The sequence below is a fragment of the Babylonia areolata genome, chromosome 8 (assembly GCF_041734735.1).
Source record: "Babylonia areolata isolate BAREFJ2019XMU chromosome 8, ASM4173473v1, whole genome shotgun sequence".
Taxonomy (NCBI): domain Eukaryota; kingdom Metazoa; phylum Mollusca; class Gastropoda; order Neogastropoda; family Buccinidae; genus Babylonia; species Babylonia areolata.
In genome coordinates this window covers 19,825,327-19,889,419 of record NC_134883.1, presented here as the reverse complement: position 1 = coordinate 19,889,419, position 64,093 = coordinate 19,825,327, and the positions used below count along the sequence as shown (strand labels likewise).

The following is a 64,093-nucleotide window of genomic DNA, read 5'->3' as shown; positions in this document are numbered from 1 at the left end:
ACTGAATAAAGCTCCCGAAAACCTAAAAAGTATTACATATTGAACATGGTATTCGATAATATTCGCTTCCTATCTGCTTGCAAATAATTATGTCAAAAGAAAGAAGAAGAGAATATATAGTCCAATTTTAATGTCCCGTCACACATAATGATAAGTGATTGTACACAGTCCAATGTGCTATTAATTTTGTTTCCATCCCTTTTAAATCCTTCAGTTTGTTGTTGATTTTATCAGCATGACGCTGATTCTGTAAAAAGGAGTCATGCAGTAAACTTAATATGTTTAGAAAGGTATTACTGTATTACTGAGTTTTTTTTCCTCCCATTGGTAAACAATATGCAAGGTCTTAATTAAGACTCACATCTGTTTACTAACATTTTGTGCATGCATTTCACGGCTCCGCCCCTTCTCTCTGCTGTTCCTGCCGCTCTCCCAATCGCCACTTGCCGGAAAGAAAACGGTCTGGCTAATAAATCGCGGGCTAGTCTGGATGATCTAACTGGTGACACAAAGACTGCATTACAATTACAAAACAGTGTTGTTCTAAAGCAGGATCTAAACTCTATTCTGTCCGATCACTTAGCAATTGAGAAGCAATCGTCTATTCAAAAACTAATGTCCAATTTAGAAATTACGCCTATGCAGAAGTGTTTCGATGCTGTACGTTTAACAACGGGAGAAAAAGCTACAGAAAACAAGAGAGGCAAGGCCTTCAAGACTCATTTGTGATACACTTTTTTAAAAAATCCAAAAAAATCTAATCGTTAAAATGTGTTTTGTATTTGTTATTACAAAGCTTCGGATTAAAAGGGGGAAAAAAAAAGTCCTAACGGCAGATTCGAACTCCGCGTGTTCGGGTGAGAAGAAACTGTCTTATCCAATACACTATTGTGGCTCCTTAACTGACGTTCAAAAATATAATATTTAAACATGCTTTTTTAAAGGGCGATAAATCGATTGCGGTATTCGCGGTGAGAACGCTGTTTAACTCTTTCCATACGAACGGCGAAAGAGACGACGTTAACAGCGTTTCACCCCAATTACCATCATCAAAATATTGCAAACGGATGGCTCTTATACTGAAGACGTGAATGTTGACAAAGAATACCACAATTCTGACGACGGAAGCTAAAGGTTGGGTCATTCAGACACCCACTGGACATCCGAGGGATCTGTGTAGAGAAGAGAGGACTGGCCGTACTGAGTGAGTTAAATCATATTATTCTGGGGTATCTTGGGCATTCAAAAAATCTATAAGGGCAATTAAAAATTCTTTTTAAGTCCGCGGCAAAGGAGACGTGGCTAGCGCCGCAATTACACTGCAACATTTAGCCGTTTTCTCTGGATCTAGATAGATGTACAAGTTTCAGTTAGTTACACACTCTCTCTCCCTCCCTCCCTCTCTCTCTCTCTCTCTCTTAGTTGCACAGATTGATTTCGTTTTGGATTTGGTTTTCATCAATATTATTACTTTATTACTATTGATGCATGTTGTTATTTGTATTATGAACCCCCATGTCATTAGGGCTGTAGAACTATTGACATTAAAGTGTTCAGTGTTCTCTCTCTCTCTCTCTCTCTCTCTCTCTCTCTCCTATATTTTTTTTCTTTTTTTGTCTTTTTTCCATTTTTTATTTTTTTATTTTTATTTTTATTTTTTTCATTGATGGCTTGATGTAAAAAAGCAATTGTTGCTTATTCAATTTACCATCATGAAATAAAATGTTGACTTCACACACACACACACACACACACACACACACACACACACACACACACACACACACATACGCACACACACACTGCCGGCATACACACACACACACACACACACACACACACACACACACACACACACATACTGACACACGTGCACATACCACTAGACAGCCATATTGCACACAACTCTACACAAACAACACAACAAAAACTAATAGACAGACAGTCAAAATAGTACAAAATAGTATGACCTCAAGCACTATAACTGTACAATGATTGTTTTTTGTTTGTGATTTCGTTTTTTCGTTTCATTTTTCTTCTTTTTTGACGCGAGGGATTTCCCATATGATTCAACTTTGCTTTCCCCGAGGACCTGGACTGGTGTAATGACTGTGTGATCTACGCGTGTGTGTGTGTGTGTGTGTGTGTGTGTGTGTGTGTGTGTGTGTACTGACTCTGCAGCCGAGATTTGGTTCCCATGGGTTGAAACTAAAATTACCAGTTCATTCAATACAGGAATAACAGCTTTCTTAAGTATCTGTATTTCTTCGAAACATCCCCACGAACAAATGCATATAAAATTCTGCAAACTACTTCTAGGGGCACATACTAAAACAATGAATCTGCCAACTCTAGCAGAAATAGGCAGATTTCCAATTGGAATTCATATTGCATGCAGTGTTCTCAGCCACTGGACTCATATTCTGGATGCACATGATGATAGCCATATTAAAAAGGTGTATATATCCATGATGACCCAACCATGCAGATACAACTGAAAATCTCTGGATACTGTTTGTGAAAAATATTCTTCACAGTGTAGGGTTAGGTCATGTTTGGATTTATCAGTCAACAGTTAGTAACAGCAGACTTGACTTTATCACGTCAACAACAAAGAACTGCATAGATATATACAATTTTGGAAACAACGAAAAACTGAATGCAACATATTAGACATCTACAACAAAATTAAAAGAGACAATTATCGAACTGAGAATTATTTAACTGATAAAACCGATCCTGCTCACAAACCAGTGCTCTGTACAGTCAGAATAAGCGCACGCAATTTAAAAATTGAACGAGGCAGATATGAAAACATTCCAAAAGAAGAGAGATTATGTAATATATGTGTGATGGGGTGGTAAGGTGGTGTTTGTGAAGGTGAAGACAGGTAGAAGGTGTTGGCAGAAGAGAGGCGCAGCCAGGCAAGGTGGACTCGGGAAGGCGGTGCGCCGGTTTTTCTTCTTTTATTCTCACATTCTTCCAGACCAAGAGAGTTCTCTGTTTGTCTGGCACTCGCTCACTCATTATATTCTGTTCCTCCGCACCGCAAAGCCAGCGCCGCGAAGCGACTCACGAAACCGGCCCTCCGCGAGCCCTCCAAACTTGTGTTTGTTTGACCAGATTTAACTTCCGGCTCGGGGAACTAACATTGACATATTATATATCACACAAAACTGCAAGAGACGAGCATTTTCTTAAGCTGAACCATTTTCTACAAAAATAATGTAATTAAAAACTGTAAACAAAAAGAGTCACTGAATGAACTAGCTTTTAACGAGTTCATGTATCATTTATGTACATTACAACAATTAATACGTCGCAATATGTAACAGTATAATTGTAACAATTAAGTAACTGAAAATCCTGAATTTCCAACTATATTAAAATCATCTAGGGAATCTGCTTCTAGAGTAAAGATTTATTTTGTCAAAATTCAAGAGAAAACCGGACAGCTTCCGTGTCGGCGCCGCGTGGCGGTGCTTTTGACACTTGTGATCGGCAATGAAATACTTCATTTAAACCAACTACAACCCAATTATACATATATAATATGAATCAGATTTATAACAGAAATGCGAAAATCTGCAAAACACGCTATAAAAATGTCTATGTATTGTAAAAACAAGTCTTGCTGACATCATTAAAATGCTTTCATTGGAGTGAACACACACACACACACACACGTGTGTGTATGTATGTAGATAGAAGGAAGTAGGGGTAGGGTATAAGAATGGTAGGATCGCAGGTAGAAGACAGGTGCACACTCCACTCTCACCTCGTACCACAAGCAGGGTCTTTTAGTAAGATGATTTGAAGTGTTTTATTTTCTCTTACTAAAACGGCACCTTGCAGCACATCCTAACTGACTTAGCAGCACATCCTAACTTTTCAGTTAGCAGCTCACAGCCCTCCTGGTCAATAGATGTCTTTCTCAGTGGAGCCTCAGTCTCTCACTCTGGCTCCCTAGTTTGCTAACGTCAGGGGAAAAGGCTGTAGGCATGTGAGTTTGCTGTTTATATTCATGCTTTCATGATTTGGGATGCAATCCAAAGAGCAAAGGCAGAGAAAAAGAACCTTTACGTGGTATGGCTGGATCTGACAAATGCGTACGGGTCAGTTCCTCATGAGATGATCCAACTGGCTTTCCATGTACCAACGAACATCAGGGATATGCTGAAGGAGTACTTCCATGGCTTCTCTGTGCAGTTCACCACCAAGGAATACATGACAGATTGGATCAGTCTGGAAGTGGGCATAGCCATGGGCTGTGCAATTTCTCCAATCCTGTTCGTGCTGGCAATGGAAGTGATCTTGAAGGCCTCAATGAAGGGAACGGATCGAGCCGACCTCGGTAACGGATACCAGATACCTCCTTTGAAAGCCTTCATGGATGACACAACAGTCCTTTCAACAAAAGAGGATGACACCCGTGAAATACTGAAGCGGCTGAATGAGCCAGTTGCCTCAGCCAGGATGAACTTCAAACCAAAGAAATCACGGAGCCTCTCACTGCGTAAAGGAAAAGTAGCTGAAACGGTCACATTCACTGTAGCCAACCAAGCCATTCCAATGGTGTCAGATGAACCAGTCTAGAGCCTTGGAAGATGGTGGAACGAGTCCCTGAAAGACACAAAAAGAGGAAAGGAAACCAAGCAGACAGCAGAAGAAGGCCTGCATATCATAGACCAGTGTGGCTTTCCTGGCAAATACAAAGTGTGGTGCCTACAGTCCATGCTGATACCAAAGCTCCTGTGGCCTCTCCTGATACACGATATCAGCTGTAGCACAGTCGAGTTGATTGAGGCAAAGATCACAACAAGTACGCACGCAAATGGCTTGGTGTCCCACCTGGTCTCACTGACGTGGCACTCTACTGTCGCCAAGCAAAGCTGAGGCTACCTCTGAAGTCCCTTGTCGAAGAATACAAAGTAAGGAAGGCAAGACTTCTGAGCATGCTCGAAGACTCAGTTGACGGTATTGTGAGATCCAACCAACCCAAGCTGAAGACTGGCAGAAAATGGAAAGTCAGGGAGGCAGTCAGTGCAGCGAAAGAAAAACGAAGGAAATAATAGGACACACCCAAACCAACAGACAAGGCCTGTGATCGACAAAGATGGAATGGTGGTCCAAGGCAAGGGGGAAAGCAAAAAGAGACATGATCATGCAGGAGATCAAGAAGGAAGAGGATGACAAAGGAGTCCAGCAAGGCCAGCAGGGGCAGGTGGACAACATGGGAAAATGTACTCCAAAGGAGCCTCAGCTGGAGCAACATGTGGAACATGGCCCCTCTGAGGATCAGCTTCATCCTAAGATCTGTGTATGATCTCCTTCCATCGAATACAAACTTGGTGAAATGGGGGAAAGCAGATGACCCTGCGTGCCCACTCTGCCATGGCAAACAAACAGTGGAATATGTCCTCAGCTCATGCAAAGCGGTGTTGAGCCAAGGACAGTACACATGGAGGCACAAACAAGTGCTCAAAGAAATTGCATACGTGGTGAGCATTGTTCAAGGAGCACCAACCCCACCAGAAGTTCCAGTAGAGTTCCGCTCGGCAGAAGGCAATAAAGTCTGGCCAGGAGCATCATTCAAAGTTTCCAAAGCGTGGAAACGTGTGCTGCTTGATTGTGCCGAAGATTGGGAATGCACAGTTGACCTACCAGAGGGGAAGAAACACCTGGAAATCATCAGCAAGAGCGGCATGAGACCTAATATAGTACTTCACTTCAAGGCAACGAAGCAAGCAATTCTGATTTGGCTCACTGTGCCATACGAAAGCAGAATGGAGGACGCCCACATCTACAAGACCGAGAAGTATGCTAGTCTACCCAGCAGCCTGAGAGAATCTGACTTCCAAGCCAAAATCCTCGCCATAGAGATTGGTGCAAGAGGGTTTGTGGGTACATCTGCCTACAGCCTCATGAAACAGCTGTGGATTTCAGGCAGAGAGAGGACATGGGCTCTCAAGGCAATAGCAGAAGCAGCAGAAAAGAGGTCCAGCTGGATCTGGTCGAGGAGGAATGAAAGTAAACAACATAAGGATTAAATTTCCCTACTCAAACTAGGCGTACGATGCTTCAGTAGTTAAAACGTCTGCCAGAAAAGGTGACTCAGTCCTGAAGTGGCGACCACCCTGGAGGCGCGGGTTCGAACCTCTGGGAGTGGGGAAGGAGGTGGGGGAGGTGGTAAAAAAGGGGTAGTGTGTTGTGGCTTGGGGATGCCACAACCCAACCATAACCTGACACTATAACATATACAAATGAAGAAGGCGATAGTGATGATAAAATGGGATATGCTGATGATGACCGGGAACATTTGCAGTGGGTCTCTTTGGGAAAGCTACACAGCAGTGTGTTGAGATCTCTGGGGACTGTGTCAGTGGGAGAGCTGTATCGTGGGAGAGCTGTGTCAGTGAGAAAGCTGTGTCAGTAGGAAAGCTGTGCCACTGGGACAGCTGTGTCATTAGGAAAGCTGTGTCACTGGGACAGCTGTGTCAGTAGGAAAGCTGTGTCACTGGGACAGCTGTGTCAGTAGGAAAGCTGTGTCACTGGGACAGCTGTGTCAGTAGGAAAGCTGTGTCACTGGGAAAGCTGCACAGCGCAGTGCTCCGAGGCCTCTGGGGACTGAATGACGTGGGTGAGCGGGGGGAAGGTGGGCGTGGCGGGGGGTGGGTAGTGCTGCTGGCTGTACATGGCTTCAGACATGTCTGGGCTGACTGCTGGTTGTGACAGCTTTTCTGCACACAGACATTCACTGTGAGTGGTGACAGCTTTTCTAACAGCTTCTCTGCACACAGACATTCACTGTGAGTGGTGACAGCTTCTCTGACAGCTTTTCTGCACACATACATTCACTGTGAGTGGTGACAGTTTCTCTGCACACAAACATTCACTGTGAGTGGTGACAGCTTCTCTGCACACGGACATTCACGTGAATGGTAAACAGTCACATTACACACTGACCATCCACACTACACACCGACCAGTCACAGTGCAGACTACACACTGACCGTTCATGGTACACACTACACACTGACCAGTCATTGTGCAGACTACACACTGACCGTTCATGGTACACACTACACACTGACCAGTCACTGTGCAGACTACACACACTGACCAGTCAGAATGTACACTACACACTGACCAGTCACACTACACACTGACCTTCAGACTGCTCACTGCCCCTGAATCCCTCGTTCACAGCACCACCAGTCACAGGAGGGGAAGCGGCAGACACTGCGGGGTTGGGGGCTGAAGTGGCGGCCTTCACTTTGGCCGTGGCCTGTTGCATGGCCGCTTTCCTCTGGTCGCGTTTCTTTTTCTTGTACACACAGCACGCGACCATGCCGATGATGAAGATCACACCCAGACTGCCCATCACTGCACTCTGGATGATCAGTCTGTATACATGACAACATGTGACGTCTCTTCAGCCTGTCATAATAAATCAGCAGACATGAAACATGTGACGTCTCTTCAGCCTGTCATGATAAATCTGTAGACATGACAACATGTGACATCTCTTCAGACTGTCATAATAAATCAGCAGACATGACAACATGTGACGTCTCTTCAGCCTCATGTCATGATAAATCTGCAGACATGTAACATGTGATGTCTCTTCAGCCTGTTATAATAAACCTGCAGACATGTCAACATGTGACGTCTCTTCAGCCTCATGTCATGATAAATCTACAGACATGTCAACATGTGACGTCTCTTCAGCCTCATGTCATGATAAATCTGTAGACATGTCAACATGTGACGTCTCTTCAGCCTCATGTCATGATAAATCTGTAGACATGTCAACATGTGACGTCTCTTCAGCCTCATGTCATGATAAATCTGTAGACATGTCAACACGTGACGTCTCTTCAGCCTCATGTCATGATAAATCTGCAGACATGTCAACATGTGACGTCTCTTCAGCCTGTCATGATAAATCTGTAGACATGTCAACATGTGACGTCTCTTCAGCTTTATGTCATGATAAATCTGTAGACATGTCAACATGTGAAGTCTATTCAGGCTGTCATGATAAATCTGTAGACATGTCAACATGTGACGTCTCTTCAGCCTCATGTCATGATAAATCTGTAGACATGTCAACGTGTGACGTCTCTTCAGCCTGTCATAATAAATCTGTAGACATGTCAACGTGTGACGTCTCTTCAGCCTCATGTCATGATAAATCTGCAGACATGTCAACACGTGAAGTCTATTCAGCCTGTCATGATAAATCTGTAGACATGTCAACATGTGACGTCTATTCAGCCTGTCATGATAAATCTGTAGACATGTCAACGTATGACGTCTCTTCAGCCTCATGTCATGATAAATCTGTAGACACGACAACATGTGACGTCTCTTCAGCTTCATGTTGTCATGATAAATCTGTAGACATGTCAATATGTGTCGTCTCTTCAGCCTGTCATGATAAATTTGCAGTCATGTCAATACGTGACGTCCCTTCAGCCTGTCATGATAAATCTGTAGACATGCCAACATGTGACGTCTCTTCAGCCTGTCATGATAAATCTGTAGACATGTTAACATGTGACGTCTCTTCAGATTCATGTTGCCATGATAAATCTGTAGACATGACAACATGTGACGTCTCTTCAGCCTCATGTCATGATAAATCTGCAGACATGTCAACATGTGACGTCTCTTCAGCCTGTCATGATAGATCTGTAAACATGACAACATGTGACGTCTCTTCAGCCTCATGTTGTCATGAGAGTGAGAGAGAGAGAGAGAGAGAGAGAGAGAGAGAGATTGTCACAACTCATGGCAAACTCGTGTGGAGTGTTTTGTGCATTCCCTTCCCCGTTCACTCCCCCCACCCCCACCCCCACCCCCACGGTTCGAGCATTCGTTTAGTGTGTGTTAGCTCCGGTTTAAAGCCTCTCTGTTCTGTCAGTGACACTTCTCTTGGCTTTTCGCCTGCGGCCTTCTTGGAGGAAGGTCGTGTCTGTTGGGTTTAGGGCTTTTTGACCGGTTGACACCCTCAAGTGAGGATCGCTTTTCCTCCGGGTGGCCATGTATCCCTGTTCTGTGTGCTCCAGCTATGAGGGTAAGAGTGCCCTGCTGGACATGTGTCGTCTGTAAATTATATTCTCAGCGTCAGGGTTGTAGTACTCGGTTGGAAGGTGAGTGTCACTCTTGAAATAGTCAAGCTTATCTGTTGTAGTTTGTCCTTGTCAGTTTTCGGTTACAAGTGTTTCTTTGTTCGTTTGCATTGTTCCGCTTAGAGGATGAGAGATTGTGACAGTTGTTTTTATTCATTTGGAGGCGAAGGCTAATGCCAGAGAAGTCACGCTTTGTTTTCCTCTAAATGTGATAGTATTTTAACCATAACTTTTTAAAGTATGGTGAAATTGTAATTTATTGGGGTATGGCGAAAAAATGGGTCAGACTGACCTGTTGGTGGTAACTTGTCCTATGATGAAAGAGTTTCCCTACGTTTCGGGCCCTAGGTATTCTTATATAATTTCAGCTAATTACGTTTGTCTTGTGAACCCCTTTATTGTTAATTGTAAGAATATTTATATTTTTGTAATGACTACCAGGTTAAACCGATCTCTGTCAAAGAAGGCAACTCACTTGCAATTATTGTTACCTTCACAAGGTTGAATTATTAATTTCTTATTTAGTTTTTTCCCCACTTCTTCCTTCACATGTCTTTGTGTCTTTGTACATGGTATTCCTTCAGAAAGTGTTCACCTTTGAATGAAGTGGCGGGGAGGGGGAGAGGGGGTGGAGGGGGGTGTCGAACGGAATTTTATAACGATATTTTAAAATGCGGTTTTGTATTTGTATTTCTTTTTATCACAACAGATTTCTCTGTGTGAAATTCGGGCTGCTCTCCCCAGAGCAGAAGCTATACTACAGCGCCACCCATTTTTTTTTTGTAATTTTTCCTGCGTGCAGTTTTATTTGTTTTTCCTATCCAAGTGGATTTTTCTACAGAATTTTGCCAGGGACAACCCTTTTGTTGCCGTGGGTTCTTTTACGTGCGCCTCGGTTTATCGTCTCATCCGAACGACTAGCGTCCAGACCACCACTCAAGGTCTAGTGGAGGGGGAGAAAATACCGGCGGTTGAGCCGTGATTCGAACCAGCGCGCTCAGATTCTCTCGCTTCCGAGGCGGACGCGTTACCTCTAGCCGTCACTCCACTCGTTTCAGTGTGGTTAAAGCTTTTGTTTATCACTTTGTCTTGTGTGTTCATTGAGGGAGGCAGGGGTAATCCTACCATGCAGAAGTAATGAAATTTATGCAGTTTGCAGCGTCCCACTTCCTGTGCCTTTTGTCCTTCAGCCAGTGTTGGCCTGGCAGCGTTGTTGCTCCTGCTGCTGACTGCTCCTCGTGCCCTCTTCTCATCACTGTCGCCTCTCGTACACCCAGCTTCGTCGTCTTCGTTTTCCTCAGTTTTCGCCGTTCGTCATCGTCTTCTCTTGTGGTGTGCAGAGTGCTTCAGTATTTTTTCATTTATTCATCAAACATCCTAAGCGTACGCATAACATTTTTTTTAAAATCGCTAGACGCTGGTTTCCGCTGGTCGGCTGTTTCTTCAATTTCTGTGCTTCATGTTTATTTATCCATTGTCATTTAAGTGTATCAGTTGTTGCGGTTGGGATTGTAGTTATTGTTTTATTTGGCAAGTTCTGTGTGTGATGGAATAAATGTATGTGAAATTTGAATTATTTTGGTATGTGTTTGTGTTTTCTGGGTGTTAGTAGTGCTGGGTTGGGTGGGGGTTTCTAGTCCGCCCTCTTATAGGGTGTGGCATATATATATATATATATATATATATATATATATATATATATATATATGTGTGTGTGTGTGTGTGTGTGTGTGTGTGTGTGTGTGTGTGAGAGAGAGAGAGAGAGAGAGGGTGGCCAATTTCAGCGTGCATCCCAGACGGGCGCCCAACTCACGGGTCCTTGTCACAGCAGTAGGTGGGGTTGGTTCCACAGCAGTGAGGCTCACAGTACACACCCGATCCTGTGTTGCTGTCCACGTAACACAGCTCTCCGCTCACTGCATCTGAAAGTGTAACATAGCTCTCCTGCATCTGAAAGTGTAGCTTGGCTCTCAACTCACTGCATCTGAAAGTGTAACTTGGCTCTGCTGCATCTGAAAGTGTAACTCATAGCTCTCCTGCATCTGAAAGTGTAATACAGCTCTCCTGCATCTGAAAGTGTAACTTAATCCTCATCTCACTGCATCTGAAAGTAACATGGCTCTCCTACATCTGAAAGTGTGACATAGCTCTCCCGCATCTGAAAGTGCAGCTCGGCTATCCTGCATCTGAAAATAACTTGGCTCTCAACTCACTGCATCTGAAAATGCAACATAGCTCTCCTGATCTGAAAGTGCAACATAGCTCTCCTGCATCTGAAAGTGTAACATAGTTCTCCTGTATCTGAAAGTACAACGTAGCTCTCCTGATCTGAAAGTGTAAGATAGCTGTCCTGCATCTGAAAGTGTTACGTAGCTCTCAACTCACTTCATCTGAAAATGTAACAAGCTCCCCTACATCTGAAAGTGTAACACAGCTCTTCCATATCTGAAAGTATAGCATAGCTCTTTGCTCACTGCATCTGAAAGTGTAACACAGCTCACCTGCATCTGAAACTGTAACACAGCTCTCCTGCGTCTGAAAGTGTAACACTGCTCTCTGCTGACTGTATCTGAAAGTGTAACATAGCTCTCCTGCATCTGAAAAATGTGATACAGTTCTCTATGCATCTGAAAGTGTAACATTGCTCTCTACTGACATCTGAAAGTGTAACATTGCTCTCTGTGCATCTGAAAGTGTAACATAGCTCTCCTGCATCTGAAAGTGTAACATAGCTCTCTATGCATCTGAAAGTGTAACACAGCTCTCCGCTGAAAATGTAATATAGTTCTCTGCTGACTGCATCTACTCTGTGTGTGTGTGTGTGTGTGTGTGTGTGTGTGTGTCCATAGCACGCGTCTGTGTGTGACTTTATGTGTACATTGGTGTGTGAGAGCGCGTCCGTGTGTCAGCGTATGAATTCCGTCTGAATAACTTTTTTTTTTTTAAGATCAAAGGTCCACTTACCGCACAGACTGAGAATCAGAGCACACACCAACCCAATGTCCCCAGCAGACATTTTCTTCGGTTTCACCTGGCACACACACACACACACACCTCGCCGCGTTCTCTCTCTGTCCACACTGCTGTGTGCTGTCTGTAAAGTTCACATGTAGGATACCCGTCTCTTGAAACCATCCAGTTTTTAAAGCTGCATGTCTGTAGAATCTCAGTTCATTCATCCAAGTGCGACATATTCTGGTCTGTGTTTTTGCGCGCCGCCATGTGTTTGTGTGTGCGTGTGTGTGTAGCTAACGACGGAGGGAGGGAATGAAGGTGGGGTTGAGCAATACCCAGCGGGGTGGACAAAGCCTGTGTTTCGCAACGAGTTACCCCGCTGTCACCACTAAAACTGTCTCCAGCTCAGGAGGTACTTCCCGGACAATTTCTGTGATGTGGGTTTATATTCATCTCTCTCTCTCTCTCTCTCTCTCTCTCTCTCTCTCTCTGTGTGTGTGTGTGTGTGGTCACACTGAACATGTTGACAATTGCAGAAATTAGTTAGATTGGACATGTTGACAATTGCAGAAAATAGTATACTGGACATGGTGACGCCAGATAAGGTGCAGGAAATACTCACAGTATTGTGATTTTGTATCAGCTGCCGTGGCGAAGTGGTTAGGGTCGCAGACTGGCGACTGGGAGGACGCGGGTTCAAATCCCAGCGGAGGTGAGTTTTTCGGCCCGCGGCCGGCTCCTACCCAGAGTTGAGTGTGCTGTGGGGTTAAATGGGAAGACTGGGACCACACAGTCAAATATCATCCACTTATAAAGGATGCGTCTTTGGGTGTGTTGCTCAAATTTCATGACTCACACTGCAAGTGTCTGTATCTCACGGGCCTGGTTGACGCCGGGATATCATTATGACAGCAGCAGTTCGTGTGCGCCGAGCGTAAAGAGAACAAAAAGTCAACTATATAAAAGAACCAATCAGAGGTGACATTTCCATTAATGATGATATATAGGTCCGGAAAAGTTCCGTTTCAGCGAACTGGTACTAAATTCAGGAACTTATTTTACCGGCGATTTTTGTGCATGTGTGAAACATTGTTAATAACCCAGTAGATGTAACTGAATTTCAGTGGACTGATGACGACTCTTATTTTGTACGTTACTTTACTCAATTTTGATGCGGATTCAGTCACTAAATTAACGTGCCACCATCTTGGTTTTTCCGTTTTTGGTCCCACAAACCATGCAAATGGTGCAATGCTATTCAGGCGCTTCTGGTCCATAAATAGGGAAATCCGTAAATAGTGCATGAAAGCCAACCGTCAGTTTCGTTGTGCAGCAGGATAGAGTGGTTTCGGTTTGTTTCCACTGTTGGTGCAATGGTCTAAGTTGCTATTTTTAGTTTTCCTCCACGCAAAGGGTTGCGTCCACTTTAGGGTCAGTGGCATCGATATAATTTTCAACAGTGATTAAAAAAAAGGTATGTATGTATCTTAAAAGGTACGCAGTTTTTTTTTCAAAGTGTGCAGTAATAGTATTTATTCATCTTCGGAGGCCACGTGTGAATAAAACACTAAGAACGTTGTGTTTGAAAAAGCTGTTACCCCTCAGAAGAGAAGATTCCAAAACAGACACGAACGAAATATAATCTTTCCTGCAAAAGAGTTCCAAAACATTGGGCATTGCACCAAAGTTTGGCGTCTGCTGAGGAGCAACAGTGGACAGGGTTGGACGAGAACAGCAAGAAAAAGACTGGTAAGTGAACTCGAAAACTCAGCAGGTGCACAAAAAAACAACAACACGCATTTGTTCTGTTGAAATGTTATTCATTTATTTATTTTTACTTAGGCGAAGTGCAAGATTCTCTCTCTCTCTCACTCCCTCTCTCTCTCTCTGTCTGTCTGTCTGTGTGTGTGTGTGTGTGTGTGTGTGTGTGTGTGTGCTTGCATGATTTCATTTGAAAAAAAAAGAAGTAAAAAGCTTTACTTTGGCAACTTATAATAATGTATGGGTTTTTTTAATTTAAAGTCTTGATGTGTTGAGAGCCTACCGTCAATCAAGAATCGGATTGTGGCAGAATAATTAAAACGCTTCAATTAATTTTTTGCCAGTACGTTATTGTCAGTAAGGGTGCAGGTTTGATTCCCCGTCTTACCCTTTCTCTGACCGTCTCGGATGGGATATCAGCGTGCGAACGGTTCCGCCCCATTTCGAAGCGTTCTCACCACACACATTTCACAATTTAACGTCTGCTTCGACCTCGTTCTGATTCCTTAATTGATCTTCATTTTTGAGAACTAGTCAAACATCCGCAGTTTCTGGCTGTTTCCACGCTCTTTCTTCTCTTCGCGCACCACTGCCGACCAAGTTCACAAACTTGCTCTCACAGTTCTAAAATTAAGGGAAGTAAGCAAGACTCTACTTCACCTTTGACACAGTTTATTGAACTGATTTGACTGGATACATAACTGTGTGAATGAATTGTGCATTACCAGTGTTGGGAGAATTAAGAAATCATGTTGGTGACATATCAGAACATACATTTTGACAGGAATCTCCAAAATAGTTTAATTTGAAATCAGACCATAGGGTGATTTTGACGTGAGTGTATTATAACAATGCTGCACAATTACTGAGTGCTCTCAAAAGGGTGTGATGTGGGGTGTATGTGTTTAAATGTGTATTTGTGTGTGTGTGTGAGTGCATATGTGATCAAAACCAACAATACAACAGTCTGGTGTGATGTTCCAATAATATGTAATGTCTAATAGTTCAAGACCAGCTTCTGTTTAATTTTCCACATGTCAACAAACCCTTTGTTCGCAGTTGCAAAAATTAGACTTGCCCATTCACATTTACCCGGTAGTGGTTTGTTTAATGACCAGTTGTTGATCTGCGCTTAAGGTCAATTTGTTCATTGCTGTGGTCTTTACTTTTACCCTCAGACACTTCTGCTGTTTCAACCGTTCAAAAAAACATTGAAAAGAAGGAGTTGATGAAAATTTTTTTGTGCAACCAATCAGGGAAAGCCCTCAAAAACAGAAAAGCTACATTTAATGATTGTACGACCTGTTATCTGTACAATACACACATTGAGCTGGTTGCTTTGACTGGATCGTTTGCAATTGTGCCTACCTACCCTATTCATTTGGATGAGACAATAAACGGTGGTCCCAAATGCAGTATACACTTGGTGCACTGAAAAAGAAACCATGGCAACATAAGTGTTGTCCTCTGGCAATATTCTGTTGAAGAAATCCACTCTGATAGCTACACAAATATATATATATATAGATAGATAGATAGATAGATAGATATGCATGCATGCATGCATGCATGCATGCATGCATTTAAGGCCTGTAACTATAGCACTTTGGATTATGCTGCTGGTCAGGCATTTGCTTAACAGATATGGTAATGTATATGGATTATACTGCTGGTTAGGCATTTGCTTAACAGATACATTAATATATATATGGATTATGCTGCTGGTCAGGCATTTGCTTAACAGATACAATGATATATATATGGATTATACTGCTGGTTAGGCATTTGCTTAACAGATACAATAATATATATGGATTATGCTGCTGGTCAGGCATTTACTTAACAGATATGGTTCATGCTGCTGGTCAGGCATTTACTTAACAGATATGGTAATGCATATGGTTCATGCTGCTGGTCAGGCATTTACTTAACAGATATGGTAATGTATATGGTTCATGCTGCTGGTCAGATATTTACTTAACAGATATGGTAATGTATATGGTTCATGCTGCTGGTCAGGCATTTACTTAACAGATATGGTAATGTATATGGTTCATGCTGCTGGTTAGGCACTTGCTTAACAGATGTGATAATATATACATGGATTTGTCCGAACTCAGTGATGCCTCCTTGAGAAACTGAAAACTGAAACAAGTATCAAGGCATTGATTGTTCTGAAACTGAAACGGACACAATTATCAAGACATTGATTGTTCAGAAACTGAAAACTGAAACAAGTGTTAAAGCATTGATTATTCTGAAATTGAAACAAGTATGTAGGCATTGATTGTTCTGAAACACACACTGAAAACTGAAACAAGTATCAAAGTGCTGATTGTTCTGAAACACACACTGAAAACTGAAACAAGTATCAATGCATTGATTGTTCTGAAACACACACTGAAAACTGAAACAAGTATCAAGGTGTTGATTGTTCTGAAACACACACTGAAAACTGAAACAAGTATCAATGTATTGATTGTTCTGAAACACACACTGAAAACTGAAACAAGTATCAAGGTGTTGATTGTTCTGAAACACACACTGAAAACTGAAACAAGTATCAAGGTGTTGATTGTTCTGAAACACACACTGAAAACTGAAACAAGTATCAAGGTGTTGATTGTTCTGAAACACACTGAAAACTGAAACAAATATCAAGGTGTTGATTGTTCTGAAGCACACACTGAAAACTGAAACAAGGTGTTGATTGTTCTGAAGCACACACTGAAAACTGAAACAAGAATCAAGGTGCTGATTGTTCTGAAACACACACTGAAAAAAGTATCAAGGTGTTGATTGCTCAGAAACACACACTGAAAACTGAAACAAGTATCAAGGTGTTGATTGTTCTGAAACACACACTGAAAACTGAAACAAGTACCAAGGCATTGATTGTTCTGAAACACACACTGAAAACTGAAACAAGTATCAAGGTGTTGATTGTTCTGAAACACACACTGAAAACTGAAACAAGTATCAAGGTGTTGATTGCTCTGAAACACACACTGAAAACTGAAACAAGAATCAAGGTGTTGATTGTTCTGAAACACATACTGAAAACTGAAACAAGTATCAAGGTATTGATTGTTCTGAAACACACACTGAAAACTGAAACAAGTATCAAGGTGTTGATTGTTCTGAAACACACACTGAAAACTGAAACAAGTATCAAGGTGTTGATTGCTCTGACACGAAAATTAGGAGGCTGCCACAGGACTATGAAGATGTTAGAAAAAAGCCTGTAGTGTCGTCAGTCTCTTAGACAGTTGGGTAGATAGTATGCATTTTGTCATGAGTCAGTTATTATGAACACATGTTTGTACCATGCTCCAGTCAGTATTCACTGAAGGTATTTCAGTAATTCAGTGTTTGTTTACATGTTGGAACACTATCCAAATCTGAAAATTTCTCTTATTAAAAAAACAAAACAAACAAAAGCATGTACAGATTTATTCTTCTTTACTATCAAGTTTTAACTGAGCACTGTGATTGACTTAAAGCTGTTGTTGTTGAAGCAGAACATTGACTTGTACCCATACTCAAGAAAATATGATTTTTCAGGTTCTTCAGTGTCACAGCTGACATTCCTCCCACCTGAACCTCATCAGTTCATCTGAGGAACAAGAAGAAGAAGCTCATCATGGTGCTGAAGAAGACAAACTGCCCTGCCACCAACAGTGGCAACACTATGAGAAAGCGCTTCTTGCAATCTATATATCAGAAGCAGATAGCAGGCAGAGCACATGTCATCAAGTGTGTGCACAACATCCGTGTGACGAACCCTGGGGATGGAGACTGCTGGGAAGTGGACACAGCAAAAGGATACATCGACGATGGTGGTTTGAGTCACTGTGTCCCAACCCATGCCATGCATTTTGGCCACAGAGAGCTGTACTCACTGAACAAGAAGAAGCGCTGGCTGCTAGATGACATTGTGGCAGATGCCGTTCATGATGAGGACCTGGCTGCTGAGCCTTTCAAGGTCACCCTGGTGCATCGACTGGTGCCCTGTCATGACACTGGCCACTATAACAGCATGTACCGCAATGTGACCCATTACTACGACAGCCACAGCACAGTGCCAGTGCTGAAACCCACCTCAAGTCGCTCCACAAGGACAGGTTTCATTCAGAAAGTTACTTCCTGGGAAAAAAACACAAATTCTCGTTCACAAAGGAAAAAGCGACCAGATCACAACAAGCATTTTCGAGGAATTCAACGAAAGAGAGGACAGACACAGAGGAATGGTCCAAGGTATGATGTAACTTTAACTCTGTGTGTTGGAAAGGTGATGATTTTTGTGTTTATAATCAGATCATAAATCCCCCATGAGAATGGTTGTGTAGTTACTGTATTTTCCATTTTTGGCAGTGTTATGTTATTTAATTTACTTAATAGTGAAAAAAAACAAAGAAGTAAAGATGACACTGATTATCTGATAAAAAAAAAGAATTCTTATCATTTATTGACAGATGTACTGGTGCTCACTGTTGTCTTGTTGGTTTTTTTAAAGCTTTTGTGTGTTGTAACTGAACATCTTTAAAAAAAAGACAGAAAAAAGAATACTAAATGATAGTAACTATGCATTGAAAACGTCAAAAATTTTACCATGTACATTAATGATACAGTTGTTTCGTCTTTCACATAAGTTGAGTATATGCTTTGATTTATAATATTTTATATATTTTATAAAGCACAACAATGACTGGTATTGGAAAAAGATGTGGGGATGGAATATAAAATGTTTGCAAGGTTGGTATATAAAGAGCTTTAAAGAATCAGAATCAGAATACCTTTATTATCTTGTAGAGAAATTAAGTGTGGTGAAGTCTATGATACATACAAATTATAAGCAAAACAGTAGAATTTGGCATACAACATATACATAACAAAATAACATTCACTTCAGTCACAGCAAAGCATGTCTGATAACTTTCCATCATTCAAAACACACACAGACACATACATGTGCGCACGCACACACCCGCCCGTATGCAAGCACCCATGCACACTTATTGTATATCCACATGCACAAAGTATCAAATGAATATAGAGTAAATCAATATAAATTAATACTAATCTGTAAAACATACAACCAAATTTTAAACAAACATGGTATAATAACATCAATTACAGGCATATAAACACCCATTTAAGTAATAAAAACCCATCAATTACATCATCACTAAGATAAGCATCTTTATAGTAAAATTAAACATCTCAGCCCAAAATCAAATTCAGAAAAATAAAATCACTATCACAGTAACATCAAAATCCTTATGATAAAAACAGTTGAACTTCTTTAAAACAACAACAACAAAAAAAACAACAACAAAAAACACTTTCTTCCACCCACTCTCTCTTCCTTGCATTCATCCACACACATGGAGGCACACAAGCATGCGCAAGCCATGCATGCACGCACATGCACACACACATGCACGCCCCACCACTCACACCCATACCTCTCACCAGCTTCCTCCTCCCCCCCCCCCCCAAATTTAGATACAGCCTATTGGGCACAACATATGACATCATAAAGGAGTAAAATTTGTTTGTTTTAACAAGTTAACTGAAACAGGGATACAACTGTTTTTAGTTTAGAAAATTAAAAAAAACTAAATAGAGGTAAGTACACAAATGGCGCAGTGCTAGCAACAACAACAACAGCAGCAACAACAAAAAATCTTCTATTGATATTCATTCTAAACCATCATTCATTTGAAACTATTATATAATGGCTGTGTAACATATACATATCATGTACGCTTTTTCATTTCAGTGCACTACACACACATGCGCGCGTGCACGCGCGCACACACACACACACACACACACTGTCACACAGATCACTTTCCCCAGGGACAGCCTGAATGTCACACAGATCACTTTCCCCAGGGACAGCAGACTGAATGTCACACAGATCACTTTCCCTAGGGACAGCAGTCTGAATGTCACACAGATCACTTTCCCCAGGGACAGCAGACTGAATGTCACAAATACCACTTTCCCCAGGGACCGCCTGAATGTTACACAGATCACTTTCCCTAGGGACAGCAGTCTGAATGTCACACAGATCACTTTCCCCGGGGACAGCAGTCTGAATGTCACACAGATCACTTTCCCCAGGGACAGCCTGAATGTCACACAGATCACTTTCCCTAGGGACAGCAGTCTGAATGTCACACATATCACTTTCCCCAGGGACAGCAGTCTGAATGTCACACAGATCACTTTCCCCAGGGACAGCAGTCTGAATGTCACACATATCACTTTCCCCAGGGACAGCAGCCTGAATGTCACACAGATCACTTTCCCCAGGGACAGCAGTCTGAATGTCACACATATCACTTTCCCCAGTGACAGCCTGAATGTCACACAGATCACTTTCCCTAGGAACAGCAGTCTGAATGTCACACATATCACTTTCCCCAGGGACAGCCTGAATGTCACACAGATCACTTTCCCTAGGGACAGCAGTCTGAATGTCACACATATTTCTTTCCCCAGGGACAGCAGCCTGAATGTTACACATATCACTTTCCCTAGGGACAGCAGTCTGAATGTCACACAGAGAAATCTGCTATCACATGAAAGTAATACAATACAATACAATACAATCACAAACACACACAAAAAGTACTACAGTACAATAAAATCCACACACACATAGACAGACACACACACACACACACACACACACACACACACACACACACACACACACACACACACACACACACACACACACACACACACATACACACACACACACATGCACACACACACATACACACTTTAATAATCTTTCTGGTGATAACATCAGATTATACAAATCAGAATGATAATAGAATTGATATATTCTGTCGTGTTGCCAGAACAATATTGACATCATCATAGTGCTTTGCAGCACTTGCAGGATGACTGGTGAGACATGTTGTGTTACAGAGATACAGCTGACAACGCAGCCAGAGAGCATGTTCCAGAGATACGCTATGAAATTGGAGAAGCTGAAGCTTTCCATTCAGCAACAAAACAGAACTGTAAGTTGTGTAAGTTCACTCATTTAGTTGAGTGTTTTCTCACTGTAACTAATCATTTGAACAAAGTGATTATTTCCAGTTGACATGTTGGCACAGTGTGTGAAAATGCTGAAGGGGCTGGAGAAGACTGTGAGAAATACTGACATTGGTGTTTGTTGTTTCCGTTTAACCCTTTCGCTGCCAGGAAAATAAGATTTAAGTGAAATCTATTTGCCAGGGTTTTTTCCACAAAAAACGGGTATAAATTTTCAAAAAATTCTGTGCTCTTTGTTATTGGAGAAAGACCCATAAAAGTATATATTTTCTGAAAGGGAAATGAATAAAGAATACAAAACACATGATGTTTTCCCATTTTATGCATTTTAAGTGACATGCTGTTGTTTTGAAATCAGTGTTTTGTTTTTTGTCACATTTTCAACTTGTTCATTACAAACATTAGTCTGGTAATTTGCACAAAAATATCATTTTCTGGACAAATGAATATCTGCACACACAAAATCATACTAGAACAACCACAATATAAAAAAAAAACTGAAAAAGAAATAGATGCATTGTGACTTCTGCAAGTGATAATATGGATGTGAGGCCACGCCCCCTCAGTCTCCACCCTCCTCCTCTTCACCCCTCTCACACCGTCACTTCATCAGACCGCGTTGGCTGAGTGCCAAGAAAATAGCTCATACGGTGCCCTGCTAAAAATTCGTCTGCTAGAGTTGAACAGCCTTCATCACTCACTGATAGTTGTATCTTGGCCACTCTCTTGATTGCTCCCTTTATTTTCTATCAAATCGCTCTATAAATGTTCACCACTGTCTTCTCCTTCGAATTTATGCTCCAATTCTTTCTGAGCATTAGCTGAAGAAAGTAATCTTGGTTGATTTAGTTCGCCACGAGCGCATGTCTTGAGCACGGAGTCAGTCCGACATTTTGTTGAGCGAGCGAGGAGAGGAGCCAGGCAAAGACTGCGGCCAGTAACCCAACCAAAACGTTCAAATAAACGACTGCCTTATGACGCAGATGGTGTTTCTAGCTATGAATAGAATCCAGAAAGATTCCCCAAGCTAAAGCTACCAGCATTTTTGCCAACGAACTGAATGCAAAACAGGGAAAAGTCAGAATATTTCGATGACGAGTTATCTCGTCATGCAGGCAGCGAAGCATACATGCTTGCCATGACGAGTTATCTCGTCATGCAGGCAGCCTAGGGGTTAATACTGACTTTGGTGTTTGACGTTCCATTTAAATGAGAAATACTGACTTTGGTGTTTGACGTTCCATTTAAGTGAGAAATACTGACTTTGGTGTTTGTTGTTCTGTTTAATACTGACTTTAGTGTTTGACATTCCATTTAAATGAGAAATACTGACTTTGGTGTTTAATGTTCTGTTCAGATCAATTGTGTATGCATGTGCAAACTTAATGACATTTAAGAAAGTGAAAGTTGAGAGATGACGATATAATCATGTAACAGTCGTTTATTGGAATAGTTATTACTTTGAGAGTTTTTCATGTCTGTTTTATATGATCTCACTCACTGTATCTTCTACTTTGAGATGAGATCTCATGATCTTTCATTCTCATTTGCAGATTATCTTTACTGTAACAAGCAACCAGGCAACCGCTTTCGGGGCTTTCACAAGGAAAAGCTGGAGTGGTACATGACAGATGCTTTTCTAGTTTCTGCTGGATCTGCTTGGGGGTGCTCCCACCATGCCACAGGTATAGACTGTACACTTTTTTTTTTCAATTTACACCACCTTTAGTGATAGAGGTAATATATATATATATATATGTATACGTATACGTATATGTATATATATATATATACCAGTAGGCCTCCTTCGGTCATGGCTGACCATGGATGTCTAATTGGGCTGTCTGCTTGGACCAAGCAGTGTTGCCTGTGACTGTAGAGACCGATGCGAGAGAGACAGTCTGTCGCAGCGGTCACATGTGTAAGTTGATGCTGGTATGTTGGCTGCCGTCCCTTTTCTGCGAGCTCACTTTTCTGCTGCAGCAGCTGACAGTTTGTTTTCACCATTCGGTAGCTGATTCTTGAGAGTGCTTCTCCAGCTGTTGTGGTCATCTGCAAGGTCCTCCCAGGACTCAATGTTTATCTCAAGCACCTTCATGTCACGTTTGCAAACGTCTTTGTATCTCAGTTGTGGGAGGCCGATGCTTCTCTGCCCTGTGGCGAGCTCTCCATAAAGGATGTCTTTTGGGATGCGACCATCTTCCATGTGGCGAACGTGGCCCAGCCAGCTGATGCTGTCTCAGCATGGTATACGTGGTCGGGAGGCCAGCGCGAGTCAGGACTTCGGTGTTTGTCACCTTGTCTTGCCAGGAGATGCTGAGTATGCGCCATAGGCTTCTCAGGTGGAAGGTATTGAGCCTTTTCTCCTGACGAGCATGTGTGGTCCACGCCTCACTGCCATACAGCAAGGTGCTGAGGACGCAGGCATTGTATACAGCCATCTTTGTCTTCGTGGTCATCTTGGGATTTGTCCACACTCTTTGTGTGAGGCAGGCTAGAGTTGTGGCTGCCTTAACGATCCTCTTGTTGATCTCAGTGTCAAGGGAGAGGTTGTTGGTGATGGTGGACCCAAGGTATGTGAATTGATGGATGGCTTCAAGCTCGTAGTGATCAATGGTAATGGCTGGTGGAGATGGCGTGTCTTGGCCTAGGACGTTTGTCTTCTTGAGACTGATGGTCAGACTGAAATCTTTGCAGGCCTGGGAGAAGCGGTCCATTAGTGACTGCAAGTCCTGCTGTGTGTGGGTCACAACTGCGGCATTGTCAGCAAAGAGCATGTCTCTGATGAGGGCTTCACAGAATTTTGTCCTTGCTCTGAGGCGGGCGAGATTGAAGAGCCTGCCATCTGATCTGGTCGCAGGTAAATCCCTTCTTGTGCTGTGCTGAATGCATGACTCAGGAGAAAAGCAAAGAAGATTCCAAATAGGGTGGGGGCGAGGACGCAGCCTTGTTTGACACTGCTGCGTACATCGAAGGGCTTGGAGAGGTTACCATTAAACTGCAGCATCCCTTTCATGTTGGAGTGGAAGGACTCAATCAGGCTGTGCAGTTTGGGGGGACAGCTGATCTTTCGAAGAGCCCTGAAAAGGCCGTCTCTGCTGACTAGGTCAAAGGCCTTGGTGAGGTCAAGGAATACAACATACAGGGGCATCCTCTGCTCCCTGCACTTCTCCTGGATTTGGTGAAGGGAGAAGATTATGTCTACCGTGGATCTCTCTGCTCGGAAACCGCACTGTGATTCCGGGTAAACACGTTCAGCCAGTTTCTGCAGGCGGATTAGAAGGACCCGAGTGTAGACTTTGCCTACAATGCTGAGAAGCGAGATGCCTCTGTAGTTGTTGCAGTCGCTCCTTTCACCCTTTGGTTTTTGTACAGGGTGATGATCTTGGCATCCCTCATGTCCTGCGGTACAGCTCCCTCATTCCAGCACTGACAGAGGACTGTGTGCAGAGGATGCAGAAGAGTAGTCTTGCAGTGTTTAATGAGGTCTGGGAGAATTCCGTTGCTGCCAGGTGCCTTGCCTGATGTTAGGCAGTTAATAGCCTTGCTGAGTTTGTCCTCAGTTGGCTCTGCATCAAGTTCTTCCATGACCGGCATGCACTTGATGGCATCCAGGGCTGAGTTGGACACCATGTTTTCTGTGGAGTAGAGGTCGGAGTAGTGTTCCACCCATCTCTCCATCTGCTGGCTAGGATCGTTGATTACTTCCCCAGTGGAGGATTTGAGGGGGGCAGTCTTGCTTTGTGTTGGTCCCAGTGCCTTCTTGATGCCATCATACATCCCTTGGATGTTGCCTCTTTCAGCAGCATTCTGTATCTCTTCGCTTAGCTCTGTCCAGTACTCATTCGCACATCGCCTGGCGTTAAGCTGAACCTTACTTCTGGTGGCCCTGAGGATTTGCAGGTTCTTCTCACTGGGTGACCGTTTGTATTCGGTGAGTGCAGCGCGCTTGGCCTCAATAATGGGAGTCATCTCTGATGATTTGACCTCAAACCAGTTGTGGGACTTCGCGGTTTTCTTCCTAAAGGTGGCCATAGCAATGCGGTGCATGGTGTCTCGTAGCGTTTCCCATCTTTCTGTGGCAAGAGTCTCTAGGCTGCAGTGCATCGAATTCTCTCTCAAAGGCCTCTGCGAACTGTTCTACAAGGTCTGGCTGAGACATCTTGCTGATGTCAGTGTGAGAGTTCCCTTGTTTCTTTGAGCAGTGGAACTTCTTTGGTTGCAGTCTGATCTTGCAGCATACCAGAGAGTGGTCCGTGTTGCAGTTTGCGCTGTGGTGAGAATGAGTGTGGAGAAGGTTTTTGATGGCAGCTTGTCTTACTAGGATCAGATCCAGTTGGTGCCAATGTTTTGAGCGTGGGTGCCTCCAGGAGACTTTGTGTTGGGGCTTCATCTTGAAGAAGGAGTTGGCGATGTACAGTTCATGGCAGGCACAAAACTCAAGTAGTTGCTGTCTGTTCTCATTCATTTTCCCCACTCCAAAGGAACCGAGATAGGATAGCCACGAATCGTTGTCTGCACCCACTCTGGCATTGAAGTCACCCAGGAGAACAAGTTGTTCTGTCCTGGGGATGTTCCTTATGGTTGATGCGAGATTTTCGTAGAACTCATCCTTGGCGTCTGGAGAGGCGGACAGAGTTGGAGCATATGCGCTGACGAAGTGACATAGCCTTCAGAGGTGTTGAGGTGAAGAGTCAGGAGTCGTTCTGAACCGCCGCTGCCTGGTTCAATCATGTTCAGCAGGCTGTTCCTGACTGCAAAGCCTTCTCCGTGCTCTCTTGGGGCATCAGAGCTCTTTCCTTGCCAGAAGAAGGTGTAGTCCCTCTCCTTTAGTGTTCCTGAGTCAGCCAGCCGTGTTTCCTGCAGAGTGGCAATGTCTACATTTAGTCTCTTTAGCTTGCTGTTTATGATGGCTGTCTTTCTGGTGTCACTGATGTCTTGCAGATCTTGGGAGAGCCCAGGCATCATTGTCCGGACATTCCAACAGGCCAGTTTCATTGTTGATCCGTTTCTTGAAGTTTTCTTTTTGCCTGGTGCAGAAATTAACGACCTGCTTGTCAGATATTCTCCTAATCTTCACACACTCATAGAAGAAGGCAGGTTGTGGCGGGACAGCACGTAATTGGCTGGGGGCTGCCCAGTTTGGGCGGGTGGTAGCTGTCCAGTGGGACGCGAGGGTCCCTCCCACTGTCAGAAGCAACCCCTGGCGTCGGCTCTACTCCAACTGAGCGCTAACTTATAACCAGTAACTGTTGCTTCACGTGTTATTCCGACGCTAGTGCTAGTAGCAAAGCTGGAGTGTCCTCTCCAGGTTGTAGGTGTAAGGTGTTTGTGGATGGATGGACGGATATAAGCCTGGGCATTGTAATATGGAAGACAGGCTGTTGCCCATGCAGCTTGTCCCCCCTCTCCGCCTTGCTGACAGATTCAAAGGAACAGCAAGGCTGTTACGTTTTGGTGCCAACGCGGCTGCAGGAGCTGCCGGAAAGTGACAAAGTTTGCCATCCAACTGCCTTAGGGGCCCTGCACCGGATTTTCTGTCAGGGTTTACTCCCTTAGCTAGGTGGCCGCAGGTAGTTCTCCAGAGCTGCCGCCCTTTGATGGGTCATTTATTTCCACCAGGGTGTCTAGCCACCCTCCTCACCATCCTCCTGAGAGGACTGGTGGGGGTGCTGGTTTAGTTGCCAGCAATTCGACCCTGTGACAGGTAGTACTGGGATCCAGGTTACCAGTAGCAGATATATCTGTCAGACCTGACATGATATCTCTATATCTATCTATCTATCTGTCTATCTATATCTATCTCTATATATATATATACATATACACACACATGTATAATATGGTGACAGTTTGCAAGGGTGTTTTTTTAGTTAACAAATAACTAATTTACACTTTGTGCACTGTAAACCTGACTGCCTATACCACAGGTATAGACTGTACACTTTGTGCTCTGTAAACCTGTCTCTGGCTGTACCACAGGTGTAGACTGTACACTTTGTGCACTGTAAACCTGACTGCCTATACCACAGGTATAGACTGTACACTTTGTGCACTGTAAACCTGACTGCCAAAACCACAGGTATAGTCTGTACACTTTGTGCACTGTAAACCTGTCTGGCTATACCACAGGTATAGACTGTACACTTTGTGCACTGTAAACCTGTCTCTGGCTGTGCCAAAGGTATAGACTGCACACTTTGTGCACTGTAAACCTGCCACAGATATACACTGTACAGCTGGCAGCAACCTCAGTGCAATGTATGCAATCTCAGTGCAATGGCTGCAACCTCCACAATCATAGTTCAATTGCTGTGCAAAAGTAGCAACCTCAGAGTAATAGTAGCATCCTCAGTGTAATAGCAGCCACCTCAGTGTAATAGCAGCAACCTCAGTGTAATAGCAGTAACCTCAATGAAATATCAGCAGTCTTAATGCAGTGGTTCCAACCTCAGTGCAATGACAGTGCAATAGCACAACCTCAGTAGAATAGCAGCAACACCAGTGCAATCAGTGCAATAGCAGCAATGCCAGTGCAATAGCAGCAATCTCAGTGCAATTGCAGTAACCTCAGTGCAATAGTAGCAACCTCAGTGCAATAGTAGCAACCTCAATGCAATAGCAGCAATCCCAGTGCAATGGCTGCAACCTCCATGCAATGGCAAAGTAGTAGCAGCAGCTGTAGTGCAATAGTTGCAAACTCAGTGCAAGTGGAGCAACCACAGTGTAACAGCAGCAACATCAACACAATGGCAGCATTGCAGGGGGGAGGTTGCCTGCTGGAACAGAATTCAAAAACAATCTTTGCTTTTATTTGTGACCACACCTTGTTTCCTGCATTATCTCATACTTTTTTGGTAAAGTGTAGAACCATTTGTTAATTTCCCATGACCGTGTGTGTGTGTGTGTGTGTGTGTGTGTGTGTTGCAGAGTGCCCCAGTGATGCAGACAGGTTGCAGGAAGATGGAGAGGAGGAGGGGGAGTGGGTGCACTGCCCTCCTCCCCCTCTGCAACAGTTCTCTCTGTGGGATCTGGCCCTGACCACACAGCACCGCCGCCAGCAGAGAGGTCGGCACAGGTCGCCACCTGTCAGCACTGACCATGAAGCATGTGCCGTCAACTCTGCCAGCTCCCAGACTGTGAAGAAGCATGGCAAAGGCAGTGCCATCTTGATGGAAGGAGGTGGTGACAGTGTGGGGGAGAGGGGTGGAGATATGGAGGTGACAGACCCCACAGTGAGTGGATCTGACTCTGACGACAGCAGCCGTGAAGAGGGTGATGCTGCCAGCTCCATGGACAAGGCCCCTGTGTGGCTAAAGGGCTTTGAAGAAGCTGTGGTGCAGTTTGAGGACAGCTTCAGTTGTTGTGCTGTCCCTGACCGAGAACTGAACCCCTCCTACCTGCAGGGCCGGTTTGAGGGCGCCGTGCGCTTTGCCCACTGCCTCCCCTTGACAGCCACCTTTGACCTGCAAGAGGTGTGGCTGGCAGGGTGGGAGGGGGGTGGTGTGGGGCTGGAGGACTGGTGGCTGCTGTGTCAGGCAGGGGCGAGGTGTGTGCAGGGGCAGGCCACTCCTGATGCAGGGCTGCAGGATCACACACAGCTGCTGAGGTGAGGCTGCTCTCTTTCAGCATGTCTCTTTTTTGTTTTCAGTTTGATTGCTGTTTCTCATCTCTGTGCAGGTTTTTAAATATGTGAATGCTGCACATGTTTGCACATGTGTGTGTGTGTGTGTGTGTGTGTGAGAGAGAGAGAGCATAACTGTTTTTGTCAGCATTTTATTATTATCATTGATACTTATATAGTGCCTATTCTGGGTCAGAGCCCAAGCTGTGATGATGTTGGAGTCTCCTGTCGGTCCGACAGATGAGTAGACAGGCAAGCTTATGTGTCGGTGTGTGCCCTCATATGGGAGAAGATGCCGATTCTGGATGTGCAGCACTTCCCACAGGTGTTGCAAGGGAAAACATCTCCAGAAGTTGAGCCCTGCTTCCTTCGCTCACACTTCTTAATGGCCAGCGTTCTCTTGTTTTCAAACGTCTTTATGCCACTAGAGCACAGCATCCTCCAGTGAGAGCGGTCAAGGGCATCAGTTTCCCAGGAAGCGATGTCTATGTCACAGGCTTTGAGGTTTGTCTTCAAGGTATCCTTGAAGCGCTTGCAGGGTCTTCCAAGTTCGCGGTGGCCTTCCTTCAGCTGGCCATACAATAGCATCTTCGGGATCCTGCTGTCTGTCATGTGGACAATGTGTCCTGTCTAGGACCTGGAGGTTGGAGACCCTGTCTTGCCACTTTATGCCGAGGATCTTTCGTAGGCATCTCTGGTGAAACTGCTCAAGGTGTTGAATGTGACGGTGATAAGTCATCCATGTTTCACAGCAGTACAACAAGGTGGTCAGCACAACAGCTCTGTAGGTTTTGATTTTGGTGCTGATGCCTTTGTTGTTCCACAGCCTGTTGTTGAGTCTGCCAAAGACGGAGCTGGCCTTGGCGATGCGCAATATCACTTCTGCATCAAGGGCTCTGTTACTGCATAGGGTGCTGCCCAGGTAGCAAAACTTGTCAACTAACTTGATCTCTGTGTCATTGATCTTGATTGCAGGTGGGGGGGGGAGGGAGGTACTGGCGTTCTGTGAGCTAGCTGGTTGGTACATGGACTCGGTCTTGCTGAGGCTGATGGTGAGTTCAAAGCACCTACAGGAGGTTGAGAACCTGTCCATAATGAACTGCATGTCCTTATGGGTGTGTGCAGCAAGCGCAGTCATCAGCAAAAAAGGAACTCTCAACAGTGCCTCAAACACCCTGGACCTAGCGTGGAGTTGCTGCAAGTTGAAAAGTTTGCCATCTGTGCGAAACTGAATGTAGATGCCCTGGTCACAGTCTTGGAAGGCTTCAATCAGCATGGCAGAGAAGAGAATGGAGAACAGTGTGGGTGCCAGGACGCAGCCCTGCTTCACTCCATTTACCACAGGGAATGGATCCGACATGTCAGTATTTTCCTGTACTCTCACCTGCATGCCATCGAGGAATGATGCAATCAGCTGGATTAGGCTCTCTGGCAGCCGAACTTTAGGAGGATCTTCCACAGACCACGGCGGTTCACTGTGTCAAAACCTTAGTCAGGTCTACAAAGACCATGTGAAGCTCCTTGTTCAGCTCACCGCACTTCTCTTGCATCTGGCATACGGCAAACACCATGTCACATGTTCTCCTGCCTGAGCGGAAGCCGCACTGTGCTTCAGGGATGACTGTGTTATAGACATGGTCAATCAGTCTGTTCAGTATGATGCGGGCAAAGATCTTGCCGGCAATGCAGAGGAGAGAGATTCCATGGTGGTTATTGCAGGATGTTTGGTCTCCCTTCCATTTGTAAATGTGGACAATTGAAGCATCCTTGAAATCCTGGGGGACCTCCCCTCTATCCCAGATAGACTGGAACAGGGCGGTCGGCTTGTCTGTCAGCACCTCGCCTCCATACTTGTAGATGTCAGCCTTGATTCCATCTGCTCCTGGTGCTTTCCCAGACGTTGTCAGCTTCAGGGCCTTCTGGGTCTCGACCTTGTTGGGAGGGGCAGCTAGCAAGTCATTGACTGGTAGCTGTGGGAGGGCTGCAATTACCTTGTCAGATACGGATGAGTCCCTGTTGAGGAGGGTGTTAAAGTGCTCTGCCCAGCGGGCAAGGATGTCTTTCTTGTCTGTCAGGAAGGTGGTCTGGTCCAAGGCTGGGACAGGGGTTGATCCTGTGACTCTCGGCCCATACACAGCTTGGAGACCATCATGGAAGGTCTTCGTGTCGTGAGCATCAGCAGCAGACTGAAGCTCTTCAGACTTTCTCTCCCACCAGGTGTTCTTCATCTCACGTAGCCTCTTCTGTACGAGTTGCTTGGTTTGCAAGAACTGGTTCTCCAGCATGTGCCACTGCTTGGAGTGGGGGTGCATCCATGTGTTCTTGTACTTGTCTGCTTGTTGGAAGAGGGTGTTGGTGATGGTCAGTCCATGCTGCGCGCAGAGCGAGAGCAAAAGCAGTCCGTTGGAGTTGCACTTGCCAGTGCCATGCTGTCCTAGGACTTTGGCCATTAGGAGAAGTCTATGCCGACGCGGACATTGAAATCCCCAAGGATGATCAGCCTGTTCTTTCTGTCTACTGCTGAAATGGTGCGGTTGAGCTCCTCGTAGAAAGCTTCTTTGATGTCATCAGGGTTGGTCATTGTCGGGGCATAGCAGCTGATGACTGTGGAGAAGTGATCCTTGGACAGCTTCAGACACAGGGTTATCAACCTATCATTTATCCAAAGTGGAAGGCTGTCAAGCTGTCATGCAAGTTTGGTTCATATGGCAAAGCCCACGCCTGAGGTTCTTGGGGTGCCTTCCCAATGCTGTAGAAGGTGTAGCCCCCTCCAGCTTCCTCCAGCTGGGTTTCACCGGCAAACCTGGTTTCGCTCAGGGCTGCTATGTCCACCTGGTAGCGATCAAGCATTCTAGCAATGAGCGCTGTATGCGTTTTTGGTCTGTCGTCTCTGTCTAAAAGGGTGCGAACATTCCAGGCACCCAGAGTCAGGGCATGACTCCTGGTTCTTTTCTTCTGTTGTTTTCAACTGCAAGTGTTGGATGTCCAAGTAGGTGCGGTTTCCTACTAGGTACTAGCCGAGGCAGGCTTTGTTTAGGGATCCTTTTATCTTCCCTTCCTCATGTGGGGAGAGCAGTTACTGTCCCTAAAAAGGGCTGCTCTGACACTGTGGGAGGATACGGGCACCGCATCTACCCCAGTCTACAGCGGACGACCATCACCCCACAGCCGCCTGCATGCAGAGTCATGACTAGGAACTGCCAGCAGCATCCTCTGCCTGTCCTCGTTACCACTTCTCCGTCGCTGCAGGGCTTGGGAAAGCTGGGTTTTGAAGGGTTAGCTCGTCGTTCTGACATTGGCCTGGTTGCCTGACCAGCGCAGGTGTCTTTTTTTTAGTGAAGAGGAGTGTCCCTTCCCCACTCTCTTGCCTACTGAAGCTCAGAGTCCCACAGGTGCAGATACTGCCACATGTAGAACGGCCTCGGCAGGTGTAGGTTTTTTCTTCGAAGTTTCGTCTCCTAGGAGGACTTCCAGCCAAGGATAAGAGCTCCCCCTGCCCTTTGGTCATCCTCTTCCGCCTTCACAGATGTTGGGAAAGGTTTCCTCCTTTGCCTGGTCTGTCATTGGGAGACTTCACAAGCGGCAAGTAGTACTGGGTTACATGGTACCAGTAGCAAGGGCTATGCCTCTGACCTGACACACAAGCTGTAAGCACATTACAAAACACAGAGTAATTTACACTAAAGGCTGCCTGCTTGGGTAGAGGTGATTGACAGCTGCCTTCTGGCGATCATCATTCATTCCTGTGTCATTCAGTCAGGTTTTAATTACACACCCATACAAATACGTTAGAGTGGATTTTTCTTAAGAGTTTTGTTAGTGGAGGGGGAGAAAATACCAATGAGTGTGGGATAGCCCAGACACTGTATGCACTGTGCTATGATTAGTTATTTGCTGTACGCTGTGCTTTTTGTATAATGATTAGTCATTTGCTGTGCGCTGTGCTTTTTGTACAATGATTAAAGTCATTTGCTGTGCGCTGCGCTGTGCTTTTTGTACTATGATTAAAGTCATTTGCTGTGCGCTGTACTAATTGTACAATGATTTAAGTCATTTGCTGTACTAATTGTACAATGATTAAAGTCATTTGCTGTGCTTATTGTTCAATGATTAAAGTCATTTGGTGTACTAATTGTAGAGTGATTAAAGTCATTTGCTGTACTAATTGTACAATGATTAAAGTCATTTGCTGTGATTTTTGTACAATCATTAAGGTCATTTGCTGTACACACTGTACAATGATTAAATTTATTTGCTGTGCTTTTTGCACATTGATTAAAGTCATTTGCTGTACTAATTGTACAGTGATTAAAGTCATTTGCTGTACTAATTGTACAATGATTAAAGTCATTTGCTGTACGAATTACACAATGATTAAAGTCATTTGGTGTGCTTTTTATACAATGATTTAAGTCATTTGCTGTGGTTTTTGTACATGATTAAGGTCATTTGCTGTACTGATTGTACAATGATTAAAGTAATTTGCTATACCAGTTGTACAATGATTTAAGTCATTTGCTGTGCTTTTTGTACAACAATTAAAGTCATTTCCTGTGCTTTTGTACAATGATTTAAGTCATTTGCTGTGCTTTTTTTTTTCTTTCCAATGATTAAGCCTTTAAGGTCATGTGCTGTGCTTTTTGTACAATGGTTAAGGTCATTTGCTGTGCATATTGTACAGTAATTAAAGTCATTTGCTGTGCTTATTGTAGAATGATTCAAGTCATTTGCTGTGCTTACAATGGTTAATTAAAGCCATTTACTATGCTTATTGTAGAATGATTCATTAAAATAATTTGCTGTGCTTATACCATGTAATAGCCTGTCTGTGGTGTTTGATGTGTATGTTCCTGTTGTTACAGTGCACTGATGATGTATTCTGCAGGCTGTGATGATGTATGCTGGAAGGTTGTGATGATGTATGCTGCAGGTTGTGATGATGTATGCAGTGTGATGATGTATGCTGCAGGCTGTGATGATGTATGCAATGTGATGATGTGTGCTGCAGGTTGTGTGATGACGTTGCAGACTGCGTGTGGTGATGTTACAGTTCACTGATGATGTATGTTGCAGGGTGAGTGATGATGTTACAGTGCACTGATGATGTATGTTGCAGGGTGAGTGATGATGTTACAGTGCACTGATGATGTATGTTGCAGGGTGCGTGTGATGAGGGGGGGTGAGGACATGGAGGCAGAAAGTGTGAACCAGGACCTGAAGTGTTGGCTGACTGCCAGGGACCACCAGCCCAGGGTGATGTCTGTGGGGCAGCTTTTGGACACAGTGTGTCACGTTGTCTGCAAGTGGACAGTCAGCAGGTGGGTCACAGGGTCACAGTCAGCAGGTGGGTCACAGGGTCATAGTCAGCAGGTGGGTCACAGGGTCACAGTCAGCTGGTGGGTCACAGGGTCACAGTCAGCTGGTGGGTCACAGGTCACAGTCAGCTGGCGGGTCACAGGTCACAGTCAGCAGGTGGGTCACAGGGTCATAGTCAGCTGGTGGGTCACAGGGTCACAGTCAGCTGGTGGGTCACAGGGTCACAGTCAGCAGGTGGGTCACAGTCAGCTGGTGGGTCACAGGGTCACAGTCAGCAGGTGGGTCACAGGGTCACAGTCAGCAGGTGGGTCACAGGGTCACAGTCAGCAGGTGGGTCACAGGGTCACAGTCAGCAGGTGGGTCACAGTCAGCTGGTGGGTCACAGTCAGCAGGTGGGTCACAGTCAGCAGGTGGGTCACAGGGTCACAGTCAGCAGGTGGGTCACAGTCAGCAGGAGGGTCACAGTCAGCAGGTGGGTCACAGGGTCACAGTCAGCAGGTGGGTCACAGGGTGATGGGACAGAGAACTCTGTTCACATCACATTATGTTGGTGTTGGAGTTCACTTTATTCAACAGAACACTGTTCACATCATGTTGGTGTTGGCAGTTCACTTTATTAAACAGAACACTGTTCACATCATGTTGGTGTTGCAGTTCACTTTATTAAACAGAACACTGTTCACATCACATCATGTTGGTATTGGCAGTTCACTTTATTCAACAGAACACTGTTCACATCATGTTGGTGTTGCAGTTCACTTTATTCAACAGAACACTGTTCACATCACATCATGTTGTCTGTGATGTTTTGATTCATAATGTATTCATCCAGAGAGTCAGCCATATTGTCTGTGATGTTTTGATTCATAATGTATTCATCCAGAGTCAGCCATGTTGTCTGTGATGTTTTGATTCATAATGTATTCATCCAGAGAGAAGTGTGTTGTCTGTGATGTCTTGATTCATAATGTATTCATCCAGAGAGTAGCCATGTTGTCTGTGATGTTTTGATTCATAATGTATTCATCCAGAGAGTCAGCCATGTTGTCTGTGATGTCTTGATTCATAATGTATTCATCCAGAGAGTCAGCCATGTTGTCTGTGATGTTTTGATTCATAATGTATTCATCCAGAGAGAAGTGTGTTGTCTGTGATGTTTTGATTCATAATGTATTCATCCAGAGAGAAGCATGTTGTCTGTGATGTTTTGATTCATAATGTATTCATCCAGAGAGTCAGCCATGTTGTCTGTGATGTTTTGATTCATAATGTATTCATCCATAGAGAAGCATGTTGTCTGTGATGTTTTGATTCATAATATATTCACCCAGAGAGTCAGCCATGTTGTCTGTGATGTCTTGATTCATAATGTATTCATCCAGAGAGTAGCCATGTTGTCTGTGATGTTTTGATTCATAATGTATTCATCCAGAGAGAGAGCAAAAAAAGATGTTTCAAAGTTTAACATTCAACTAATAATTTTATTTCACTTTTGTGTTAAATGTGCTTTCATTCAGAAATAATCATCAGAAGTTAGTGTGGCCACTAGTGGTGACATGCCATTGCCCATAGTGTGGCCACTAGTGGTGACATGTCATTGACCATATTGTGGACACTAGTGTCGACTTGCCATTGATCATGGTGTGGCCACTAGTGGTGACATGCCATTGCCCATAGTGTGGCCACAAGTGATGACATGTCATTGACCATAGTGTGGCCACAAGTGATGACATGTCATTGACTATAGTGTGGCCACACATGGTGACATGTCATTGACCATAGTGTGGCCACAAGTGGTGACATGTCATTGACCATAGTGTGGCCACTAGTGGTGACATGTCATTGACCATAGTGTGGCCACTAGTGGTGACATGCCATTGCCCATAGTGTGGCCACTAGTGGTGACATGTCATTGACCATATTGTGGCCACAAGTGATGACATGTCATTGACCATAGTGTGGCCACTAGTGGTGACATGCCATTGCCCATAGTGTGGCCACTAGTGGTGACATGTCATTGACCATATTGTGGCCACAAGTGATGACATGTCATTGACCATAGTGTGGCCACTAGTGGTGACATGTCATTGACCATGGTGTGGCCACTAGTGGTGACATGTCATTGACCATGGTGTGGCCACTAGTGGTGACATGTCATTGACCATAGTGTGGGCACTAGTGGTGACATGTCATTGACCATGGTGTGGACACTAGTGGTGACATGCCATTGACCATAGTGTGGCCACTAGTGGTGACATGCCATTGACCATAGTGTGGACACTAGTGGTGACATGCCATTGACCATAGTGTAGCCACTAGTGGTGACATGCCATTGACCATGGTGTGGACACTACAGGCAGAGCAGCAGTGTGGGTCGGCCCTGTGAAACAGTCAGCCAGAGAGAACACGGACGGGTGGACATGTACCTGCCCCATGAGAGGAACTCAAGACAGGTGGACATGTACCTGCCCCATGAGAGGAACTCAAGACAGGTGGACATGAACCTGCCCCATGAGAGGTACACAGGACAGGTGGAGGTGTGCAGTGTGGACCAGGCCTATCATCACCTACAGTCAGCAGAACAGCAGCAACCTCAGGTCTGACAAGCTCTTTTTTGTTGTTCTTATCAGTCAGTGTGAACATATAAGTGTTCATGTGTCTTTTTCTACCTGTGTATTTAGAATATAATACTCAGTCTTCTCCTGTTTGATTCCCTAAAATTTTGATTTGATCAGGTGTCGTGTTTCCCCCATACTTGTTTAGAAATGCCGCAACCAGCAATGTTGCAATGGTGCAGCCAGCAATGTAGAAATGGTGCAGCAGCCAGCAATGTAGAAATGGTGCAGCAGCCAGCAATGTAGAAATGGTGCAGCAGCCAGCAATGTTGAAATGTTGCTGCCAGCGAGCAATGTAGAAGTGGTGCAGCCAGCAATGTAGAAATGCTGCAGCCAGCAGTGTAGACATTGTGCAGCCAGCAATGTAGAAATGCTGCAGCCAACCAGCAGTGTAGAAATGGCTGCAGCCAGCAATGTAGAAATTTTGAAGCCAGCCAGCAATATAGAAATAGTGCAGCCAGCAATGTAGAAATGGTGTAGCCAGCAATGTAGAAATGGTGCAGCCAGCCAGCAATGTTGAAATGGTACAGCCAGCAATATATAAATGGTGTAGCCAGCAATGTAGAAATGGTGCAGCCAGCCAGCAATGTTGAAATGGTGCAGCCAGCAATGTAGAAGTGGTGTAGCCAGCAATGTAGAAATGGTGCAGCCAGCCAGTAATGTAGAAATGGTGCAGCCAGCCAGCAATGTTGAAATGCTGCAGCCAGGAATGTGGAAATCATGCAGTCAGCAATGTAGAAATGGTGGAGCCAGCCAGCAATGTTGAAATGGTGCAGCCAGCAATGTTAAAATGGTGCAGTCAGCAATGTAGAAATGGTGCAGCCAGGAATATAGAATTGGTGCAGCCAGCAATGTTGAAATGGTGCAGTCAGCAATGCAGAAATGGTGCAGCCGGCCAACAATGTAGAAATGATACAAGGAGAAATTGTGCAGCCAGCCAGTAATGTAGAAATGCTTTAGCCAGGAATGTGGAAATCATGCAGTCAGCAATGTAGAAATGGTGCAGCCAGCAATGTAGAAATGGTGTAGTCAACAGTGTACAAATGGAAAACTCACACAAGAAACATTTCCCAATGGAAAAATATCAACAGAGCAGAAACAAGCACTCTCCTCCATGCAGCAAAAAGCCTTGCTGAATCATCCAGACCACCACCCAAGATCATCTTCTCCACTGATTGCAAATCTCTGCTAGAAGCACTGCAAAACAAAAAAACTGACCAACAGCAAGTGTCTGTACAAAAGACCCTAACTGACCTCTCACAAGTGTCTACCATCACACTGCAGTGGATTCCATCCCACTGTGGGATCACTGGGAATGAAAAAGCTGATGCTCTGTCAAAAGTGGGAAGTAAAATGGAGCAGTTCAGTCACCCAGTGATGTACAGAGAGGCAAAACCATAATCCACAGCCAGTACCGAAGGAAGAGACAGCCGAACGCTGACAAAGGGACAGATGTGATTCACCAACTCCAGTAACACCAGCAAACAATCCTCCTCAGACTTTGTACAGGCCACTGCAGGCTTTTGAGTCATCTGAGCTGAAAGAAAAATCTCACACAGATGAATGTCCTGTGGCACAGGAACACAAACCCCAGAACATATTCTCCAACATTGCCCCACTTATGAGGATCAATGGCGCCAGACCTGGCCCGAGGGAGTGAAGCTACAGGCACAGCTTTGGGGTGACCGGACTGACCTGGAGAAAACCGTGGGCTTCGTCAGGGCAACAAAGCTTCAAGTCTGACGCATCCCAACAAAATTGAACATTGAAGAAGAAGGAGAATAAGAAATGGTGCAGTCAGCCACCAATGTAGAAATGGTGCAGCCAGCAATGTAGAAATGGTGCAGTCAGCTAGCAATGTAGAAATGGTGCAGCCAGCCAGCAATGTAGAAATGGTGCAGCCAGCCAGCAATGTAGAAATGGTGCAGTCAGCAATGTAGAAATGGTACAGTCAGCCAGCAATGTAGAAATGGTGCAGCCAGCAATGTAGAAATGGTACAGACAGCCACCAGTGTAGAAATGGTGCCACCAGCAATGTAGAAATGGTGCAGCCAGCCACCAATGTAGAAATGGTGCAGCCAGCCACCAATGTAGAAATGGTGCAGCCAGCAATGTAGAAATGGTACAGTCAGCCAGCAGTGTAAAAAATGGTGCAGCCAGCAGTGTAGAAATGGTAAAGTCAGCCACCAATGTAGAAATGGTGCAGCCAGCCAGCAATGTAGAAATGGTACAGCCAGCCAGCAATGTAGAAATGGTGCAACCACCCAGCAATGTAGAAATGGTGCAGGCAACAATGTAGGAATAGTGCAGCCAGCAATGCAGAAATGGTGCAGCCAGCCAGCAATATAGAAATGGTGCAGCCAGCCAGCAATGTAGAAATGGTGCAAGCCAGCAATGTAGAAATGGTGCAGCCAGCCAGAAATGTAGAAATAGTGCAGCCAGCCAGCAATTTAGAAATAGTGCAGCCAGCAATGTAGAAATGGTGCAGCCAGCAATGTAGAAATGGTGCAGCCAGCAATGTAGAAATGGTGCAGCCAGCCAGCAATGTAGAAATGGTGCAGCCAGCAATGTAGAAATGGTGGAGCCAGCAATGTAGAAATGGTTCAGCCATCAACATAGAAATGGTGTAGCCAGCAATTTAGAAATGGTGCAGCCATCCAGCAATGTAGAAATGGTGCAGTCAGCAATGTAGATATGGTGCAGTCAGCCAGCAATGTAGAAATGGTGCAGTCACCAATGTTGAAATGATGCAGCCAGCAATGCAGAAATAGCCAGCAATGCAGAAATGGTGCAGTCGGCATGCAGAAATTGTGCAGCCAGCAATGCAAAAATGGCGCAGCCATCACCAATGTAGATATGGTGCAGTCAACCAGCAATGTAGAAATACTGCAGCCAGCAATGTAGATATGGTGCAGTCAGCCAGCAATGTAGAAATGGTGCAGTCACCAATGTTGAAATGATGCAGCCAGCAATGCAGAAATGGTACAGCCAGCCACCAATGTAGATATGGTGCAGTCAGCCAGCAATGTAGAAATGGTGTAGCCAGCAATGCAGAAATGGTGCAGCCAGCCAGCAGTACAGAAATACTGCTCTCAGCAATATCACCTTTAACTTCTCAGTGCCTTCTTTCGCTTCACACTTTTGATTCTTTGCATTTGACTCTTTTGACTCCTCCATTCATGGATTTTTTCCCCCTTCCAATTTTCACAGTGCCTTTCTTTTACTGGGTATGGTTCCCTGTGGAGAAGATTGTCATTGGATCTGGTTCATTGAGTGACTGGCCATGTTTTGTATTGTCAGCCAGACAGGACTGGCCATGTTTTGTGTTGACAGCCAGACAGGACTGGCCATGTTTTGTGTTGACAGCCAGACAGGACTGGCCATGTTTTGTGTTGACAGCCAGACAGGACTGAGTGTGACTGGCCATGTTTTGTGTTGACAGCCAGACAGGACTGGCCATGTTTTGTGTTGACAGCCAGACAGGACTGGCCATGTTTTGTGTTGACAGCCAGACAGGACTGGCCATGTTTTGTGTTGACAGCCAGACAGGACCGGACATGTTTTTTTCAATAGAATAGATTAGAATAGAATATGTCTTTATTACCAAGTGTACTGGGGTCACAAGGAATATTGGGGGGGATAGTACATAACAAGGTACAAACATAAATTGAAAATCATACACAAACACAGATACAGTAGAAATTAGGATACATACAAGTGCATATCAATATAAAAACTTATGCATACTTACACATGCACGCACTACACACACACACACACACACACACACACACACACACACAAACTCTCTCTCTCTTTCTCACATACACACAAACACACACACACACACGTTTGAACAGAAGCCGCATATTACATGTAGATGGGGCTGATGACTAGATTTTCAGGTAGATGGTTGTTGATTGCACAATTCTATTTATCACACTTGATTTGTTTGAGAGACAGGGCATTGACTGCTTTGGGGAAAAAGCTATTGGCGAAGTGATTGGTTTTCGTCCTTATACTTCTGTACCGTCGACCAGAGGCAAGCATCTCGAAACTCCCAAAAGCTGGATGTGATTTGTCCTGGCTGATTGATTTTGCTTTTTTGAGTAGGCGTTTATGATATGTCTTCTAGAAAAGGCAGATCAGCCCTGGTAATCTTGGTGGCAGTTTTTACGATTCTGTTAAGGGCTGCAACTTCTGCCTCAGAAATGTTTCTGTACCAAACAGTAATAGCAAAGGTTAGCACACTTTCAGTGACTGCTTGGTAGAATTCAACCATGATTTCTTTTTTTAATTCTGAACTTTTTGAGGCACCGAAGAAAGTACAGGCGCTGTTGTGCTTTCTTAACAATTTTTTTTTGTATTTTTTCTCCCATTTTCAAATGATTGGAAATGATCAGTCCGAGAAATTTAAATTCGCTGATGATCTCTACTTGCTTGTCTTTAATGACAAGTGGTAAGGGGTCAGATCTGGTCTTCCTGAAATCTAAACTTAATTCTTTGGTTTTTGATATGTTCAGTTCCAAGTTGTTTTGATCACACCAGCTGACAAGTTCCAGTACTTCTTCCCTACATTTTGACTCATCACTGTGTTGTCTGCCAAGTAGGACTGAGTGTGACTGGCCATGTTTTGTGTTGTCAGCCAGACAGGACTGAGTGTGACTGGCCATGTTTTGTGTTGCAGACCAGGGGGATAGAAGACCTGGACCTGGCCTGCAGTGTGACGTGGTGCAGTGTGGAATGTGCTGTTTGCTTCACACGCTTCCATGATGAAGAGACCTTGTGGCGGGGGTTCAGTTCTTCTGTTACCATGACAACATGTGGCCACAGCTTTTGCCGGCAGTGCTGGCAGCACCACCTGGTATCCAGTATTATGGAGGGGAAGACAACTTTGCGCTGCATGGTGAGTGATGCCTGGTAGAGACAGGACCACTGTATGGTGAGTGATGCCTTGTACAGACAGGACCACTGTATGGTGAGTGATGCCTTGTACAGACAGGACCACTGTATGGTGAGTGATGCCTTGTACAGACAGGACCAGTGTATGGTGAGTGATGCCTGGTAGAGACAGGACCACTGTATGGTGAGTGATGCCTTGTAGAGACAGGACCACTGTATGGTGAGTGATGCCTTGTATAGACAGGACCACTGTATGGTGAGTGATGCCTTGTAGAGACAGGACCACTGTATGGTGAGTGATGCCTTGTAGAGACAGGACCACTGTATGGTGAGTGATGCCTTGTAGAGACAGGACCAATGTATGGTGAGTGATGCCTTGTAGAGACAGGACCACTGTATGGTGAGTGATGCCTTGTAGAGACAGGACCACTGTATGGTGAGTGATGCCTTGTAGAGACAGGACCACTGTATGGTGAGTGATGCCTTGTAGAGACAGGACCACTGTATGGTGAGTGATGCCTTGTAGAGACAGGACCACTGTATGGTGAGTGATGCCTTGTACAAACAGGACCACTGTATGGTGAGTGATGCATTGTAGAAACAGGACCACTGTATGGTGAGTGATGCCTGGTACAGACAGGACCACTGTATGGTGAGTGATGCATTGTAGAGACAGGACAACAGGACCACTGTATGATGAGTAATGCCTTGTACAGACAGGACCACTGAATGAATGCTGTGTGAATGGTTTGGGGGACAACATCAGAAAGCGGTGTGAAGGTTTGTGGGACAGCATCAGAAAGCGGTGTGAAGGTTTGGGGGACAACATCAGAAAGCGGTGTGAAGGTTTGGGGGACAACATCAGAAAGCGGTGTGAAGGTTTGGGGGACAACATCAGAAAGCGGTGTGAAGGTTTGGGGGACAACATGAGAAAATGGTGTGAAGGTTTGTGGGACAACATCAGAAAGCGGTGTGAAGGTTTGGGGGACAACATCAGAAAGCGGTGTGAAGGTTTGGGGGACAACATAGCGGTGTGAAGGTTTGGGGGACAACATCAGAAAGTGGTGTGAAGGTTTGGGGGACAACATCAGAAAGCGGTGTGACGGTTTGGAGGACAACATCAGAAAGCGGTGTGAAAGTTTGTGGGACAACATCAGAAAGCCGTGTGAAGGTTTGGGGGACAACATCAGAAAGCGGTGTGAAGGTTTGGGGGACAACATGAGAAAACGGTGTGAAGGTTTGTGGGACAACATCAGAAAGCGGTGTGAAGGTTTGGGGGACAACATCAGAAAGCGGTGTGAAGGTTTGGGGGACAACATCAGAAAGCGGTGTGAAGGTTTGGGGGACAACATCAGAAAACGGTGTGAAGGTTTGTGGGACAACATCAGAAAGCGGTGTGAAGGTTTGGGGGACAACATCAGAAAGCGGTGTGAAGATTTGGGGGACAACATCAGAAAGCGGTGTGAAAGTTTGTGGGACAACATCAGAAAGCGGTGTGAAGGTTTGGGGGACAACATCAGAAAGCGGTGTGAAGGTTTGGGGGACAACATCAGAAAGCGGTGTGAAAGTTTGTGGGACAACATCAGAAAGCGGTGTGAAGGTTTGGGGGACAACATCAGAAAGCGGTGTGAAGGTTTGGGGGACAACATCAGAAAACGGTGTGAAGGTTTGGGGGACAACATCAGAAAGCGGTGTGAAGGTTTGGGGGACTTCAGTTCCACACAGACTGGTTGCCATGTGGCTGAAGGTGACAAGAATGTGGGGTTGTCTGCCCCTGTCTTGTTCCCTAAAAGCAATGTAACTGTTGTGGTTTATTGACTATTGAGAACACCTGTCTCAATTCACACATGATTCTGAATTCTTCTCTGCAGGAGTACAAGTGTGAGACTGCTGTGGAATCCACCACAGTGATGTCCCTTGTTCCACCGTGGGTGTACAGCAGGTGGCAGCAGCGAGTGCGGTGCCAGACTGTGGAGAGGAGTGGAGAGTGGACGTGGTGTCCTCACGCCGGCTGTGGGCTGCTGGCCAGACGTCCCCTCACCATGAACACTTTGCAACAAAGTAAATTGGACTGGAAGAATTAATCATCAAAGAAAAGGGAAAACAGTGTGGAGTGAATGAATGGAACAGTCAGACATCACTACATCAATGACTCCAACTGACAGTAAACAGTCAGACATCACTACATCATTGACTCCAACACACAGACAGTAAACAGTCAGACATCACTACATCAATGACTCCAACACACAGACAGTAAACAGTCAGACATCACTACATCAATGACTCCAACACACAGACAGTAAACAGTCAGACATCACTACATCAATGACTCCAACACACAGACAGTCAACAGTCAGACATCACTACATCATTGACTCCAACACACAGACAGTAAACAGTCAGACATCACTACATCAATGACTCCAACACACAGACAGTAAACAGTCAGACATCACTACATCATTGACTCCAACACACAGACAGTAAACAGTCAGACATCACAACATCAATGACTCCAACACACAGACAGTCAACAGTCAGACATCACTACATCAATGACTCCAACACACAGACAGTAAACAGTCAGACATCACTACATCAATGACTCCAACAGGCAGTAAACAGTCAGACATCACTACATCAATGACTCCAACACACAGACAGTAAACAGTCAGACATCACTACATCAATGACTCCAACACACAGACAGTCAACAGTCAGACATCACTACATCAATGACTCCAACACACAGACAGTCAACAGTCAGACATCACTACATCAATGACTCCAACACACAGACAGTCAACAGTCTGACATCACTACATCAATGACTCCAACACACAGACAGTCAACAGTCAGACATCACTACATCAATGACTCCAACAGACAGTCAATAGTCAGACATCACTACATCAATGACTCCAACAGACTGACAGTAAACAGTCAGACATCACTACATCAATGACTCCAACAGACTGACAGTAAACAGTCAGACATCACTACATCAATGACTCCAACAGACAGACAGTAAACAGACATCACTACATCAATGACTCCAACACACAGACAGTAAACAGACATCACTACATCAATGACTCCAACACACAGACAGTAAACAGTCAGACATCACTACATCAATGACTCCAACACACAGACAGTCAACAGTCAGACATCACTACATCAATGACTCCAACACATAGACAGTAAACAGTCAGACATCACTACATCAATGACTCCAACACACAGACAGTAAACAGTCCGACATCACTACATCAATGACTCCAACAGACAGACAGTAAACAGTCAAACATCACTACATCAATGACTCCAACACACAGACAGTAAACAGTCAGACATCACTACATCAATGACTCCAACACACAGACAGTAAACAGTCAGACATCACTACATCAATGACTCCAACACACAGACAGTAAACAGTCAGACATCACTACATCAATGACTCCAACAGACAGTCAACAGTCAGACATCACTACATCAATGACTCCAACAGACAGTAAACAGTCAGACATCACTACATCAATGACTCCAACAGACAGTAAACAGTCAGACATCACTACATCAATGACTCCAACAGACAGTAAACAGTCAGACATCACTACATCAATGACTCCAACACACAGACAGTAAACAGTCAGACATCACTACATCAATGACTCCAACACACAGACAGTAAACAGTCAGACATCACTACATCAATGACTCCAACAGACAGTAAACAGTCAGACATCACTACATCAATGACTCCAACACAGACAGTAAACAGACATCACTACATCAATGACTCCAACACACAGACAGTAAACAGTCAGACATCACTACATCAATGACTCCGACAGGCAGACAAATAGTAAACATGAAACTGAAGACAGACCTCATGTAAACTGAAAAATGCTTTGTAATTTGTTTATTTAAAGACACTATTTATTGAGATATATATATTCTAAAAATCAGAAATGTATGTCAGGAAAAATCTGAGTCTTCTTAAAAAACAAACAATAAAACTGAACAACGTCCCCATCCATACCTAACATGATGCACACATACATATGCTTCCATACATTGATAGACATGCACACACACAGTTCTCTGCATTCCCACTCACATGCACATTCACACACATACATATGCTTCCATACATTGATAGACATGCACACACACAGTTCTCTGCATTCCGGCTCACATGCACATTCACACACATACATATGCTTCTATACATTGATAGACATGCACAGACAGTTCTATGCATTCCCACTCACATACAGATTCACCCATGCATACACACTTTCATGCAGATACGCATTGCTGAACACAAAGAGGTGAAGCTGTTGGCCAAATAATTGTGTGTGTGTGTGTGTGTGTTTGTGTGTACACACATGGGTATTGGTGTGTGTGTGTGTGTGTGTGTGAACACATGGTTAATGATGTGTGTTTATGTGCACATGGGTAATGATTGTGTGTGTGTGTGTTTGTGTGTGCACGTGGGTAATGATGTGTGTGTGTGTATGTGCACATGGGTAATGATGTGTGTGTGTGTGTGTGTGTGCGTGTGTGCACATGGGTAATGATGTGTGTGTGTGTTTATGTGCACATGGGTAATGATGTGTCTGTGTGTATGTGCACATGGGTAATGATGTGTCTGTGTGTATGTGCACATGGGTAATGATGTGTGTGTATGTGTGTGTGTGCAGCCGAGGAGCCCAGAGGTGTGCCTGTGGCATGTGGGTGCAACAAACACTGGTGTCTGCACTGTGGGTGTGACGCTCACTGGCCCATCACATGTGCCCAGCTCAGGACCTACACCAACATGCTGCGTCAGAATGGTGTGTACTGCTTACCTCCCCCTGCAATGAGAGGGATGAATAGTTCACATTGGGTTTATGTGGTGTTCTTGATTTTTTTGTGTGTATGTGCCTGCCCTGTCATCTGTACCAGTTCAGTGGCATTAATCCTGTGCCCTGATTTGAGGTTTCTCTTTGTTACTGCCCCGTCATCTGCACCAGTTCAGTGGCATTAATCCTGTGCCCTGATTTGAGGTTTCTCTTTGTGCCTGCCCATCATCTGTACCAGTTCGGTGGCATTAATCCTGTGCCCTGATTTGAGGTTTCTCTTTGTGTCTGCCCCATCATCTGTACCAGTTCGGTGGCATTAATCCTGTGCCCTGATTTGAGGTTTCTCTTTGTCTGCCCCATCATCTGCATCAGTTCAGTGGCATTAATCCTGTGCCCTGATTTGAGGTTTCTCATACATAGCCACACCCAGGTTCATCTGCCACAGTTTCAGAATGGGAAGACCTATCTGTGATTAGTTTGCCAGGGGGCCACACACCAGAGCTGACCCTGCTTTGTCACAGTCACTTTGATGGTGTTCAGTAGTGCTTGTTTTGAGCTGACACTTACTAAGCACCAAAAAACTACTGATAACAAAACAATTCCAAATTATTTATTTTCTTCTGTTGTTTGTATAATATCATCCCCACAGTAAACATGTGTTGACATTTTAGTGTCAGATTTTGAGTTTTTCAACTTCAGTTTTTGTCTCTGATGGTTTTAAAAACCCAGTGATGACACTTGTGTTCTAATTATGTAATTTCGGTAGTAATAGAATAGAATAGAATATGTCTTTATTACCAAGTGTACCGGGGTCACAAGGAATATTGGGGGGGGGGTAGTACATAACAAGATACGAACATAAATCGAAAATCATACACAAACACAGATACAGTAGAAATTAGATACATACAAGTGCATATCAGTATAAAAACATGTGCATACTCACACGTGCATGCACTGCACACACACACACACACACACACACACACAAACTCTCTCTCTCTCTCTCTCTCTCTCTCTCTCTCACACACACACACACACACACACAATTTGAACAGAAGCTACATATTACATGTGGATGGGGCTGATGACTAGATCTTCAGGTAGATGGTTGTTGATTGCACAATTCTATTTATCATACTGGGTTTGTTTGAGAGACAGGGCATTGACTGCTTTGGGGAAAAAGCTATTGGCGAAGCAATTGGTTTTTGTCCTTATACTTCTGCACCGTCGACCAGAGGGGAGCATCTCGAAACTCCCAAAAGCTGGATGTGATTCATACTGGCTGATTGATTTTGCTTTTCTGAGTAGCCGCTTATAATATGTCTTCTAGAGAAGGCAGACCAGCCCTGGTAATCTTGGTGGCAGTTTTTACTATTCTGTTAAGGGCTGCAACTTCTGCCTTGGAAATGTTTCCGTACCAAACAGTAATAGCAACGGTTAGCACACTTTCAATGACTGCTTGCTAGAAATCAACCATGATTTCTTTTTTAATTCTGAACTTTTTGAGGCACCGAAGAAAGTACAGGTGCTGTTGTGCTTTCTTAATAATTTTTTCCGTATTTTTTTCCCATTTCAGATCATTGGTAATGATCAGTCCGAGAAATTTAAAGTCGCTGATGATCTCTACTTGCTTGTCTTTAATGACAAGTGGTAAGGGGTCAGATCTGGTCTTCCTGAAATCTAGAATTAATTCTTTGGTTTTTGATATGTTGAGTTCTAAGTTGTTTTTATCACACCAGCTGACAAGTTCCAGTACTTCTTCCCTATATTTTGACTCATCACTGTTGGTAATCAGCCCTTCTAGAGTAGTGTCGTCGGCAAACTTGACCATGGTGTTACATTCATTTTGAGTTGCACAGTCATGTGTGAATAGTGAGTACAACAGTGGGGATAGAACACATCCCTGTGGGGTGCCTATGTTGAGAATGCATGTGAAGGAAGTGAGGTCACCAACTTTAACAACTTGCGGTCTGCGTCTTAGAAAATTTAGGATCCATGCACAAATTGATTCAGGCAGCGAGAGGTCTTTCACTTTAAAATATAGTTTTGATGGCACTATTTTGTTGAACGCAGAGCTGTAGTCAATGAAAAGGATCCTGGCATAGCTGTTAGGATTTTCCAGATGTCTAAGGACGTTGTAGAGACCTATGCTAATGGCATCTTCAACTGATTTTAATTACACATACTTAACCATGACCCACTAGTGCAGACTCCGGCAGGGGTCTGATTCCTGTCCTGTGCAAACTACTACCTGCCTATGTGGAGAAAACGAAAGTAGCTACAGCCGATAACCTTCCGAAGTAGGTTACCTCCCCTTTGCATCCCTGACTAGCGCCCTCTTTTTCCGGCAGCCATTCAACTGATTTTAGCTCTATAGGCGAACTGAAAGGGATCAGAAGGTGGAGGAATGCAGGTTCTTAGGAATTGTAGAATCAAGCGTTCAAATGTTTTCATTACGACTGATGTTAAGGCTACGGGACGATAATCATTAAGACAACTAGGCTGTACTTTTTTTGGAACAGGAATGATTGTTGATTTCTTAAAGCAGTGTGGCACCACACATGACTGAAGGGACATGTTAAATATGTCAGTGAAGACACTAGATAGTTGGACTGCACACTTTCTCAAAAGGCCTGGTGAGATGTTGTCAGGGCCAGTGGCTTTTCTCATTTTCAGACGACTGAATTGGCATCTGACTTCATTCTCTTGGAGTATGAAAGGGGGAGTGGGGGTGATTTTGGGTGTAGCCACGTCAGAAGTAGACAATGGTTTGTCGAAACTGGAGTAGAATTGGTTGAGTTTGTCTGGAAGAGTTCTTGTCAAAGAAGGAATTACTGGATCATGTCTGTGTCTGTATGCACTTTGTGTGTGTTGATAAACCTGTGTACATACTTGATGTATATTGAGAATGATAGATAAGATAAGAAAATCTTTATTATCTTATAAAGAGAAATGACATCAGGTGTGGTAGCAATTTCAGAACAGAACAAAAAGTAAAAGACTGATTAAACACACAGCCTGCATGTCACCCATCGTGAAGCGCCACATGTGTGTGTTGTGTCTGTTGCCTAAGTGTGTTCTGTTGTGTTTTTTTATGTTTATGTCATGTCATATTTTTGTGCCTGTGTCAGCATACCATCTGTATATGGCTGAATTTCATGATTATTTAGGTTGGTTTGTGTCAGTGTATCATCTGTATATGGCTGAATTTCATGATTGTTTTGGCAAGTTTGTGTCAGTGTATCATCTGTATATGGCTAAATTTCATGCTTGTTTTGGCAGGTCTGTGTTGGGTATCATCTGTATATGGCTGAATTTCATTATTATTTAGGCAGGTCTGTAGATGGGTGAAAATCAATATTAATTAGGCAGGTCTGTGTCATAAAGCAGCAGTCTTTAATTAGGCAGGTCTGTGTCATAAAGCAGCAGTCTTTAATTAGGCAGGTCTGTGTCATAAAACAGCAGTCTTGTGCTTTTTGTCTGTCAGTGCTGTCTGGAGTCCCAAATGTGACTCTGGGAGTCATAAGTGTGTTGTATTGTATCATATTGTATCATATTGTATTGTATCATATTGTATCATATCTTAGTGTATCATATCATATTGCATTGTATCATATGGTATTGTATTGAAATGTATCATATTTTATTGTGTCATATCATATCATATTTTATCATATTGTATTGTATTTCATATGATATCGTATTGTATTGTATCATTTCGTATTGTATAATATTGTATTGTATTGTATCATGTCATATTGTATTGTATCTTATTGCATCATATCATATGTCATGGCTCATGGCATTCGCTGTGCATGTGTTTGTGTGCACCTCTTTTCTCTCTTCCTTCTCCCTCCCTCTCTCTCTCCCTCTCTTCTTCACCACCCTCTCTCCTACACCACCCTCTCTACTTCGTGTGTATGTTTGGTTTAACGCAGGGCATATGCACGTGCATCTCTTGGAATATGTGTGTGGCATGTTCCTGTTTCTTGAACATTCTGAACTCTGAGCGAGTTCAGGAATTAATGTAGTTTAAGTAGAAAGATTCAGCTTCGCTTTTGATGCCAAGCTGTCTCAAGAAACAGGTCGGCGTTCCAGCGTGTGAGCTGCTGGGTGCCGTCTGACAGCAGTAGTGGGGCGTTTTCCTTGTCACCCCTTTTCCTCTGTGTGTGGTCTGTGTTTTCACTCTGGGCCAGTGGTGTGCCTGTGTGTCTACCTGGTGACAGGCGAGGGAGTTGTGTATTTGTATTTGTAGTGTTAAATTAGTGATATGACTTGTAACTTTTGTTGTCTTAAAAGAGAATTAGGCATTGGGTGTTTGTAAGGTTAGGGGAATGTTTTATTCCAGTAGTCTTTTATTTCTACATATTTGGGGAATTAGTGAAATTTTGTGTTGTATCTAGGTATGTTAATTTGCGATTTATTCAGCTCGGGTTGTTGTTTCAAATTCATTTCCTTTGTAATGGAAGCTGTGTCTAACTTCAGTATAGATTTTCCGAAACATTTTTGTAGTAATTGAAATGAGATTGTAAGTTTGTGATATTACATCACTGGGTTTTGTTTCTATTGCTGGAGGCCATCAGGATAGTCACTGACATGTCATTTGGGGTTCCTTATGGTGGACTCTTTCGAATTGTGTGTGGGTTTAACCCTTTCATTATTGGGGAAAACATAACAAACGGTTTATGATTTCATGTTAGTAGCTTTTTGTGTGGAAGGGGCTGTATGTAATAAAGTATCCTCTTGTCTCCCGAATTAGTTTGATATCTGTTGCTGAAGCAAGTTAGGGGTGGGATGGGGGGTATTCTTTTGAACTTGTAAGAGTCTAGTCTACAGAGACTGGGAGCGCATTGTTCCAGATTTTTCCTGTGAGTTTTCTCCCCGTGCCACTGCCTTCAACTCCCTCTCCAGACTTCCACATTCCCAACGTACCCTTTCCCACTGTCCCTCTCGCCCAAACCAACCTTAAACCCCAAGTCTGCAAGTGAGTGACATCTGTCTTCAGTTGCCAGGTGGTTCGAATCAGGTGAACTCTGAAGTGTTGAACTGGGCTGGTGCCGCAGCTTATAAAACATTTTGACTATATAGTATGGAAGGTTGAGACTGAAGCGGAACATTGCGTTGTAGTTTGGTGGGGAGTAATTTTTGGTGTGCTTTGATTTTTCATGTGTCAGTAAAGAACCGAGCTGAACTTTTCTGTGTCTCTGTGTTTGTGTCGTCGGGGTGTTAGCTAGTCTGGGAAGGTGCGGGGGTACATGGGCAATCCCATATGGGTTGTGACATCATATCGTATCGTATTGTATCTTATTGTATCATATCGTATAATATTGTATTGTATCATATCATATATTGTATTGTATATATCATATCGTGTTTTTTTGTATTGTATTGTATCATATCATATTGTATCGTATTGTATTTTAACGTATCATATGGTATCATATTGTATTTATTGTATTGTATCATATCGTATTGTATTGTATTATGTTTTATCATATCATATTGTGTTGTGTTGTATTGTAACATATTGTATCATATTGTATTGTATCATATCGTATTGTATTATGTTGTATCATATCATATTGTATTGTGTTGTAACATATTGTATTGTATTGTATTATGTTGTATCATATCATATTATATTGTATTGTGTTGTATTGTAACATATTGTATTGTATCTTATTGTATTGTGTTGTATTGTAACATATCGTATTGTATTGTATCTTATTGTATTGTAATGTATTATGTTGTATCATATCGTAGCATATTGTATTGTGTTGTATTATAACATATCTTATTGTATTGTATCATATTGTATCATATTCTATTGCAGTGTTTTGTATCATATCGTATCGTATTGTATCATATTGTATTGTATCATATTGTATCATATTCCTTTGCATTGAATTGTATCATATCGTATCGTATTGTATTATATAATATTGTATCACATCGTATTGTATTATATTGTATCATACTATATTGTATCATATTGCATTGTTTCATAACGTATTGTATGGTAGTGTATTGTATCATAATGTATTGTATCCTATTGTATCGTATCGTTTGGATTGTATCGTATAGTATCATATTGTATCATATCCTATGGTATGGTATTATATTGTATCGTATCGTATTGTATTGAATTGTATGATAGTGTATTGTATCTTAATGTGTTGTATCCTATTGTATCTTATCATTTGGATTGTATTGTATCGTATCATATTGTATTGTATCATATTGTATTGTATCATATCGTATGGTATTGTTTTGTATTGTATGGTAGTGTATTGTATCCTGTTGTATTGTATCATATCATTTGGATTGTATTGTATCATGTTGTATTGTATCATGTCATATTGTATTATATTGTATCATGTGGTATTGTATTGTATTGTATCATATTGTATTGATTTTGTATTGTATCACATTGTATTGTATTACAGTTTATCACAACAGATTTGGAAGAGCGTGTCGCCACAATGCAGCACAGTCCTATTGTTTCTTTCTTCTGTCTGCAAGTGTATTTGTTTTACATCACAGTGGGCTTTTCCATAGAATTTTGCCAAGGACAGCCCTTTTGTTGCCATTGGTTCTTTAACATGCTTAAACTGAATTCCAGTTTGAGTGGCAAGGACACTTATCTAAGTAACATTGATGGTTTTGTCTGGTCTGCAGGGGATGAGGAAGGAGTGAAAACAACCTATGTGGAAATCAGTTCAGTGCAAGTGAAGCGCTGCCCTTTTTGCCGCTACCCCATGGAGAAGAACGGAGGGTGCAGCCACATGACCTGTGTGATGTGTCAGAACCAGTTCTGTTGGGTGTGCCTGGCCAAATGGGCGGAGCATGTCACGGGGTCCTATCGGGGTTGTTGGGAGAAAGCTGAGGAGGTACTTCTGCCTTTTCCTCTGTTTGTCCATTGTATGATCTGTTTTAATTGTTGTGTCTGTAAAGCGTTGTTTAGTGTCATGATCTGTTTCAATTGTAGTGTCTGTAAAGTGTTGCTTAGTGTCATGATGTTTTAATTGTAGTGTCTGTAAAGTGTTGTTCAGTCTCGTGATCTGTTTTGATTGTATTGTCTGTAAAGTGTTGTTTAGTGTCATGATCATTTTAATTGTAGTGTTTGTAAAGTGTTGTTTAGTGTCATGATCATTTTAATTGTAGTGTTTGTAAAGTGTTGTTTAGTGTCATGATGTTTTAATTGTAGTGTCTCAAAAGTGGTGTTTAGTGTCATGATGTTTTAATTGTAGTGTCTCTAAAGTGGTGTTAAGTCTCATGATGTTTTAATTATAGTGTCTGTAAATTGTTGTTTAGTGTCATGATGTTTTAATTGTAGTGTCTGTAAAGTGTTGTTTAGTGTCATGATCTGTTTTGATTGTAGTGTCTGTAAAGTGTTGTTTAGTCTCATGATGTTTTGATTGTAGTGTCTGTAAAGTGTGGTTTAGTGTCATGATCGTTTTAATTGTATTGTTTGTAAAGTATTGTTTAGTCTCATGATGTTTTAATTGTAGTGTCTCTAAAGTGGTGTTTAGTGTCATGATGTTTTAATTGTAGTGTCTGTAAAGTGTTGTTTAGTGTCATGATCTGTTTTGATTGTAGTGTCTGTAAATTGTTGTTTAGTCTCTTGATGTTTTGATTGTAGTGTCTGTAAATTGTTGTTTAGTCTAATGATGTTTTAACCCCTAGGCTGCCTGCATGACGAGATAACTCGTCATGGCAAGCATGTATGCTTCGCTGCCACAATGACGAGATAACTCGTCATCGAAATATTCTGACTTTTCCCTGGTTTGCATTCACTTCGTTGATAAAAATCGTGGTAGCTTTAGCCTGGGGAATCTCTCTAGATTCTATTCATAGCTAGAAACCCCATCTACGTCATGAAGCAGTCCTTTATTTGAACGTTTTGGTTGGGTCACTGTCCAAGTGTTTGCCTGACTTCTCTCCTCGCTCGCTCAACAAAATGTCGGACTGACGCCGTGCTCAAGACATGCGATCGTGACGAACTAAATCAACCAAGATTTCTTTCTTTAGCTGATGCTCAGAAAGAATTGAAGCGTAAATTCGAAGGAGAAGATAGTGATGAACATTTATAGGACGATCTGATAAAAAAAATAAAGGGAGCAATCAAGAGAGTGGCCAAGATGCAACTGTCAGTGAGTGATGCCAGCTAAACTGTTAGCAGTCGACATGACCGAATTAGCAGCAGAGCGATATTCTTGGCACGCAGCCAACGCGGTCTGATGAGAACTGTTTCAAGTGACCATGTGAGAGGGGTGAAGAGGAGGGGGGGGTGGAGACTGAGGGGGCGTGGCCTCACATCCATCTTATCACCTGGAGAAGTCACAATGTATTGTGTATCTATCTCTTAAAAAATATATATATATATATATATATATATTGTGGTTGTTCTAGTATGATTTTGTGTTTGCAGATATCCATTTGTCCAGAAAATATGATGTTTTTTGTGCAAATTACCTGACTAATGTTTGTAATGAACAAGTTGAAAATGTGACAAAAAACAAAACACTGATTTCAAAACAACAGCATGTCACTAAAAATACATAAAATGGGAAAACATCATGTGTTTTGTATTCTTTATTCATTTCCCTTTCAGAAAATATATACTTTTATGGGTCTTTCTCCAATAACAAAGAGCACAGAATTTTTTGAAAATTTATACCCGTTTTTTGTGAAAAAACCCTGACAAATAGATTTCACTTAAATCTTATTTTCCTGGCAGCGAAAGGGTTAATTGTAGTGTCTGTAAAGTGTTGTTTAGTCTTGTCATCTTGCATCAGTCTGTCAGTTTGTGGAGCACTTTTACCTTTACATGTGGTACATATCTCCACCCTCACACCTGTCTGTTTGTGGAGCACTTTTACCTTTACATGTGGTGCACTTTTACCTTTACATGTGGTACATATCTACACACTCACACCTGTCTGTTTGTCGAGCAGTTTTACCTTTACATTTGGTACATATCTCCACCCTCACACCTGTCTGTCTGCAATTATTCCCTGTGCTATGTTTAAAAAGTGTGATCAGTGATGTTCCCTGTGCTATGTTTCAGACAGTGATGTTCCTTGTGCTATGTTTCAGACAGGGTGATCAGTGATGTTCCCTGTGCTATGTTTCAGACAGTGTGATCAGTGATGTTCCCTGTGCTATGTTTCAGGCAGTGTGATCAGTGATGTTCCCTGTGCTATGTTTCAGACAATGTGATCAGTGAGTTCCCTGTGCTGTGTTTCAGACAGTGTGATCAGTGATGTTCCATGTGATACGTTTCAGACAGCGTGATCAGTGATGTTCCCTGTGATACGTTTCAGACAGCGTGATCAGTGATGTTCCCTGTGATATGTTTCAGACAGTATGATCAGTGATGTTCCCTGTGCTGTGTTTCAGACAGCGTGATCAGTGATGTTCCCTGTGCTATGTTTCAGACAGTATGATCAGTGATGTTCCCTGTGCTATGTTTCAGACAGTGTGATCAGTGATGTTCCCTGTGCTATGTTTCAGACAGTGTGATCAGTGATGTTCCCTGTGCTATGTTTCAGACAGTGTGATCAGTGATGTTCCCTGTGCTATGTTTCAGACAGTGTGATCAGTGATGTTCCCTGTGCTATGTTTCAGACAGTGTGATCAGTGATGTTCCCTGTGCTATGTTTCAGACAGTGTGATCAGTGATGTTCCCTGTGCTATGTTTCAGACAGTGGAGCTGGAGAACAGCCGGGTGTACCCCCTCCCCATCCAGTGTTACCAGACAGCTGTGTCCTTTCGCTACCTGTGGAAACAGCTGGACAGGGATCGGCACCGAACCATCACTGCCTGCTGGGTATGCTGCTGTGTGTGGCTGTTGACCTGGTTATGTCCTGAGTTATCATGGGGACCAGGCTGTTGACCTGGTTATGTCCTGAGTTATCATGGGGACCTGGTTGTTGACCTGGTTATGTCCTGAGTTATCATGGGGACCTGGTTGTTGACCTGGTTATGTCCTGAGTTATCATGGGGACCATGCTGTTGACCTGAGTTATCATGGGGACCAGACTGTTGACCTGAGTTATCATGGGGACCAGACTGTTGACCTGAGTTATCATGGGGACCAGACTGTTGACCTGGTTATGTCCTGAGTTATCATGGGGACCATGCTGTTGACCTGAGTTATCATGGGGACCAGACTGTTGACCTGGTTATGTCCTGAGTTATCATGGGACCAGACTGTTGACCTAGTCATATCCTGAGTTATGGGGACCAGACTGTTGACCTGGTCATGTCCTGAGTTATCATGGGGACCAGGCTGTTGACCTGAGTTATCATGGGGACCAGGCTGTTGACCTGAGTTATCATGGGGACCAGGCTGTTGACCACAGTCACACATGCTGCAGGTTGTGTTCAGTGTACATACATGACATGCTGCAGGCTGTGTTTAGTGTACATACATGACATGCTGCAGGCTGTGTTTAGTGTACATACATGACATGTTGCAGGTTGTGTTCAGTGTATATACATGACATGTTGCAGGCTGTGTTGAGTGTACATACATGACATGTTGCAGGCTATGTTCAGTGTAGCTATGTTCAGTGTACCTACATGGCGTGTTGCAGGCTGTGTTCAGTGTACATACATGACATGTTGCAGGCTATGTTCAGTGTAGCTATGTTCAGTGTACCTACATGGCGTGTTGCAGGCTATGTTCAGTGTACCTACATGGCATGTTGCAGGCTGTGTTCAGTGTACCTACATGGCGTTTTGCAGGCTGTGTGCAGTGTAGATACATGACGTGTTGCAGGCTGTGTTCAGTGTACATACATGGCATGTTGCAGGCTGTGTTCAGTGTACATGCATGCCATGTTGCAGGTTGTGTTCAGTGTACATACATGGCATGTTGCAGGCTGTGTTCAGTGTACATACATGGCATGTTGCAGGCTGTGTGGAGATGCATGGGAAGAAAGAGGGGTGCAGCACTGCATCATGACCCACCCAGCTGTGTTGAGGAGGCTGTCAGCTTTCTGAAAAAGGTCAGTCTGAAGATAGGGGTGTGTGTCTGTGTGCAGGGCTGTGTGTTTGTGCATCACAGGCTGTGTGTGTCTGTGTGCAGAGCTATGTGTCTGTGTATTACAGGATGTGTGTGTCTGTGTGCAGGACTATGTGTTTGTGCATCACAGGATGTGTGTGTCTGTGTGCAGGGCTGGGTGTTAGTGTATCACAGGATGTGTGTGTCTGTGTGCAGGGCTATGTGTTTGTGCATCACAGGATGTGTGTGTCTGTGTGCAGGGCTGGGTGTTAGTGTATCACAGGATGTGTGTGTTGTGAACAGGGCTGGGTGTTGGTGTATCACAGGATGTGTGTGGATGTTGGTGTATCACAAGATGTGTGTGTCTGTGAACAGGGCTGGGTGTTGGTGTATCACAGGATGTGTGTGTCTGTGTGCAGGGTACTTGTTGGTGTATCACAGGATGTGTGTGTCTGTGTGCAGGGCTAGGCGTTGGTGTATCACATGATGTGTGTGTCTGTGTACAGGGCTAGGTATTGGTGTATCACAGGATGTGTGTGTCTGTGTGCAGGGTACATGTTGGTGTATCACAGGATGTGTGTGTCTGTGTACAGGGCTAGGTGTTGGTGTATCACAGGATGTGTGTGTCTGTGTGCATGGCTAGGTGTTGGTGTATCACAGGATGTGTGTGTCTGTGTACAGGGCTAGGTGTTGGTGTATCACAGGATGTGTGTGTCTGTGAACAGGGCTAGGTATTGGTGTATCACAGGATGTGTGTGTCTGTGTGCAGGGTACATGTTGGTGTATCACAGGATGTGTGTGTCTGTGTACAGGGCTAGGTGTTGGTGTATCACAGGATGTGTGTGTCTGTGTGCATGGCTAGGTGTTGGTGTATCACAGGATGTGTGTGTCTGTGAACAGGGCTAAGTGTTGGTGTATCACAGGATGTGTCTGTCTGTGTGCAGGGCTAGGCGTTGGTGTATCACATGATGTGTGTGTCTGTGTACAGGGCTAGGTATTGGTGTATCACAGGATGTGTGTGTCTGTGTGCAGGGTACATGTTGGTGTATCACAGGATGTGTGTGTCTGTGTACAGGGCTAGGTGTTGGTGTATCACAGGATGTGTGTGTCTGTGTGCATGGCTAGGTGTTGGTGTATCACAGGATGTGTGTGTCTGTGTGCATAGCTAGGTGTTGGTGTATCACAGGATGTGTGTGTCTGTGTGCAGGGCTAGGTGCTGGTGTATCACAGGATGTGTGTCTGTGTGCAGGGCTAGGTGTTTGTGTATCACAGGATGTGTGTCTGTGTGCAGGGCTAGGTGTTGGTGTATCACAGGATGTGTGTCTGTGTGCAGGGCTAGGTGTTGGTGTATCACAGGATGTGTGTGTCTGTGTGCAGGGCTAGGTGTTGGTGTATCACAGGATATGTGTGTCTGTGTGCAGGGTACATGTTGGTGTATCACAAGATGTGTGTGTCTGTGTGCAGGGCTAGGTGTTGGTGTATCACCGGATGTGTGTGTCTGTGTGCAGGGCTATGTGTTGTTGGAGCGTGGCCATGTCCTGCTGTCCAACTGTCCACGTCACCATCGTCTGGCCAGACTGCTGTCCTCCTCCCTGCAGCTCCTCTCCTTCTGCTGTGACAGAGTGGCCCGGGTATGTGCTGTGGTGGGGGCATGTGGTGACATGGTGTGGTGTTATAGTGTGGTGACATGGTGTGGTGCTATAGTGTGGTGACGTTACGTGGTGTGGTGTTATAGTGTTGTGACGTGGTGTGGTGCTATAGTGTGGTGATGTGGTGTGGTGCTATCGTGTGGTGACATGGTGTGGTGCTATAGTGTGGTGATGTGGTGTGGTGTTATAGTGTTGTGACGTGGTGTGGTGCTATAGTGTGGTGATGTGGTGTGGTGCTATTGTGTGGTGACATGGTGTGGTGTTATAGTGTGGTGACGTGGTGTGGTGTTATAGTGTGGTGACATGGTGTGGTGACATGGTGTGGTGTTATAGTGTGGTGACGTGATGTGGTGTTATAGTGTGGTGACATGTGGTGTTATAGTGTGGTGACATGTGGTGTTATATGTGGTGTTATAGAGTGGTGACATGTGTTATAGTGTGGTGACGTGGTGTGGTGTTATAGTGTGGTGTGGTGCTATAGTGTGGTGACGTGGTGTGCTATAGTGTGGTGACATGGTGTGATGCTATAGTGTGGTGACATGGTGTGGTGTTATGGTGTGGTGTTTTAGTGTGGTGAGGTGGTGTGGTGCTATAGTGTGGTGACATGGTGGTGATGTGGTGTGGTGTTATAGTGTGACGACGTGGTGTGGTGTTATAGTGTGGTGATGTGGTGTGGTGTTATAGTGTGGTCATAGTGTGGTGACGTGGTGTGGTGTTTATAGTGTGGTGACGTGGTGTGGTACTATAGTGTGGTGACATGGTGTGGTGCTATAGTGTGGTGACATGGTATGGTGTTATGGTGTGGTGACATGATGTGGTGCTTTTGTGTGGTGACGTGTGGTGCTAAAGTGTGGTGACGTGGTGTGGTGTTATAGTGTGTTGACATGGTGTGGTGTTATAGTGTAGTGACATGGTGTGGTGACGTGGTGTGGTGTTATAGTGTGGTGTGGTGATGTGGTGTTATGCTGTGGTGACATGGTGTGGTGCTATAATGTGATGACATGATGTGTTATAGTGTGGTGACGTGGTGTGGTGCTATAGTGTGGTGACGTGGTGTGGTGTTATTCAAGACTGCCCTAGCCTTTTTAATCCTGAATATGCTACACAAAATATACATACAATACAGAACAAATATATGGTTGTTTTGATGGATTGTTATTCCAAAATGAAAGGACAATGAGGCGAAGAGAAAAAGGATTAGAGATCAGTAAAGGATGGTAGCTCTGTTTACAAGACAAGCAACTTTAAAAAATAGGATTAAAGAACAAAAAAGAATGGTAACTCCATCTGTTTACAAGACAAACAACTTATATTAAAAAAAAAAGGTTTAAAGAAGAGTAAAGAATTGTTACTCTATCTGTTTACAAGACATAACTTAAAAAAAAAAGGATCAAAGAACAATAAAGAATGGTTATCTGTTCACAAGACTAACAATTTTTTTAAGTATTAAAAAACAAAAAAAAATGGTAACTCTATTTACAAGACAAAAAGTGTGTGTTGATGTGTGCAGTACATGGAACAGCCAGTTAAACATAATGTGTCCGTGTGTGCAGTACATGAAACAACCAGTGAAACAGAATGTGTTGATGTGTGCAGTACATGGAACAGTTAGTGAAACAGTGTGTGTTGGTGTGTGCAGTACACGTAACAGCCAGTTAAACATAATGTGTTGGTGTGTGCAGTACATGTAACAGCCAGTTAAACACAATGTGTTGGTGTGTGCAGTACATGGAACAGCCAGTTAAACACAATGTGTCCATGTGTGCAGTACATGGAACAGCCAGTTAAACACAGTGGGTTGGTGTGTGCAGTACATGGAACAGCCAGTGAAGCAGAATGTGTTGGTGTGTGTAGTACATGGAACAGCTAATGAAGCAGAATGTGTTGGTGTGTGCAGTACATGGAACAGCCAGTTAAACAGAATGTGTTGGTGTGTGCAGTACATGGAACAGCCAGTGAAGCGGATCCTGAGGACCACGGAAGGTCTCCACACTGTCACCAGCTATGGTCAGCAGCAGATCCACACTGTGTGTTTCCTGGCGCACTGCTTGGCATCCAGAGTGCAGGGCACCACAATGCAGCACTGGCTCCTGCATGGGGACCATGAACATTTTGTCCAATATAAGTAAACAGCCAGCTGCTGATGTGTGTGCTGTGCAAGTGTTCATGACTGGTTGTGTGTTCAAGCAGATGATGTTTGTGTTGACGCTCAGTCTGAACGATTGCTGTTTAATTGCAAATGTATACACATCATGGTGAATATTTAGAAATGGAAATGCGCTGTTGCTCATTGATAATTGTAAAGTCATTTCTGTGCATAATAATTTTTCTTTAAGAAATGATACAGTGATGCAAATGTTATTTTTGATATTTTCTTCTTCCCATAGTGGTTTTCTTTATATTCAAACATATCATGTGGAGCGTTGACCTAGTTGTAACATGTCCTCCTGGGAAGCTAGAGAATTTGAGCGCAGTTTTGATCCCCACACTTGCCAGTATTTTCTCCCTGTCCACTAGACCTTGAGTGGTGGTCTGCATGCTAGTCATTCAGATTAGATGATAAACAGAGCTCCCATATGCAGCTTGCACTTACACACGAATACACAAACTTTATTGTCCATACTTTGGTACTGAGATTTGCTCTCTGGTAGTGATCAGTGTATGTAAAAGAATCACAGCAACAAAAGGGTTGTCCTTAGCAAAGTTTCATAGAAAAATCCACTTTCACAGAAAAACAAAGACACTTGCAGGAAGAAAAAAAGGGTGATGCTGTCAGTGTAGCACCGCGCTCTCCCTGGGAACAGCAGCCCACATTTTACACAAAGAAATCTACCCTGACAAAAGAGTGATACAATACAATACAATACAAGATCCAGAGTGTTGAAATAATCTGTGATATCCTCAAATGGAGAAAGTTGATAAAAACTGGGGATTGTAAAATGTGACTCACTTTTGGTAAGTGGCATCCAATGTTTCAGACCATAGGCCTGTCTTCAGGGACTGTGTTAGAAATTTGCAGCAATCGTCTTTCATTTTACCATATTAATCTGTGATATCATGCAGCCTGTGAGATCTTTATTCTGTCACTGCAGTCTGTTCATTGACATCATCAGCATTTTCTCCCCTATCTTCATTGACGTCATCAGTGTTTCTCTCCCCTATCTTCATTGACATCATCAGCGTTTCTCTCCCCTGTCTGTTCATTGACATCATCACTGTTTATCTCCCCTGTCTTCATTGACATCATTACTGTTTCTCTCCCCTGTGTGTTCATTGACATCATCACTGTTTCTCTCCCCTGTCTTCATTGACATAATCACTGTTTCTCTCCCCTGTCTGTTCATTCACATCATCAGTGTTTCTCTCCCGTCTGTTCATTCACATCATCAGATCATCACTGTTTCTCTCTCCTGTCTGTTCATTCACGTCATCACTGTTTCTCTCCCCTGTCTTCATTGACATAATCACTGTTTCTCTACCCAGTCTGTTCATTCACGTCATCAGTGTTTCTCTCCCCTGTCTGTTCATTCACATCATCAGTGTTTCTCTCCCCTGTCTGTTCATTCACATCATCACTGTTTCTCTCCCCTGTCTGTTCATTGACATCATCACTGTTTCTCTCCCCAGTCTCTTCATTCACGTCATTACTGTTTCTCTCCCCTGTCTTCATTGACATTATTAGTGTTTGTCTCCCCTGTCTTCATTGACATCATCACTGTTTCTCTCCCCTGACTGTTCATTCACATCATCACTGTTTCTCTCCCCTGTCTGTTCATTCACGTCATTACTGTTTCTCTCCCCTGTCTTCATTGACATTATTAGTGTTTGTTGCCCCTGTCTTCATTGACATCATCACTGTTTCTCTCTCCTGTCTGTCCATGCACATCATCACCATTTCTCTCCTGCTTCAATGTTTTCCCTAATTGGTTGACTTATTTACTTGTACTGATATTGAGGATTTGTTACTGTTTCACATGTTTGGTTTTTTGATTATATGTTTTGTTTTTTGTTTCATTTCACATACAGTGGACATGGCCAAATATGTAACATTATCTTGCTGGTTTACAGCAACCAGCACATGCCATACTGTCCTCAGTTTTGATTATTTGGAAGGGGTGGGAGGAAGGCAGGCCTATAAACAGTATCATTTCGTTGTCTGTGATATTTGATGAGATTTTGCTACATGTCAAACTTTTTTGTGCACAATTATAGCAGTTTTTTGTGCACAATTATAGCAGTTGGATAAGCAGTTTTCGCTGTTACTGACTGGGTTGGATAAACAGTTTTCCCTGTTACTGACTGGGTATGATAAACAGTTTTCCCTGTTACTGACTGGGTATGATAAACAGTTTTCCCTGTTACTGACTGGGTTGGATAAACAGTTTTCCCTGTTACTGACTGGGTTGGATAAACAGTTTTCCCTGTTACTGACAGGGTTGGATAAACAGTTTTCCCTGTTACTGACTGGTTATGATAAACAGTTTTCCCTGTTACTGACTGGGTTGGATGAGCAGTTTTCCCATTTTACTGATTGTATTGTTGATAATGTTGTCCTTTTAAAACTGTGATAACTATTGTGTATTTGAATAGTAAACTGCAGACAACTTTCGACTTGGTGTCTTTCTTGATTAAAACACTCCTGTTATTGGTATTACTTTTGTTCCTAGACAGACTGGAATACTGAAAGCCAGCGATAACAAGTTCTTCACAGTCAGTCCAAACAGCAAAGACTTCCATTACAAACACAAGAAACGCATGTTATCTACACCATTGTTTCCTGCATGCTTAAAATTGATATGTAACAACAATTTCACTGTGCCACAAAAACATATTTTGGTAACCTTGCAAAGAATTAGGTTCTTTTCTGTGAAACATGCACCATACATAAAAAAAATAGATATAGCAATGCATTTCTATGCAAACTGAAACCTCAAATTAGGTCAACACAAAATAGAACACATTATAATACAAACTGACACCTGAAACTAGTGTCTACACAAAATACAACACTTTACAGTACAAACTAACGCCTGGAATTACACAATATACAACACATTGGATCTATACTAGAAAATGTTTGCCTACTTTCCATTTTGTACGGCAAGATCTACTGAGTACTCTGTTGTAATGCAACAAACTTGCTTTGTCTTCTGTAGACGCATGCATTTGATCATATAATGACTG

At 43.6% G+C, this 64,093-nt stretch overlaps 2 protein-coding genes across 3 annotated transcripts; one reads left to right on the top strand and one right to left on the bottom strand.

Moving 5' to 3' along the window:
- Nucleotides 1-6,582: 6,582 nt before the first annotated feature.
- LOC143285081 (uncharacterized) lies at nt 6,583-12,368 on the bottom strand. The gene is made up of 4 exons (XM_076592289.1): nt 12,102-12,368; nt 10,951-11,059; nt 7,171-7,406; nt 6,583-6,740 (listed from the first exon to the last, which is right to left on the bottom strand). Exons 1-4 carry the CDS (start codon nt 12,151-12,153, stop codon nt 6,583-6,585), a joined length of 555 nt encoding a protein of 184 aa, XP_076448404.1. The 5' UTR covers nt 12,154-12,368.
- Nucleotides 12,369-13,778: 1,410 nt separating this feature from the next.
- Nucleotides 13,779-62,152, top strand: LOC143285080 (uncharacterized). Of its 2 annotated transcripts, XM_076592288.1 has the most exons (16): nt 13,779-13,841; nt 17,418-18,110; nt 20,805-20,899; nt 22,487-22,618; nt 27,864-28,542; nt 33,717-33,875; nt 36,230-36,326; nt 36,366-36,470; nt 41,176-41,394; nt 43,262-43,451; nt 46,106-46,237; nt 52,928-53,139; nt 55,956-56,081; nt 57,172-57,264; nt 58,769-58,891; nt 60,850-62,152. In XM_076592288.1, the coding sequence occupies exons 2-16, from the start codon at nt 17,497-17,499 to the stop codon at nt 61,036-61,038; spliced, it is 3,165 nt and encodes a 1,054-aa protein (XP_076448403.1). In that variant the 5' UTR covers nt 13,779-13,841; nt 17,418-17,496; the 3' UTR covers nt 61,039-62,152. The 2 variants fall into 2 exon arrangements, with proteins under 2 accessions (XP_076448403.1, XP_076448402.1); XM_076592287.1 differs by having other exon boundaries at nt 36,230-36,470.
- The last annotated feature ends 1,941 nt before the right edge of the window (nt 62,153-64,093 follow it).

Excerpts from the sequence above, each read along its gene's own strand:
- LOC143285081 (XM_076592289.1), bottom strand. The coding sequence starts at position 12,153 with ATGTCTGCTGGGGACATTGGGTTGGTGTGTGCTCTGATTCTCAGTCTG. Across the intron at positions 7,407-10,950 it reads TACTGCTGTGACAAGGACCC|ACTGATCATCCAGAGTGCAG; the intron begins GTGAGTTGGGCG and ends TCATGTATACAG. Across the intron at positions 6,741-7,170 it reads GGGCAGTGAGCAGTCTGAAG|AAAAGCTGTCACAACCAGCA; the intron begins GTCAGTGTGTAG and ends GTCTGTGTGCAG.
- LOC143285080 (XM_076592287.1), top strand. The coding sequence starts at position 17,497 with ATGGTGCTGAAGAAGACAAACTGCCCTGCCACCAACAGTGGCAACACT. Across the intron at positions 18,111-20,804 it reads ACACAGAGGAATGGTCCAAG|AGATACAGCTGACAACGCAG; the intron begins GTATGATGTAAC and ends GTTGTGTTACAG. Across the intron at positions 43,452-46,105 it reads CATGAACACTTTGCAACAAA|CCGAGGAGCCCAGAGGTGTG; the intron begins GTAAATTGGACT and ends GTGTGTGTGCAG.